The sequence below is a fragment of the Choloepus didactylus genome, chromosome 7 (genome assembly GCF_015220235.1).
Source record: "Choloepus didactylus isolate mChoDid1 chromosome 7, mChoDid1.pri, whole genome shotgun sequence".
In the NCBI taxonomy this organism is placed as follows: Eukaryota; Metazoa; Chordata; class Mammalia; order Pilosa; family Megalonychidae; genus Choloepus; species Choloepus didactylus.
The window spans coordinates 42,571,308-42,643,396 of NC_051313.1; the positions used below are offsets into that span (position 1 = coordinate 42,571,308).

The 72,089-nt window shown below is 44.5% G+C and overlaps 1 protein-coding gene and 1 long non-coding RNA gene across 2 annotated transcripts; one reads left to right on the plus strand and one right to left on the minus strand.

The window, feature by feature from the left end:
• Positions 1-337: 337 nt before the first annotated feature.
• On the minus strand, positions 338-20,962 carry NR2E1 (nuclear receptor subfamily 2 group E member 1). The gene is made up of 9 exons (XM_037843554.1): positions 20,242-20,962; positions 15,486-15,631; positions 12,216-12,303; positions 10,351-10,586; positions 8,905-9,051; positions 6,416-6,512; positions 5,879-6,028; positions 5,533-5,638; positions 338-652 (listed from the first exon to the last, which is right to left on the minus strand). Exons 1-9 carry the CDS (start codon positions 20,264-20,266, stop codon positions 490-492), a joined length of 1,158 nt encoding a protein of 385 aa, XP_037699482.1. The 5' UTR covers positions 20,267-20,962; the 3' UTR covers positions 338-489.
• Positions 20,963-21,151: 189 nt separating this feature from the next.
• On the plus strand, positions 21,152-22,626 carry LOC119539781. The gene is made up of 3 exons (XR_005217933.1): positions 21,152-21,227; positions 21,337-21,473; positions 22,523-22,626. It is a non-coding gene; the product is annotated as an uncharacterized LOC119539781 (long non-coding RNA).
• The last annotated feature ends 49,463 nt before the right edge of the window (positions 22,627-72,089 follow it).

The following is a 72,089-nucleotide window of genomic DNA, read 5'->3' on the forward strand; positions in this document are numbered from 1 at the left end:
TTTTTGATAAAATGATTTAAGACCTAACCATTATTTAAAAAATAAATGCTCCAACATAAGATAGTTCTGAAGGCTGCTGTATGATACAGAGCAATGTTTGGTTACCCAACTATATATGCTAAAAGGGGAAAGAAATCACTACTTGTGTTTCAGCTTTTGATGGTTCAGCCCAGTCTTCCAGGTGAGAGGCAGGATGGCATGGCCTGTGGCAGTCCCCGACTCAGACCCCCCCCAGGGCATTACCAGGGAGTTCTCCTACTCAGGTGGTTCTGTGGTCCTCCCTTGCCTTCTGGGCCACCCCACCCTGGTTGAGGCAGCAGGTCATAGCTACTGGAACTATTTTGTGTTGACTGGCTTTTTTTTTTTTTCCTGAAGGCTACACATTCCCAAGTTTATGCTTCCTGAAGGATTGGTTAGTTGAGGCTTGTTCTCCATGGGTAGAAGTTCATCTGATACTGTCCCATCCTGAAAAGGGGATACTTTCAGAAATTAGATATCACTGGATTTGTACATATCTGAAAGCAGTCTTGTAATTGGCACGTTGCCAATGGTTTTTTTGAAAAACACTTCTTCTATGGTTGACGGACTAATAGAACGTAAAGCTGGCAAAAGCAACAGGAGTTTTCCGAAGCGACAGGGTTGAGTGGGATATCTGAAATATGAGGAAGTAAAGTCAGAGTCCATTACTAATGGTAAATAATATATTATACTTGAACACACATCACTTGCAATATAATTGCCTGACTTGTGCCTCTTTAATAACACACCATCCCTGCAACAGAATCCTAGACAGGTGCTATTGTCCCTGTTTTGCAGGTAGAATAATTAAGGCATGGAGAACATAGATGATATTGCCAAAAATCACATGGTGACACTTTCTGCATTAGCAAAGGAGTTGCATTTTGTTTGAAGAAAAAGAAATTTTAAGAAACATGGTACTAATTTTAGGACACATATTAAACTTATGGTTACCAGTCTAGGAAAAAACCATAGTGTTGACAATAAAGCTAGCAATAGAATCCACGTTTTCTAATTCTCAGGATTCCTTTTCAAGGCTATTTCCTTCAAATAAAATGGCTCCATTTTCTAAGCAATTCTCCAAATTATTATTCAGGCATTATACTTAGTCACTCTCAGGAATAATTCCATCCTTATTACACTGAAAATTAAAGACTAAGTTCTGTTGGGTGGCAGGGCAACCCAACTTTCATGTCAATGAAATTGGCATATAATTAAAGATGTGAGAAATTGCTTAACAATTTCCTCTCTTGATGTCCAACATACATCTGTGCTCAGATGGGAAAGTTCAATATTCTGCTGCCTTTGGATGCCTGTAATCCATTCCCTCAGTGTAGTCCTGATACTTCCTCAGCCAATAGCTTGGAATCAGGTATCAATACATTCCACAAGGAGGGTTCGCTTCACTGAAACAAACCCCGGAGCAAACCATTTGTGACTAAGCCAGGTTCAACCCATGGCCGCAAGGTACTAGAAGCTGAGGGATATCAAAATTCCTTCAAAGGAGTTAAGTAGCTGAATACTGTGTTTACTAGCCTGACACTCCATCTTGCAAACTGAGTCCAAGAGAGCAACTTTCAGGCTTGTCTCAGCTTTGGGCTGGAGTCCCTCTCCTCAACCTAATATTGGGCTGATTGTTTGTTCTGAGCCTCTGAGGACCTCCCTTGGCTCTTTCACTATCTATCTTCATGGCTACCCATGAACAAGGACCATGGGAGCATATTTAATAATGCGACATGGAAATGGTGATGCTTATCTACATGTTGGAAAAATGCCTAAATCCCACCACTTGTTCTCCTTGCTGGATGTATCTCCTATGTTCCCTGGTATGTAACTCCAAGACCCATATCTCCCTTGTGCCTTGCCCACACCATCTCCTCAACAGCTGTATACTTCCTGTCACAGGTTCAGGGGGAGGAAAGATAACTCTGCAGTGGGTTAGAGGCTGTGGCTACCCAGACAAGTCCTCCATGTTTGCAGCAGCCATCCAATGTGCAGAAGGTTTCCATGGTGAGAAACCACTATGGGAAATAATTACTTTTGGAAAGGATGGATTTTGGAGAACCCATAGACAATTAACTCTTGACTTTCTGTGAGTAGATTATCCACTCATGTACTTACCCACTTCTTTAATTCTCCAGATTGGAAGGGGCTGGTTAGCCAGTCAAGAATTGAGTGTCTGTTATGTGTGGAGTACTGTACTACCTGGAATCAATGTGTGTATGGGGCAGGGGTGGGGGCGGGCAGACAGTGTTTCTGACTGCTCAGAACTATGGTTTTGAATATCTACACCCCTGACTCATCCATTAGCATTAATAATTAGAAGTTTTCTCTTGGTATACATGATTTGATCACAGATTCATGTATTTGATCTTTAGTTATAACATATGGTTTGAGTGAAATGCTGAATAAATGCTAATTCCTAGCTTTCTCCTTATATCCTAGATACAGAGCTGTAACATACAAGTAGATTGATTTTCATGTTAACTTTTCATTTCGACTTCAGGATTTTATTTTTCTGGACAGAAAAGTACTAGAGGAAAGAGTAGTCACTGATTTGAAGGAGCTAAGAAATAAGGCATGGTCAGTTTTGTCACATGCATGACTCTAGATATTAATATTACATTATAGCTGTACTGATAGCATGAAATAAGAACTCTATTTCAAAGCAGATGTGTTCCTCCCACAAATAATTTCTTTGTTTTGGGGGTGGGTGGGTGGGTGGAGATGCAGCATATTTGCCATTTCTCTAAAATAGTTTTGGTTAGTTTGTGGTTTAATTCTCTCAGGCCACCCTCTGAGCAGCTCCTTCTGACCTGCCAGCCTCCCTCAGACCCCCCCACCCCCAACTCCAGCACCACCTCCCTCCCCACGGCACTTCTACCAGCCCTTTCTAAGAACGGCTCTTGTTGCACCCTGTTTCCCCTTCTGAAACACCTTCTACCATTCAAGAACCAAATCACATGCCATCTCCTCCATCAGTCTTTCCAGATTTCCTCTCTTCCCTCATCCCCTCCACCAGAATTCATCTCTCCCACTTCCTGCTCTGCTTTTCTTCCTTCTATGATCTGAACAGAGTAACATCTCTGCCTACTTCACACAATGATGAGGGGTGGTGTCTTGTTATGTGCAGGGAGCTCTGCACATAGTGAGCACTCGGCAAAGGCCGGACTGAATCAGTAACTGGATCCCACCTTCCTTTCAGTGTTTATACCTTAATTGCATCAAATGTCAAAGGTCAGTTAGGAAATACAAGTGACCTGTTAGTGGAGAAAAAGTGCCTAAATTATGTAATGCACCATCTTATAATTCTGGCCAAATATTAAGTACCTACTATACATATTCTGAAATTCAGTGTAAATTTTATTTTTTAATTCATTTTTATTGAGATATATTCATACCATGCAGTCATACAAAGCATACATTCAATTGTCACAGTACCATTATATAGTTGTGTGTTCATCACCAAAATTAATTTTTGAACATTTTCCTTACCACACACACAAAAATAATAAGAATAAAAATTAAAATGAAAAAGAACAATTAAAGTAAAAAAGAATACTGGGTGTTTTTGTTTTTTTTTTTTTTTCCCCCATTTTTCTACTCATTCATCCATACACTGGACAAAGGGGAGTGTGGTCCATATGGCTTTCCCAATCACATTGTCACCCCTCATAAGCTACATTTTTATACAATCGTCTTCAAGATTCAAGGGTTCTGGGTTGTAGTTTGATAGTTTCAGGTATTTACTGCTAGCTACTCCAATTCATTAGAACCTAAAAAGGGTTGTCTACATTGTGTGTAAGAGTGCCCACCAGAGTGATCTCTCGACTCCTTTCAGAATCTCTCAGCCACTGAAACTTATTTCATTTCCTTTCACATCCCCCTTTTGGTCAATAAGATGTTCTCCGTCCCACGATGCCAGGTCTACATTCCTCCCCTGGGTGTCAGATCCCACGTAGGGGGAAGGGCAGTGATTTCACCTGCCAAGTTGGCTTAGCTAGAGAGAGAGGGCCACATCTGAGCAACAAAGAGGCATTCAGGAGGAGGATCTTAGGCACAATTATAGGGAGGCCTAGCCTCTCCTTTGCAGCAACAGTCGTGCCAAGGGCAAGTCCTGTGGTAGAGGGCTCAGCCTCAATGTAAATTTTAAATTAAAAAACAATGGTACTCCCTGAAACTACCAAACTCCAACCCGTAGCCTTGACTCTTGAAGATGATTGTATAACAATGTCAATTACAAGGGGTGACAGTGTGATTGTGAAAGCCTTGTGGATCACACTCTCTTTATCCAGTGTATGGATGGATGAGTAGATAAATGAGGACAAAAACTAAATGAAAAATAGGGTAGGATGGGGGGGATGATTTGGGTGTTCTGTTTTATTTTTATTTTTTATTCTTATTCTGATTCTTTCTGGTATAAGGAAAATGTTCAAAAATAGATTGGGGTGATGAATGCACAACTATATGATGGTACTGTAAGCAGTTGATTGTACACTCTGGATGATTGTATGGTATGTGAATATATCTTAATAAAACTGAATTTAAAAAAAAACAATGGTACTCTAATTTGGAAAAACATATACACATGAATTGTCACTCAATACAATTTCAGTGATATTCCATAGACAGGGAGCAGTTTATTCATTCAGTTCTCAAAAGAGGATTATAATAGAAATAAGCACATCCTAGCAGAAGTATTTTCACCCCAAATGCATACCTCTGACTTGGGGTTTTCTGACTCTGTAGGTGAGAACTCATTAAAGGCCTCTAAGCATCTGAGGTGATGGAAATGGGCTTGCTTCCTTGGGCTCCCTGTCAAGACCAATCTAGAGAATAAACAATAGCAACTACATTCTAACCTCAGATCTACTTGGTAAGCTAGAGAGATTCCACTGCTCTTTAAAAAGCTTTGCATTTTTCACCTGAAAAAATATGCCCAATGGTTGGCAGGGAGGAGACTGGCTGGGGCCCCCCGCAGCCAAGAGTTTCAATAAATAGCCAAGACAAGCTTCCCCCAGTGGGCCCTGCTTGACCTGAGGTAGCCTGGTAGATAATAGTCACCAGAGCCGAACAGCAAGTACGATGGGTAAAGATGGCTTCTCTGGCAGCTCACTGGTCCTTCTGTTTGAAACTGGAATCTGAAAAAAGGCACTGCCTTTTTAAATGGATGGTTAGACCTTCTCTAATATATCAACCATAGCACTTTGGCCTTCATTTTTGACCTTTCCCATATTTGGGTCCATTCACACAAATGAGTTCAACTATTTTGATGAATCAACTCATCCAACCAAGGCAGCTAGAAAGTGTCTGGAAGTGCTTTCAGTTTGATAATCTAATTTGATTTGTTCCTTTCACCCACCCTGAGAGACAGATGAGGGTAAAGATTCTAAGTTAACTAGCTGACAACAAGATAATTAGTCACAATGTTTGAACTGGCTTATTAGTGCCTGCTCACACATTCACAATGGAAGCAATTTTCTTAAGTACACATTCAAGACAAATGAGGGTCACCTGGTGTGGATGTAGCTGTTGAGAGTTAGCTGAGCCTCATCTTGAAGAGCTGCAATGGCTGCAGCATTCCGGAAACTTCTCAGTTCAGAACCACTGTGTGTAGGAACTAGAAATGAAGACCAGGGAACTGTGATAGGTAGCAGAGAAAATGCAGGAGGGGAAAGATCTCTCTGGAAGTGGATGGCCAGCCAGGAGAACAAGAAGCTCCCCAGGACTATGGAAGAGGGAGCCAGACTAACAGTGTCTGCTCTCTTGAATACCAAGAGCCAGTGTGGACTTTAAGATGGCTGGATGAGTGAAGTAGCCAAACTGTGGAAGAAGAGGCAGGGGGGTTGGGTCTGCTTACCAGCTTTGAAAGTGACGATGCATTTTAGACAGGCAAATTCAGTAGCATCTAATCGGAGTTGTCTAAATCGAGCCACCACCTCTTGCAAAGCCTGTATTTCAGATATGATCTTGTTCAGCTTCTGGGAATCAGTGTTGTCACCATTCATGCCTGGAATGAAAATATGGAATAAATGCTCTAATATGAAGGCATTTTCATGATTTAATATTGATTTTTGACAAAATCCTGCATATCAACATCTATTCAATTGTCATTCTAAGATATCTGATTCCATGAAAACTGGCTATACTGTATGAAAGTTAATATAAAATCTTCTCTTGGATGATAACAAACACAGTAATTTGCATTTAAATAACAATGCAAGCAGTCATGAATACAACAAAACAACATTATTTGCATTTAAATATAGATTTATAAATGACAGGTATACTCTATTGTTCAGCAGGAATTTGTTATTCTTTACATGTTGTTCTTTTTTCAGTGATGTATTTTTATGGTAATTTCTACAACAAAGTCATTAAATTGTGCAATTCTTACCAGATACAGCCAGTAGCGTGTTAGCATCAACCGGAATGGCCCATTGTGCTATTCCTAGAACAAACAGTTCTCTCCAAGCATCTTCCAAAAGCATCAGCTGTCGTACAATAGATGTATAATATAATATAGTGTGTAATTTATAAATTTATAAACAATTTCAATATGTAAATTTCTATTATTTTAAAAAGTGTTTTAAATGCCTGTCTTGGTAAATTTTTTTTGAATATTCTAGCTTTCCCTTTATCTTTTTGAAAAGGTGCCTATAGATAAGCACATGCATTTGACAGTCAGCCATTCCAATTCCCCAAAGTTTGCTCTCCTCAGGAAAGGGTTTACCCCTCTTGTCTTTGCATCCACTCATTACTGACTGACTAGAAACTTCTCCCGAGAACCAGGTTCTAAAAAGTGCCCCCAGCAGCTCAGCAGACCAATCCCCCTCAGAAAAAAATGCTGATGTTATCAAGGGTGAGGATTCCTGACTAAGAGGACAGATCTGGGCCCCCATCTTCCTGGAGGGCTGAGGGGAGCTGGGCTGGGAGAAAGGCGGGCGGGGAGGGAGAGAGAGAGGTGTATCACTAATTCCCAAGAGGCATGAAGGGAAATCAGGGTGTAATTATGTTAATGGGGTTTTGCTGAGTTTACCTCATCTCACTGCCTGATTTTTCTGAGAATCATAAGTGGACAGCATCAAGGTGCTTGTCATTTTCATTCTAATAAAATGTGCTACTGAATATTTAAAATGAAAATCTGTCTCCTTTTCCAAATTAATAGACTGGATCCCACTCCACTGCAGTTTGCTTGTTGTTGAATGGGTTCTATCAAAAGCTAAGTGGTAAGCAGTAAGTAAATCTGTTTGGATTAAAGAGTCTACAAATACTTGTTTTGAGAAAAAAATAGCAACTTACACACACACACACACACACACACATAGAGAGCAAGCAGTTAGAGCCAACAAGTAAGCAAGTAAGCCCAGTCAAATATAGTACTGGACCACCTTGAAAAATCTCCATTAAAAAAAAAAAATCCCCCCAAATCAGCCAATTCTGGAAGACTTATGTGAAAAGATTTCCTTTTTGGGAGCTAAGATCTGAACTGTGAAGTCCTGTAACCAAAATTACAATTAAACCCAAAGGCTTACTTTTCAAAATGCTTTATTTTTAGTTTTGTGGCATCAAGTACAGGAAACAAGTATTTAAAAATTCAAGGTAAAAAATTATCTATCTCTGGCCATCTGTAAAAGTGCAGGGCATGAAAAAAAGAGCATCCAAAGCCAGAAGATTAAATGTTTTTAGCACATTGCCAGATCTCTCTGTAGGAAATGTACTTCATATTAAGGAGCACTATTATCCCTTAATTAAGTATGAAATGAATTAAAGAAATAAACCCGTGCATTTAGAGCTACTTATTAGGCTTTTGTAGAATTTGTCATTAATTTCTGTGAAGGCACGGATAACAGCCAGTGGTTGCGAACACTTCATTTTCTTTTTCTCCTTTAAGGTTAGAAAAATACTGGCAGGGGCCATTTCCGACATTTCTAACAACAGAATTTCTGGGGTTGGGGACTATGCAATTTTTAGAAACAGCACATATTTTTCTTTCCTCAGAATGTCATTTATGACCAGAGAATTATGAAAAATGCCTAGGTGTTTACAAAATCTTTCAAAGCACTTAAAGAATCCAGTAAGTCCTAGTGTGTAGGGGGTGTCAAGGCACTCTTTGATCCTACCAGTGGATAAATTAGTGGCCAAACTATATCACAATGGAGAATATAAAACTGTGAACATATACAAACAAAATAATGAGAATAGTTCCAAAAATCTCATAGAAGAATACTCTCATCACCTTATATTTCTCTCAGTTCCAATGTTCTTCAGAAAATATTGTTTTATCAACAATTTTAAAATCCATTAATGTAATTTTATCTGAGATTAAGTTTGTTTCATAAAGGAGCATGATTTATACAACTTACCCTCAACTATTTTAGATAGATAGATGTAAATAGATAGATAAATGGATACACAGAATAATGAAGGAAATGTGGCAAAACATTAAAACTGGTGGAGCTCGGTACCAGGGGTGAGGGTATGGTAGAGTTCTCTGTGTGGGTTTTGTATCATTTTTGCAACTGCCCTGTAAGTTTGAAATTATTTCAAAATAAAAATTTTAAGAAAAAAAATGTGATGGTTCAACTAAACTTTAAAAAAAAGATAATGTTCTTTTGTTTTTTTTTTCTTCTTTTTATAGACCAGATCCAACTTTCCTGAAACGCATAATTGCATTTCATACTAAGGATTCTATAGCTATATATTTTGAACCCATACAAAGTAGCTAGTAAAATAAATAGTTTCCTCATTACTGTTAAGAACTGCTGCTTGGCATTGGGACTTTATCCAGGGCATCTTTATAAGGCTGACTACTGTTGCTTTTTTCCCCCCACTTCCCAGCACCACTCTCCACCCCACCAAGACTCAGTGCCCTCTTGTTGGTACCTGATCTTGCAAAGACAGCGTGGAGAAAGCTGGCACACTCTTGGCCCACTTGATACTCATAAAGAGAAGCCTGGCAGCTGATTCACACACAGACTCTGTGGCCACCTCATACAGATACATTGGGGTCCCGTTCACTTCATGGGGGTACTGGGAGGGGAAGAAAGAAAGATACCTGAAAGTGGGGGAAACCACAGCTTTGCAAGAAAAGCCAACCTTTCAATTTTCTAATTATAAGAGGGAAGGAAATAAAATAGAATTTGGATGTTCTGCTTAAATGTGCAGATACCGTTAAGTGGGAAAAGACCAAATATCTGAATCTCGATAGTTTGGGAAATAGTAATTGTTGGGAGAGGCTCATTTCCACTCTTTGGGAGCCTGTGCCTTCCAGAGGGGCCTCTGGTTTTTCTGTCCCCTGCAGCAAATTTTCCTTGGGCTGAGCCAAGTGCCAGGCCTGGCTCCCAATTTAGACAGGAGCTGCTTGTATTTGTGTAAATAAAAATAGATGTGAAAAAAGTATAAATTAATAGGCATCCCAAACACAAATATGCATATGAGTATTTTTAGAAAGGATTAGTATATTATGGAAATATTTCAATTAGACATCTTAATCATTCACAGAGCATTCCCATTCATAACTGACAACATATTCATAACACTACTTTCCTGAGCTTATTATACACATCAAGGGTAAGAAAGCAATATTAAATATTGTGCTTGTGCATGTGCCCAGGTGTTTGGCTTCCCTGCAGTGTGGGCTGCAGCTGGCCCTCCTCTGGGAGAGATCCTGGGCCCTTCTGGGCCTGGAGCAGGGGCCTTGGGTAGGTGCCAGCTGGAGGCTGGAGGGCAGTCCCTAGGTGGCAGCCTTTCCAGGTGGTTCTGGCCGTGGCCCTGCTACTAAGGGCTCAGTCCTTGTGTAAATCCACCTGCCTCAGAAGGGAGTGAGGGTTGAGTGGAAATCAAGCCAGGTCCTTCAAACTGTCTAACAGTGTGAGCTCCACATTCCTCTCCAGGGACCCACAGCTTTGCACAAGATAATAGATGCCTGCAGTCTGCACCTCGGGGGTGCCTGCCCACCAGCTGTGGTCAGCTCCTTTTTTCTAAAAACAAATACAGGAATACCTATGATTGCCCTCTCCACCCGCCACAGCATTACTGGGAGGGTGTTTCCTAAGGGTGCAGGTTCCTGAAACAGAATCTCTGGGGGCTGGGCCTGGGAGTCCACATTTTTAGCCAGCTAAGCGGGTGACTCTACTGCACACTAATGTTCAAGCACCCCTGGCTCAACAGCTTTGGAAGGGAAGAGCAGGAGGCCTAGAAACCCCTGCAGACTCTGACGCAGCGGGAACACTCGGCAAGGCCCCTCTATCTTTAGTCTGACCCCATTCCAGCTCGGAGGAAATGGACATGCCCGGCACGAGTCCCTTTGGGCCCAGCAGGGCCACTGACCTTGGGCGTGGGCTGAGCCAGGCTCACGAGGGTCTGCCGCTCGGGGGTCGCAGACACTGCTGCCAGCTCCAGGCCGTGAGGCTCCAGCTGTGTGACCGCGGTGAAGAAGGCCGGCGCGGGCAGCGTGGCCGAGGGGAAGTGCGTGGCCGCCCCGTTCTCCTCCTTGTGCCCGCGGAAGTAGAGGGCCACTTGTTTGCGGATCGTCGACGTCCGAGGCCCCCGTTCGTGCTGCACGGCTGTAGAGACAGAGGCACGGACGGACGCGCGTCCGAGATCAGAAGCACGTGGTGACCCTTAGTCGCTGCTGCGCTCCCGGGACCGAAGCCAGGTCTGGGCAGGTACGGTCTCCCAGGAGGTGAAGAGAGGGAGGTCCCGGGATGTGAGGGTGGAAGGCGCTCTGAATCGTCTAACCCCTACTTTGGATGGAGGGAGCTGAGGCCTAGAAAAGGAGCCGGGACCCAAGGTCCCACCATAATGGTTGAGCCGGACGCAAGACTAGGTGTGTTCTCCATCCATTCAGGGCTCCTCTCCACCCCGGGGCGTGGCAGGAGTGGGGGTGGAGGGCGCAGAGATGTTGCACGAAAACCAGAAATCTTCTGGGCAAGAATAGCCCAGTATCTCTGGATTCTTGTACTGGGTTCAGCAGCTCCTATATCCTCGTTACCATCAAAGGGAAAAGGAAGCGTTGAGCACAGCCAGGTCCAAAGTCTCTGCGCAGACTTTTCCCGCTCAGCCCAAGGATGACCCTTCTCTCTTGCCCTGGCGGAAATGGCTTTTGGCCTCCGAGGGCCCTAGTGAAACAGGACCCAATCATCCGGGGACTCTGGGACGAGGGAGAGCCCGCCTCGGAGTGTGCCGGAGGAAGGCAGGGGAGATGTGACAATTACCCACCAACAGTTTAAACAAACAAATTAATTCAGAGCAGTCTTCCGCCCGCCGAGCTTGACAACTTGTCAATACACAAGTTCAACAGGCTGGATGCTCCCTCCTGCTTCCTGCGCCGCAGAGGAACGAGCTCTCCCCTTAGGCGCCGAAGTCGGTGGTGTTAGTCGACCCCGGCTCCCGCCAGGGCCAAGCTCGCTCTGCACCCCCGACCCGAGGCCCCATTCCGCGCAACTAGCCCATTACCCGGGACTCCCTGCCCCACTGGGCGCCCTCGCCAGGCCACGAGGGGGGACACAGTTTGGACTGCCCTGTCTGCCTAGGGAGCAGTTTAAGGGCCTCTGGGAGCTGGGTGTCTGAAGCCCCTATACAAGCGTCACCCTGCTTCCCAAGCTCCTTTTCTCTTCTTTCTGTAGAACCTAGAGAAGCCTAAGCCCTGGAAAAGCCCAGATCAGCACAAACACCGAACTGATTTTGGCATCTTGATAAATTTGCAATCAAGAGCTCGAAATTCCACGTTTTACAGACTGCACCCTCTCATCTCCTACCCCATCGTGTCCTGGCTCCCACTATCCCCTCCCTGGGAGACTGACAAGATTTGGAGATGCCAGGGGAGTCTAACAGGCTTAGGGGCGACTGTGAAGGGCTGCAAGGAGAGGCAACAAGAAGGGTTAGGGCGCGGGCAGGAAATACAGCTTCCACAACGCAGTGGAGTAGGGGCTCCGGGAGCGCTGCCTTCGCGGGGTGGCTGTGGGGCGCACATGTGAGCAGTGGCCTTGCCGTGGGGAGTTCAAGGTAGTCGGAAGAGGGTTCATGTAAAAAGACGGGAAGGATATGACTGAAAGCCCGAGGCCAATTCCCAGCATCTGGAAAGAAGTGCTTGGGAGATGATTTACATGCATAAGAGTACCATGTATTTTCTGTACATATAATTTACTTACTACTCAATCAGCATTAGAAGAATAAAGAGAAGTACTGATTACCGTCTTTGTTCATGTTGACTTCCAAACACTTCTTCAGACGACACGCCCTGCATTGGTTTCTGTGCGTCTTATCCACGGGGCAGCCTCCCTGGAACAGAGAGGAGGCGGTCAGCAGCCCCCAAGTGCTTAGGGCCGGGGCCAGGAAGCCCGCGCCGCGCGGGGTCGTGCGAAACCGCGCGGAGGCAGGACCCCGCCGGGCAGCAGATCCCGGAGCGGCGAGCCTGGGCCCGCGACATGCGAGCGGCCAGCTAGGGAAGGGGCTGGGACCGCCGGACTACTTGAAGAAGGCCAGTCCACGCACTGCGAAAGCGGACACGGAAAAAAGTCCTTCTCCAAGCAGGTGAACATGGAAGCGCCGGTTTGCCGGCCCCTGCAGGGCTGGGCGGAGAAGCTCTCGAGGGGAACTTCCGCCGGCAGCCGAAGTGGTAGAGCGGGGCTGGGACTTTTCAGGACCGAAGACAGCGACCTGGCCTCCGAGGAGGAGGCCTCTGAGCTCGATTGGGACCAGGTTTGCCTGTCTGGATCGCGCTCCTGTCCCGGTACCCACCCACTCCCCTTCTGCCAACTTTTCTTTCCTCTTTCAGGTCTTGAGTCTACCTGCTTCTGTCACTTTCTTGGTGAGCTCACTTATCTGTCACGTTTCCTCCCATTTATCCTTCACTCCCTTGTTCTCTCACTTTTGTTCCAAGCCCTTGTACTTGAAGCCATTCTTATAACCAGCATATTGAGAGTTGTCTTAAAGACTAGCCTCTGCCTGGATTGATTTGGAAACACGGACGTTCCCGGAAGGTGAAGTAGAAGCCAGGGTGGTTAGGAGGGCAAGGCCTACAGAAGTAGAGGATGGGGAGGAAAGAATCCAAGGCTGGGCAAAATCTAGAAATGCCCATTCAACAAATGTGACCACAAAGATAATGTGATGACCCAGTGAGAATATGCACTGAAACTATCGACAGGATAGCTGGGGGAAAAAAAAGGAAAGAAAGGTAACCATTGCCTTAGAAATATTTATCTAAGATGCATAAGAAAGGAAATAGTTTATGTAATGCCATTTTTTCTGGAAAGATATTAGCTGTTTTAAAGAGGAAATTTACAGAAATAATTTGTTGGGTGCCATTACTGAAGAAACACACACTGATATGTAAAAAGTGATATATACATGTGCATTTTGTACACAGGAAATACATATATAAGTTGCTGCTGTTACAGTTGCACTGGGAAGAAAGATAATAAAATAAATTTATTCTATTTTGCTTGGTAGCCTCAAAAATTCACATGCACTAAAGTTGGGTAAGTTCATTATCTTTCTTTAAAATATCCCTTAGGGGAAAAAATTACATGCAAGGATGCACAATTTTATGAGACCATGCCCCTCCAGTTTAAAGATGTGTTGATTTATTTACAATAAAGGTGGGGCAGAGGTTCATAGCAACTTTTGAATGTCATTATGTTAATAATACATTAGAATATTACTTAACTAATCTTAAAATAAAAGAGAGAAAACAAATAATTTTTGGTCCCTACATGAATTCTTCAGCACATCTTCACTGGCCAGTATAACTCGTCGTAAAGAGATTTGAAGAGCTGTTATTATTAAATGTAACCATAGGTCTATCCCCAAATGGTGTCTTCTCAGTATTCTGATATACATGCTAACTCAGAATGGAAGTCCTCATTAGTTAAGTGTGTCTTCAAATCAGATCAAATGTATATACATATGTGGAACCTGAGAAAAGGATGAATGCCTCACCTAGGCCCATTTATTATTTCTGCAAGGAGAGAAACAGGCCTGATAAGTCAATTATCAAGCCTTTACAACTACTTGGACCAACATCAATAGGTAGGACTGATAGCCATCCCTTTTTAAAACATCAAGCATAACATCTGAGATTTTGATTCTCCTTTTCTGGGGACTCTGAGAAAGATAATTTAGTAGAAGCCTGCTCAAACATGATGACCCACAGTAAGCTCACATCCCCATGGAGCTACAGTCCTGTGTGTGTAGGATGTGTGTAGGACGGTGTGTCCAGATGGGGAAGGTAGACACTGAAACAGAACTGTGGACCTAGTTAAACAGGTAGAGGGGGTGGACAGCTCAAAATAGTTCATCCAAGTGTAAATACCTTATGGTTTTGTTGTTAATCCACCTCTATCAGGGAGTGATGTGAGCAGTCATAGCTTTAGAAAAAGATATCAAAATAATTCACTAGTACCAGACAGTGTGTATGTTCATTCTATCTATCTATCTATCTATCTATCTATCTATCTATCTATCTATCTATCTATCAATTAGTGGAAGCGTTTTACCATTTGTTACGAAAAGACCACTCCTAACTAATGCACTCTCTGGGATCTTCTTGGGAGTAATGGGGAAGGCCTCTGTGCTGAGGGTCTGTGTCCCTGTGGAGAGGGCAAAGTGTGGGACCAGAAGGTTGGTCTCCTGTTGTGAAGTAAGCCTAAGACTGAGTTGGAGTCTGAGTCAGGGAATTCTGCTCGCTCTTTCTGGAACCTTTGGCTCACACTCAGTGCTGACTCTCTTCTCTTTGAGGCAGTTCTGCCTGCTCAAGACCAAAATGCAACCAGGAAAATCTTCCAAGCACAGCAGGAGGAAGGAGATATGGGAACCTTGGGAAGGGCCCCAGTTGCACCTTCCTTGGAAACTTCTCTTCTTGCTCACCCTGACCTTTTCTGACAAGGCCCAGCTAAGGCCTCATAGGTGCTGAAGCCCTCCTGCCCATTTCCCGACCAGCGCTGCTTATCCCGAGTTGAAAGGCATAGTCCCTCACTGCTGGGTCTCAGATAAGGTGGCAGTGACCTTGATTCAGATGCCCATAGCTTTTACTTCTGCCATCCCATGTAATGATCAGGGGACTGGGCTTGGGTGCTGCCAGGAACAGGGGTGGGGAGGCAAAGTAACAGCCTCTTCTCCTGCTTATTACCTGTGGTTTAGACCCTAAAGCTCCTTAGGCCCCTTTGGCAGGCTTTTTATCCTCTAGATGTGGGTTTTACCTGGTGTCAAAAACTGCCAGAGATTTAAAAAGAGGGTGTAGGTAGGCCCTGGGATTTTAGACTTCCTCCTGCAAATTCCACTGTCCTCCCTTACCTCTAGTTGCCCTTCCCAAGCACAAGGGCCTCTGAGAGTTGAGGCAGGGAGGAAAGCAGAAGAAACATGACGTCAGGGCATCAACGTGGAAACTCAAAGGAGACCTTGGCACAAACAAAGGGGAGGAGGCGGCAGAGGGGAGCCTGGCAGTGCTGCTCTGGCTAAGGTACCTGGTTTCCAGATTTGCAGACATACGTCCTATTCCTTCGGATACTCCGTTTGAAAAACCCCGAGCAGCCGTCGCAGGCGTAGACCCCGTAGTGTTTCCCGGAGCTGCGGTCGCCACACACTTTACAGGGGATATCTAAAATGCGGCCTGAAATCGCAGGAAAGAGGAAAGGGGGTAAGCGAGGAGAGAGAGGAGGACGGAGAAGATGGAGGCAAGGGGAGAGGGAGAGAGAGATGCTAAGCAATCTGACCTCTGAAAGGATTACCACCGAAGCTGCGGTAAAAGCAAATAATGAAGTGATTTTATAGCCAAACTTTTTTTCCTTGAGCAAGTGTCAGTTTCCTACAATGAGCATTATTCATGCACCGCTACATGTATTTGGGTCTCCTATAATCGCCGAGACCCATTTTGGAATAAAAGATTACAGCAGGCCCGGGCGGCAGCACGGCCCGCCGCTGCCTTTCTGCTCAGCGGAAAGTTGGGCCGATTCCCTCCCCGCTCTTGCTTTTAGCAGGGAAAGTTGTTAGTGGGCGTGCGAGGAGACAAACTTGAAATGTAAAAGGGAAAAGAAGAAAAACAAACACGGCTGGAACCAGGGATGGCAGCTGGAAGGCAATCGAGTCTTCTCTGAGCTCTGCCGGCGGTTCTTATTATTGGGATTATTATTGTAATGCTAATACTTGGATTATTAATGATAATAAGGGTAGCGGTAATTGCCCAACTTTCGCTTTACCTATTTAAAAGTAAATGTTTAATGGATCGTTTTTGAGAAATTATTTCTTTTAGAAAGAAATTCTTTTCTCCCCAAAGTAACTAGCACTGGGCTAGGCCAGAGAGGACAGCGAAACAAGCGTGCCGATTCCCTGGCAGGTTAGCGTGGGACAGCGTCCCCCATTCCCCCACTTCCTAACTTCTTTCTCCTTTAAAAGACCTGCTTCCTCACACTAGGGCCTGCGTTTTATTGAAAAAATCGTCCACACTGCCTCTTTCCTGTTTTCTACGCCGCTGCCAGAGGCCGATTTTTAAGGATCTGATTTTTCTAGGCTGCCCGCCACCCCAATCCCCACTGGCCCCGGCAGCAGACGCCCGGCTTGAGAGAACTTTCTTTGGAGTCTCTTCAAGTCCGTGAGCCTTGGGTGGCCGCGAACTCCGGAGGAGTTTTCAAGGGGTGGGGAGGGGAAATTCGAAAGAGAGGGAATTACTGTTCTCTAAGACTCAGCACTCCAACAAGTGTCTGGTGCAGTTTATAAGGATTTAGGAATCCTTCCTCCTGCAAACAAAGGAGGGCATTAAATTGTTAAAGTGATTTCTTTTCCGTCGCAACCCATCCGATGGCCTCCCAGTCTGGGCCCCGCAGGCCGCGGGCCTCGATGAAAGTCGACAGCTGCCCTCTAGAGCGCAGCGTGCGGGACCGCGATTCGGTCCGGATGGGGAGGAGGCAGGGGTGAGAACCATCCGGCGCAAGGAGGGGGTAAGACGAAGGCGCCGGGGGGGGGGGGGGGAGGGCCCGGGAGGCGCCCAAGGTGGAAAAGTGCTCCTGAATTCCCAGGCATTAGGGCGGGCGCGCACCCCGGGCAGCGGCCACGTTCGCGCAGCTCAGGTCTTTGGGGGGCGGTGGGGGTAGGAGGAGAGGAAGCCGGCGGCGAGGGGCGGGAGAGTCGGTAACCATCAGGCTTGCTCGGGTAATTACAACCCCGCCGCGGCACCTGCCTATAGAGCCACCAGTGACCCGTCAAAAAGAGTAGCATGGGAATTCGGACCGCGACAAAGGCTGCGGGGAGGCGCGCAGCGCGGCGGCCACCGCCTGGGCAGCCCCTCTCCCGCAGGGCGGGGGTGTGTGTGTGTGCTGTGGGGAGGCAGGGCTTGAGAGAAACCGACGAGGCCGCGGCGGGTCCTGTCCCCCACCCCCTTGGGCCTATCTCCGCTGCCTAGGAGCCAGGGCGAGCTCTGCTGCGCCGCGCTCTTTCTGGAAGCGGTGAACTTAGTTTTCATGTGTTGCTGCCATCCTTATCTGCGTAATACCAAATCTGGGGCCTGACAATACTGTCGTCCCCAGCTGTCTTCCTCCTCCCTGTGGCTATTGTGATGAAGAGAAGATGAGCGCACGGGAAGAGTAGTGGTGGAGTCCTTCGCCCCGCTTTTCACCCGGACAGAGGCCAGGGACACACACCTCTGGAGGACTCTGGTGGTGGTCGCAGGAGGATCAGCAGGGGGTGGGTGACCCTCCTCGGGCTTCCCAGGCCTGGCTCCTCGATGGTCGTCCCCGTGTCCGCGGTGGCTGTGGTTGGCCCTGCCTTTGCCCAGACCTCGGAGCCGCGGCTTGCGGGCAGCTCAGAGACAAGCAACCGGGTTGGGGCGGGGCCCAGGAGGGAGGGACGCGCAAATGCCGGGGCATGGCCGGCTGCGCCTCAGACTCCACCAGCAGCCACGTTAAGGTGACTTGGGGTCACGAGACAAGTTGGTTGACCTCGTTGCAAATCTCCTCTCATTTAGCAAGGCGACGTGAGGCGAGCGGGAGTTTGCTGAGGCTGGAAAACCGTTCTTAACTTCCCGCGCCAGGAGGTCCCCTCAGGGCTTTTTGTGTGGTATAATTGCCTAAAGATATATGGCAGCTTCGATTACTGTAATTACCATCAGAGGCTGTTGAAAGAAGTTAGTCTGGGCTGCAGGGGTGACTGGCCCGGGGCTTGTTACCACCCAGGAAGGGCTCCGGGGTGACAATGCTTTGCTCTCCAGCCCCGTGAAGCCCAGCGAGGCCCGGGCCGCAGACTTCGGCGCCCGGCTGTCCCGGTTCCGACCGGCCGCGCGCTCTCCTCTTTGCAGCGCCGGGTCCGAGGGCCGAGCGTTTCGGGTCCTGCTGCCGCCAGGGTTCTAGGAGCCTAGATGTCGCGGCACGGCCGGCTGGGGCCGCTGTCTTGAGGGCCGGAGAGACCTGGGAGGCGACGTCCGGACCTGCCCTGTGCCTGGATGCTTCCATAGATGAACTCAGGCTCTTGGGAAACTGGAAAGTTCCAACTTCCGCTTGATGTGCGCTATGCCTTTTCTCCTCAAAGTCCGGCGGGTCCGCCTGGGTCCTGGTCCACTGCGTGCGGGTGGCCCCCAGCTAGCCAAGCTTCGTGGTCACCCTTTCCTTCGCCTCCGAGGTCCCACATTCAAGCCCCTCGGCGGCTCTGCACTCCAAGAGAGCGAAAGTGTCCGAGGTTCCTTACTTCCAGGGGAGGAGGTGAGGGCCTGCCCCAGTCCGAGTGAGTAAGCAGCCTGCAGAGGCCCATGGGCTTTGGTTTTTGCAATGGAGGCTCAGAATGCGACGAGAAAAGCCTCCTTCTGCCCCTCCCAGGAAGGACGCTCAGACCCGGGAACATGGGCGATAAAAAGCGAGCTGGCTTCGCTTCCCGAAGATTCGAACCGCGAAGGCCAAGATAGGCCCGAGGCTAGCTGGAAACGCTAGCCGGCCCTCTGCAAGGGCCGCTCTGCATTCAGGCAGCGGCGAAGGTTCCTTCTCTCTACCTTTGCCCTAGTTCTAAGCATTTCTCCTCTTCTCTTCTTATGTTCACTTTGCTCTAATTTTTTAAACAGCAGCACCGAAACCAAACCAAACAAAATGAAAACACAATCAACATCTTTGCGGGGGCGGATGGGGGGATTGCATCCCAGCGTGACTTCATATCAGTCCTCAAAAGTATCTCAGACTCTCCTAACTTTCAAAGACCCAGGACAATGAGAGCCAGTTAAGGGAGGGGGAGGAGGGAGCCCATAGCGCCAAAAATGCTACAGGCGAAAATAACAAGGGCAGCAGGAGACCTCCTGCATGTGGGGATCGCGGCCACTGCCGTTCCCAGTCTTGGACCCTGGAAATGGCAGTACCCGACCGCCGGAAGGCGGGAACTAAAATGCCCCTGAGAAGTCCGAGCGTTCCAGCGGCGCCCTCCAGGGCCGGCTCCGGCCTGCACACTCGCGAGTTCCGCAGGCACCGTCCACGCAAATGCCCTCGCCCGCACACAGAGTCCTGCACTCGGGCCTCTGGGTGTGGTTAGAGGTCAGCCGCAGGTTGGCGTCCCTTAGGAAAGCCACCAGCTAAGGAAGTTTGAGGAAGGAGCGAAGCCCGCGAAGGGAACAGGCCGCGCATTCCCGCCTCTGCCGAGCTCCGGCTGGGAAAGTCCTTGGGATTAGGAATTTGGTCTTCTCTTTGCCAGAGCTATTCGCCGTACTTTAAATTCCCCAGTTATGACCTACGCGGATTTAGGATTAAAGAAAATGTGACTTTTAAATTGTTTCTGCTTCTCGGTTTGCAGGATTATTTGAAACAGCTAGAAACGAGGTGCAAAGCATTCCATTCAAAATCCGCTTTGCGCAGAGTTGCTTTTGCGCGCTGGAGCTAGGAGTTTTGAGATAGTGTATTATTGTGCTGCCGCCTGGAGCTGCGGCCCAGTTCCCACCCCCGCTGCACCGCCCCCCCCCCCCAACCCCCAGCACCTGGAACCTAAGTAGGGGAAGCACGCCACACTGGTGGGCTGCGTAGGTCACAACCTTCCCAGCATACCAGAAAGGGGGAAATCAAGCAATTCAGAAGCAACGAAATTACTCTCCCCTCAACAAGAAACGCTCCGACTCGCGGTCTGCAAGGAGCTGGGCTAACGCACACACGCCCGCTGGGGTCCCTCGGATCCGCAGCGCCCGGGACGACACCTCCCCGGCCTTCCCTCCCGCTAGCCCCAGACAGCGCTCCTGGGCCCCGCAGCGTCCCGAGAGGTACCCACTTGTTGATCCGGCCGGCTTGCTCATGCTTACGGTCCCGGGGCGGAGCGGTTGGTGGGCGCTGCCCGCGTCCCTCCCGGCAGCGTCCGCCTCACCGCCCGGCGCCGCTGCTCTCCAGCCGCACTCCAGCCTGCGAGGCTCCACGGCCGGACAGGTGGGTAACGGTCGCGCGCTGCGCTGCTCCCTGGGCGCTCAGAATTCGTTCCACCGTGGAAATTTAAGCATCCTTGAGTTTCTTCCCGGCTCTTGCAAAACTGCGGCTGCTAGGAATGTTGCTTGATACAGACACACGCGTGGACAGACAGATGGAAAGATGGACAGGGAAACAGCAAAAAGAGAGGACAGCACGAGAGGAGTATTGAAAGACAGAGATGAAGACACGAAAATGGTCTTCCTATGGGGCAAAAAGGGCGAAATCCCCCTTTCTCCCCATTCCTGTCTCTCAGTCTTCAAGCTCTCCCTCTACACAGGCATGCAGAACGTGGGCAGATCTCTACAGACCGCCGATCTTCTAATGAAAGGAGGAAAACACACAACCGCAGTCTGAGAGGCAGATGGATTCCCGCGGCCAGAGCGCGAGAACGGAGTGGGAAAACTAGAAGGCGAGGAAGTCTTCCGAGGGAAGAGGCGACGAGGTCCGGGTTTCCGGGGAAAGCCGCGCACGCAGCGGCAAAGGGTCCCCGAAGTTCATTACCCCGTGACTTTGTGCCTGCCGCTGCGGGCTGGGTCCCCTGTAATATCTCCAGAAGCGCTCTGACAGGCAGCCGTGGGGAGGGGAATAAGGAGTCCCTGGCCCACTTAGCTTTTCCCCCAACTCCTGGCGGGGTCTGACGTCAGCCATGTGCGGGGAGGGGATGGGAAGAGGGAGGGGGTTAAATGCTAATAATATTAATGAACCTCCAAGCGGCTCCCAAAGAAAATGCAGACGCTCTCCAAGCCGATGACTTAGAAAGTGAACATGGGAGTGCGGCTCTGTGCGTGCGTGATGGTGAGAACGGTGCCGGTCTTGTAATGAAAATGAATCATTTTATTTCATGGCAAATGAAAAGAGAAGGAGAGCATGGATTTTTCTCAAAATTCTTCCCCCTTCTCTCCAGCGTGCCAGAAAGATTCGTGGAAAAAACTGGATGGTTGTGTGTCTGTGTGATTGCGCGCGCCAGATGTGGCCATGTGAGTTGGTTCATTCTTGGTCCCGTACCCCCTACTGTTGAGTAAAACTTGGATCTGGCCCGAGGTGAGTAATTATTCCTTTTGCAACTATCTTCGGAAACTTATAGCTGAGAAAGCTGTGTACCGACTCCGAGCCTGGGGTGGGGCTGCCGTACGCTCCGCATTCCTGCGGCCTTCCCGTGGTCCGCCTAGGCACCGGCCGCGGGGAGGGCGCTACCTGCTTCCCAAAGCAAAGCCAGCCCCTGCGGAGCAGGGCGAAGCTCCTGTGGCCTCCACTATCTGCCTTGGAGAGGCTGGAGGGCAGAGCTTTGTCTCCGCAGTTCGTTCCCAGCGGGCATCACTGACTCCCCTCTCCAGCCAGGGGATTCTGGAGACCCCCCCCCCCACACACACACACACAACCGGCTCCCCTTCCCCGCGATCCCGGAGCTCTTTCGCTCCGTGGTCCGTGTGCCGCGCTGGGAGAGCACACGCCGAGGGGGAGGTGATCCTTCGTCTCCAAGAGATTAATTCTTATTTACACCCTCCCGGCAGCTTGAACTTGTAGAACAAGAGCTTGCCAGCCTCTCCTCAGGGCGTGGGCCCGGCCAGAGGTCAGGGGTCACACCTCCCGCTGTCCCACCGTCCGCTGCGCGGCCCGGAAAAGCCGGGCCGAGGCCGGAGCTCTGCAACTCTACCCGCCCATCCCAAGTCCCGCTCTTTTCCCGGACTCTGTATTGAGCGAGCTTTCAATCCGAGTGCGGAGGCATGTCAGCGAGCGCTCGCGTTCCCCAAAGCCCTCGGAAGGCGCAGCAGCAACTCGGCCCGGCGTCCGAGGGGGCGCAAGCGGCGCACTCCTGCCCGCGGCCGCAGCACGTGACCGCAACTTTCTGCAGCAGCCGGGGCTCGGCTGGGCACCGGGCTGCGCGCGCCACACCGGGGAGCCCGAGTCCTCAGTGGAGCCGCGCAGCGGCCAGGGCAGGACGCCGCGAATGATGGAGAGAAGGGACGACTGTCTCCTCCCAAATTATGCCCCGACCCTGGATTTTTTGGATTGGGATGCCATTAGGGAATTGTGGGACAAAGCCGTAAACCTGAGGTTTTTTTTTTTTTTTTTTCTTTCTTTCTTTTTAGGTGCCAGGACGATAAATCAACAGATCTGACAGCCAAATCCGGCAGACGCGTGAGCCGCTAGCCCGGCCTGTGCTGTAGCGGGAATTCGAACTCAGCGCCCAGAGTGCTAAGGGATTTGCGGGGGTGGGGGGTGGGGGTGGCGGGTGGCGGGCGGGGGGTGGGTGAGAAACACAGTTACGATGCTTTTGGAGATTGGGGTTCTGGTTCCCGCCAGAAATCCACTTTCCATCGCCAGCTTCATGGCCCAAGATGGAGACCGGAAGGGGGGCTCTTGGTTAAGGATAAAACTTCCAGAGTCGAAGTAATTTCTCTCCGGCGAAGCTGAGCGCCGGGCGGAGGGCTAGACCCGGGCCTGTCCCCAGGGGAAGAGTTTAGTGAGTCTGTGGCGAGGCGAAGAATCAGGAGTCTCTTCGCGGTTCTGGGGGCTTCCAAGTTGGGGAACTATGACTCTCCACTGCTCCAAACCATCCCTTCCCCCACTCCCCAACACTACCGCCCCGTTGGTTCATTTGTAGGCGCCAAAACTTATGTAAAATACTCCTGAGATTCATCAAATTGTCTCAAAATCTAAATGGGATTGCTCCCTCTTTCTCCTGTCACTAGCCACTACTCAAGCAGGGAAGCAGAGTGTCAAGAAGTCCACGGAACAGAACCACATGCACACCCAAAACCATCCAGCCTGGCAAAAAGCACAGCGCGCGAGCGCACACACACACACACACACACACACACACACACACACACACACACACAGACATACACAGACACAAACCAGCATCATGTGCGTCCTGTGTTCTGCGCGCCCGGCTGTAATTATCCGCGCGCTTTGCATAAATCACAATGCAGTCCTGAAATCATCGTGATGACTTTCTGGCATGATTGGTTCGGTGGCGATGGCGGCGACAAGCGCCAGGGCGGGCGGCAGGGGCTGGGGCGGGGCCGCCCCCAAGTCTCGGCGGAGCATGGAGCTGGAGTGCCCGCCAGCCTCTGCCTGTTTGAAGCTGCTGCAGGCCACAGGAGCCTCGGACCCGAGGTGTAGAAACTCGGGGCTTTCAGGATGCAGCTCAGAGAAGAAAGCATCTTGAAGGCAGGGGCTGTGATTTTTTCATCTTCATATCCAAGAGCCCCAGCACACTGCCTGGCTCATAGTAGCTGCTGAATAAATGTTGGGCGAAAGAACAAAGGAGGAAAGTCACCTGCAGATTTCCCCAGAGGCGCAGCAAGGGTAACCTTTCTGGAAGTGAGGGAAGTACTGGTGGGTCAAGTTCGAGATTTACGTGGTTCACGTCCTGACCCTGCTAGCTGTGTAATCTTTGTCAAGTGTCTGGATCTTTCTGGGCCCCGGATTGTTGTCTCTTAAATGACTGTCGCTGTTCAGCCTTAACTTTCAAAGACTTATTTTCCCATGAGTCCGTTGAGGCAAATGATTGGTAAAGGGGCAAATGCCACCTGTCTCAGAAATACTTTTTAACAGAGACAAGACCTTGAGCGACAATAAAGCATTTATATATGCTCTATATAGCATTTATGGCATTGACTGGTGGGGATTGAGGGGAAGGACTGGGCAGAGCCCTACCCCAGAGATTGTGAAGCCTTCCCACCAGGTCCAAATCTAGCCTCTAACTTCCTCTCTAGCCTCTTGTGAATATCCACCTCTCAATCAAAACCACAGCCAAAAACACAGGGAAGGCATCTTTTTCCTCAGGATGTTTTCATTTTGGTCCAGAAAATAGGAAAAGATGTGGACGAGAAGAACCATAGGATCAATGGGTCTTTCCGTCTTTCCATCAATCCAGCCAAATAATGAGCACCTTATGTGCCAGACTCTGGGGAGATGGATGTATGATATGACCTTTTGCTGGAGGAGTCTACGGGAGGGTGGGGGAGCAGCCACATAAAAAGGTAATAAGTGCTCCGAATGGGGTAATAAAACAAACAAACAAGAAGCTCTGAAAAAATATCCAAGTGACCCTAAAGCAGTGTGGAGTAGGGCAGGGTGGGAAGTAGGGGGTGGGGGGCAGGGAATGCCCCTGGAAGGTGGCCTGCAAATAGGGTAGGGGAATCCACTGCCTCTGAGACCCATCTTGTTATAGCTCACTCCTCAGCTAATACCCCTTCCTATCAGTGTAAGGAGGAAAGTAGACTCCTGCTAGCTGGGTTGTAAGAGAGGCAGTAGCTCAGAGCATCCTTCTAGCATCAGACTGAGTTTGATCCATTTACTAGCTTTTCTAAAAGTGGTGCCATTTTCTTCATTAACACCCCCCCCCGGCACCCCATTCTTCTAAATTAAAACACCAAAGGAGAAAGAAAAGGCTTCCCCACCAGTAAGCAGAGCTGATTAAATTGGTGTGGAAGAGAGAACCCTGTCCCCAAACAGATGATCAACCCCCTTTCCGAAGCTATTCCATCTCTATGGATTCATTCCTCTTTAAGAGCTCTTCACCTCACTGAAAAGCAGAGTTAATAAATACTCAGATGCAGAAAATGCCTGGGAAAACTTCCTAGTTGAGTTTGGCTGAGGTTTGATGAGCAGTCTCCAAAAGACAGTCTGACATAAGTTTTTGTTGGTTTTTGTGAAGGAGAAAGTTGATTTTTATTTGCTTCCAAGTCACAATTCAACCTGTAGTTGTTGCTTGCCCAATGGCTGCCAAGTGAGAGAGAAGGCAGGTGATGGAGCAGGGTCTAGTACATAGTAGGTGCTCAGTAAGGGCTTACTACTTGACAGAATGGAAGAAACAGTGTGGTCAGGCTTGCTCTCGATTCTGCTGTGGGTGTTTCTACACATTTGGCTATCTAACTCTCTTCAGAGAAACACAGAACAATTCAGAAAAGAGACATGGATGCTCCAGAATCCAGTGGGCGCTGAGTTGTGGGACTTCTCCTTGACACTTTCCCAGGACTGTGTTGGCTAAAAGTTGTATGTTTCTCACCATCAGTGGAAAGATGAACACTCACTGCTAACGGCAACAGCAATTGGCGATGCTCTGTGTGAGAAGCTCCTTCTTGTGTTTTAAACAATTAACAAAACATGTCTTTGCATTTGTTCACACTCTTGCTCATGGCCACATCAGAAAAAGGAATGCAATTTGAGGGTCAGGCTGAGGCTTAGAGGTTTCTAGGGTCCCACTTCACACTGATATTCTTTTTGCCCCAAGTATAATTAAATAGAACCGCCCCCCCACATCTCTTATCATATCTCCTACATACAATATTTTACTTATTTATATACTGCTTGGTATACAGTTTTGGAAGACTTTGTTATGGCTCTTCTGTCAAATTGCTTTAATTTTGGACCTGGGTTCCCCTCCCTATAAGATCAGTCATCTGAGATGTATTTGAAACAAAAACAACCAGAGATGTCACCAGGAACAAAGGAGCAAGAAAATAGTGCAGTCCTCTTCTATTCCCACCAGAAAGATAGGTCCACAGAGACAAGGCTACCTGTTTCTTATTTCCTTAGCGCAAAGAGTAAAGCGTTCAGAAGAGACATAAGGGGTATTCAGCTGTCTAACAGGACAGGGAGCTCCTAGAGGGCAGAGATCACATCCACCTTTGGATCAGCAGCCCCTGTCACTTTGGCACACAAGTGGTGCTTTATAAACATGGAATCTATGCACCTGCCTAATGATATAATGAAGGTTTGAGGCTTGGGGGTTTGGGATGGGGAGAAGGCAGTGCCTGCCTTTGCTCAGTCCCAGCAACAGGGGAAGGGGAGAGAGGGAGTAAGGACAGGTGGTCTAAATCCCCAATCCATGGAGCACAGGGCATGTCTAAAATAAAAACATGACTGAGAAACAAGAAAGCAGATTACACCTGAGGAGAGACAGGCTCTCAAGTCTTCTTCAGCTTCTTAATTTCCTATGATTTGGCCTCCATTTGTCTTGTAATCACAAAGCAAATGTGTCAAAAAGGACCTTAGAAACCAGTATTCATCTAAGTCCCTCAGTTTACAGAGGAGGAAACCGAGACCCCTAATGGTCACTCTTCTAGAGACAGAGGTCATCCCCCAAACCCTTATTTGAAACACTCATTCCACTGTATACCCATTTCCCAGAAGGGCTTTTAGAAGCTCCAATTAAGGCAACTTCACTCACTGACTAGTGAGGTAATCAGAATTAAGAAAAGTGCTTTGTGCGTCTTGAAACAATAGTTCAGTATTTCTGCAACTTCAGTCACCTTCACGCCATAGGTTTGTCTTCACATTCCCTCTCTGCAAGTCTTAAGGGATAGAAAACCAGTGAGGTCTTTTTGTTTTGTAGAGGGGAAAAAGGAACCTCTTAGAAACACTAATCATGTGAGCTGAGAAAAGTCAATGATTAGATTGAGCAATTAATCACTGAATTTGGTCAGTGTTGATTGCCAATCGGGGCCTTTAAGATTTTAAAAACATCTTTGTTTTTTTCCTCCCCAGCAGGTTTAGGACCTGTTTTACCCAGATTACTATTTCAACATAGGAGAAACAATTGTTCAGTAAAGACGGACAGCCCGATTTAAATGTGGCTAGCACATTTGAGAACAAGCTATGATTCTTTATTATGTGTATATCAGGACCACATATTTGATCTCTGCCAATGCAGTGAAAGGCATCATACATTCTAATGTGCTTTGTTTCAAATTGATTTAGTTCACACAGTACTCCGTTGTCCTATTCTAGTAAGTAATTTCAGAATTCACATCACTTACAAAGATGCCGAGTGGCTATTTAGAGAACTCTGATTGAAAAAAAAAAAATCCCTCCAAAACAAAACAAACCTCCCCCTCTCTTCTCCCTCCCCCAAGCCCCACGTGCTTTGTGCAAGACGGAGTCAACCAGTGGGATTCACAGGAGGTCCCCAAGTCAAATGCTGCAGCTGCGTTTTAAAAAAGGGTTGGATAAACTACAGCCGTTAATAACATCTGTATCTATGCAAGCTAAGATGATGATAGGGGTAATCAGATCTCATGCTTCAGGGCATAAGATGATTGCCTGCTGGGAGGTGGAGGATTTGGCCTTTCAGGTATAGCAGTTCACAGCTCAGGAGGTAGGATGCAGACATTTGTCCCCAATTTCTAAAATCTCAGGTGTAACTGACATGATTTGGGGGTAGATGAAACAGTGATTTGAAATCTAACATTTCCATCAGATCAGGATATTAAACACACATTCGAAATGCCCACATGCACCACATACAAGATATGTGCAGCTCTTCGTAGATAGGATACAAACATTTAGATGTTTTTTTTGATTGCTGATACTCTTCGATATGTTTTAACCACCTTTTAGTGCAAAGTAGACACTTAAAAATAGTAAACAACAAGAACAACAACAGTGGAGGTAATTCAACTTTAGTTAAAATAATGTATAATTATTCAAGTATTCATAATTACACATATTTGGATGCCTAAATGTATGTACTTTCTGCTGCATCAGCTAAATAATTAATGGAGTTGCATATTTGGAGTGTACAGGAAAATGCATTCATTTAAATGCCCTATTACTAAAATCATTTGAAAAACTTAATATTTTTCTGGAAGAGTGAGAAAGGAATTATGCAAAATAACCTTCCCTTACCTTTTGATTCCTTTAATATTTTCAAACCCCAGGAGGCATACACTTTTGTACAGTTGCACAATTTAGTCATTTTTGAAACACTTGTACTAATGTGAGTAGGGTTAAAGTCCCTCATTTATTTAGACCTGATAGTGTAGCCTTATGATAAAAAAAAATTCTTGAATCAAATGTAAACTTCTACTGAAGGACATACAGCAACAGACAGCTGTCCACATTTCGGAGAGATGTATTAATCTTTTCAAGAAATCGATTACTTGCTGAGTGTTTAGAGTCCTCTTGGCATGAAATACATTCTTACTACTGGCTTCATCACTAATATTAAAACATTCACTTCAGTTCCACACAGAAGATCTGTTCTGGAATATACGGTTGTTAAATGCAATATTTAAAATGATGCACACAAACAGTTTTAAAAAGGGGAGAAATCCTGCAGCTGTTTGGCTGTAGGCAGACGTGGGAAATTAGTCAGAAGCTCAAAGCATCATAGTTAATAACCATTATTCTGTTGTCTGGGATGTTTGTTTAAATACTGTTGACACTGTGTATGTATTGTCATCTTCTCTAAATTGTAGCTCTTAACCACAGAAATCCTGTTAAAGACCACCTAGGGTTTCCTCTGTATGACGCTGAAGTGTGTATTCACCTGATGACTAAACAAAAAAGCAGATTTCCTAGTTAGCAGGAAATTTTCTGGACTAAAGAAATATTGCTCCAGCACAGTAGAAATAGATGCTATGGAGTCCCAACCTTTGTATTTCTCTCTAGCGACAGAAAATGAACAAACCCATCAACTGATTAATACAATTCACTTCTGCTTAAAATTCACAGATCTGTTTGGTATGAGGCTGTATTTTGAAAGACTCATACTTGCCATTAAGTGTGAAGAAATCAGTAACTATTCTTTTCATCAACAGCGTGTTGCCCCCCCCCCCATTTAAATTTTGCTTATTAAGTGAGGTCATTTGGAAAAAGAGTGGCTCTGGTGGGCGGGGGGAAAAAATCTAACAGCCCTGACTCCCAAGTTGAGAGCCCCAGATCAGGGGCCATTCAGTACAAAGCGTTTTATATCTTGACTTATGAGGGGACAATAGCCGGTCTTACAAAGGCACCACCTGTGATTTAGCACAGTTGACATCTTTGTTAAGGAGGGGCCGGAGGGCAGGGGAGAAACAGCACGTGCACAACCCGGAACTGGCTACCACGACCCACTTCAAGGCCGTTCACCGTCACTGAGGCCTCGCCAGGTTTTTGCTTATAGCTACATATATGCATATGTATATATATATGCATATATATATATATATATATATTTTAAGGAAGAAAGAAAATTAAGGTTGTCCACGCCACTTGACCCGAAGCCTTGGACTTTACAGCTTGCAAGCGCCAAGCTGTCCCATTTTACAGACGCGTGAAACAGAGGCCAGGTAGGCGGAGCGGCTGGCTGAGCTGGTGCCCGGATCGCGGACCCGGCCGGGCTTCGGGGCTTCGGGGCTTCGGGACGCGGGCTGGAGGGAGGCGCGGCCCCGGCTGGGGCGCCGCGTCCTGGTCCCCGGCCCAACCTTCGGGCCGCTGGCTTTTCGCTTCCTTCCCGAAGGTCGCTTCTGACAAATCTATCTATTTGGGGCAAATTGTCAGTGAGAAACTTCCGCTCGAACTGCCCTGGACAAAACCGGCTGTTTGAAAAGGGTAAATCCCGCGGCCCGGCGAGGCCGAACAATGGGCCGCTGGGGCGGCGGCGGCGGGGGCGGCCGGGCGGGCCGCACAAAGGGCGGATTAATTGGGGCCGCGGCTGAGCGGTTCGCGCTAGCTCCACTCAGCCCGCGCCGCGGGGCGCCCCATTGACTGGGCCCCGAGCCCCACTTTTCACAAACTCCAAACAAAAGTCAATTTCTTTTTTATAAGGCGGGGGCGGGGGGCCGCGGCCGGGAGTCTCCCCTCGCTCCCTCGTCCCGCTCGGACTGCCTGGGGGGGATGGGGCGGGGGAGGAAGGAGCCGGAGGCAGAGGGCGGCGGGGGAGGCCTGGGGGACGGGGACGCGGGGTGTGGCTGTCCACCGCCTCCCGCGCCCCTCCTGCCCCTCGCTGGACGCGTGTCGCGCCCTCCCAGCCGAAGCCGCGTTCCAGGCAGCAGCTCAGATCCCTGCCCGAAGCGACAACGGTGGGGTGGTGGCAAGGACCGCGGTGAGTATTGGGGGGTGGGGTGGAGAGCAGGCAGGGATTTAGGAGGAAGGGAGGAATGAACCCCCTTGGTATTCTAGACCTCCGGAGGTGTGACCATTCGTCAGGCGTCTACTATGTTCCCGATAGGAGGGAGGCAAAAGCGAATTTGACCTGAATTTACAGACAAGTGTGGATGGCAGACTCCTAAGTCAATCTTTCCAGCAGGTGGGGGGGAGGCGGGAGTGCACCAGGATGGAAAATCCAAAGGAAGGCGTCGCCATCCCTCTGTGAAGTGTTGAGATGGACTTGCTCGTGTAACATATGGAAAAAGACATGTCGTTTTTCGGTAGACACACCACACTTTGAGAAATGGCAGGTTTTTGTTGTTCTGTTTTTTTTTTTTTTTTTTCTTTTTTTAACAAGCTGTAGTGTTAACATTGTCAAGGACCTGAACAGCACCAACAGAATGGAAGGTTGAGACCAGAGTTGCTCTCCTCTTCTTCCTCTCCTCTCAAAATAGAACGAGTGCAAATCGGATCTTCAAGCGACACTGAGAGTGGCAGAAAATTCCTTTAAAAAATCGATACTTTCCCCAGCCTACATGCCTCTGCTAGAAGCTGGGTTGGCAGTGGCTGCAGAGGAGACGCCAGAGCCCTTGTGGGAAGTGCAGAAGGTCACGTTCTTCTGCCAGGACCCGGCTTCCAAAGGGAATCCACAGGGAGGAGGGACCCTGAGCTGGTCTAAAGGGAGCCCTGTGTTGGATGGAAGGCTTGGGCCATGGGCTAACAGAGGATATCCCCAGGTGTTTGTTTTATGGGGAAGGCTTCTGCTCTTGGATCTGCAGGCAATTCTGTGCTCTACCGCTGGGCCAGGTGACTTTAGGAGAGGGTTGAAGTCTTTAATGCCAGGCTTTAGTGTGGAGTCCTCCAAAGGCATCAAGCCAGTGTATTGCCCTTCCTTTGGGCAGGCATATCATGAGGGGAAAGCTCTGATGCCAGGCACCAAATCCATGGCAGGCTCAACGAGAAGACTGAAGAAAGCTTTCAAGGTTAGGCTGAACCGTGGCTGGAGGCAGAGGGACCCAGACATTGCCCAACATGAAACAGCAGCAGCAGACAGACCTTCAGATGGAATTCAACATGGGCTCCTATTCAGCCTCATTTTTAAGCTGTCGATTTAAATGATCTTCCCTGGGCCAGACTGTGAACCCCTCCAGATTTCTGTTGAATTAGAAGCTGTGAAAATTAAGGGCAAATATTTATCTAAAGATGTCACAACTTCGAATTTCAGTAATAACTTATCTACTAATCTCTGATGGAAATCTAGAACAGCTGTTGCTATTGTGTATTTTGAATTCCCAAGAGATGAATTTGGGAATCAACATTTTTATGCCACCAATTCTCCATATGCTTTCTTTTAGTTTATTGATGTCTTTGCAAGTTTAAGTCAAATAAAATGCATCGTGTTTTGCTTATTAGGAAAGTTACTAAAGCGTGCTGCCCCTTCCTGCAAATAGCATTTGACATTCATTGGCAAGTGTGACAATGTTAAGTATAACCATGCCAGCAAAATTTGTGTAAGGCTGTAAAGACAGAGATTTTACATTATTAGGAAGAAAAAATAAAATACAAGTATGAGTGAGAATGATGAAACTTCCAGATTGAAGGAATCATTTAACAGGAATGTGTAGGTTTAGATGGAATTGATGACAGACTCTACTGTCTATTAATAGAAAGCTTATAACAACAGTTTCTAAGAACATCTAGGATGAATGCTTATCATTGCTGTCTGATAGATGAAGGTCTTCAGACAGGGGGACACTGGGTGATTTTGATAAGGCCCACCCAAGAAAGGGTGACAAACTGACATCAGCCTTCTCCATCACTCATTCTAGTTAGCTTTCAAGGCCTTGAATTTTTGTTCATCTTTCAGGAAGAAGAATTATTTTGGAATCACTTGATGTAGAAGCTCCTGGAGATCTGATTATAATTAAACTTCATTTTTTTCTCTCTCTTAACACGTGCTGGCTGAGCAAACGCTGCTGGAAGGGGAGGATGGTGATACTGGTATTCTCAGGTTCAGGTTGCCAGAAGTGTACATAAATCTGACTTCTGATGATGGTAGAGCATGAGCAAGTACAGATCTAGAACACAAGTGCCAGATCTAGAATATGTAGTCATTAGCCAAAAAAAAGGAGCACTCAATCCACTGGTTGACTAGAATTAAACCAATAAGAAAATGGAGTTTCTAATGGCTTTGACTTGTAGAGGGAAAGGAGAGAAGACATATGTCAAATCTTACTATGTTAGCCAAGATCCTAGAACTAACACACGTCTAACACTTTTTGTTAGCATTTGATTGTGAAATGTATTATACATATAAATTACTATATAACTGTATCTGTATAATAAAATGAAAGCTCATATCCCACAAGCCATGTTGAAAAACCAGACTCTTCGTATGTCTAAGGAGTCCCCTGTGTGACCTCTTGGAATGTGTCTTCCCCTGCTCACCCCTGCCCCTGCCAACACAGCCCAGAAGTAACCACCCTACTTAGCTATATTTTAATCATTCATTTGCTGTCTTTATAACTTTATCATATATGTATGTATCCTTGAATAATACATTGTGAAGTTTTGCTTTTATTTTTTTGGGGGGGGGCTTTATATAAATGGGTGCATTATATAGTCTTTGGTGATTTGCTTTTTTTTCTCCTAACACTGTATTTAATGTTGGTATAAAATAAATTGCGGTTTATGTGCATAACTTGGTTCTGTCATTTTCATTGCTGTCTAGTATTCCACTGTGAGAGTATGCCGTAAGTGATTAATCCTGACTACTATGAATGCAAATTTGGACTCTTCTCTTCCTTTTATCTCTCTGCCTCTCCTTTTTTTCTTTTGCAACTAAGAACAATGCTACTAGGAACATCTCTTGCAGTGCCTCCTGGTACACATATGCAAGAGTTTCTCTTGTATATAAACTGGGGAATAGAATTGACTTTCTTATTCAATTTTATATGCTTCCATAAATGGTTGGATTAATTTAGACTCCTACCAGTAGTTAATAAGCATTATCGTTGTTTTGCATCCTTGCTAACACATGCTATCGACTTATTTTTAAATTTTTGCTCTTCAGATGGGAGAAATAGCCTTCTGTGATTTTTTTTTTTTTTTTTTTAAGTAATAGGCTATATGTACTTTTAGGCTTACAGGAAAATCAAACAGAAATACAGAGAATTCCTATATATCCCCCCTCCCCTCATACATAGTTTCACCTATTACAAACATCTTCATTAGTGTGATACATTTGTTAAAATTTATGACTGCATATTGATATGTTATTATTAACTAAAATCCGTAGTTTGCCTTAATGTTCACTCTTGCATTGTAAAATTTATAGGTTCAGAGAAAGTGATTAAGGAAGGGGTAGCAACAGACAAGAGAGGATTTAACAAAGGATTATGAATACAGACTCTTTATATAAATACATATTTTGTAGGTGCTAGGGTATTAGAATAGCTAGAAGGAAATAACGTTGAAAGTTATCACATTTCTATATATATGTTATATTTCACAATAAGGAAATAACTGAAACAGTGGAATTGTAATCCATAACATTCTTTGAAATTTGCTCTCTAACTGCTTGTTAAATTACACTTTGAAAGTTATCACTTTTTTGTATATGTGTTATATTTCACAATAAAAAATGTAAAATGAATAAATAAAATTTTGGGGTTCAGACAAATGCCTAACGCCAGGTATTGGACTGATGTATCTCATAGAATAATTAGTTTCACTGCTCTGAAAATGCCCTGTGCTCTGCCCATTCATCACCCCTACCTTCCCAAACCCCTGGCAGCCACTGACCTTTTTACTATCGCTATCGTTTTGCTTTTCCCAGAATTTCATATAGTTAGAATCGTATAGTATCTAGCCTTTTCAGAATGGCTCTTTTCATTTAGCAATATACATTTAAGGTTCTGCCATGTCTTTTTGAGGGTTGATTACACATTTCTTTTTACTGCTGAATAATAATCTATTGTATGGATATATCAGTTTATCCATTCACCTATTGAAGGATAACTTGGTTGCCTCCAAGTTTTGGCAGTTATGAATAAAGCTGCTGTAAACCACTTTATATAAAATTTTATTCATGTGCAGGTTTTGTGGTAATATTTTCAACTCATTTGGGTAAATACCAAGGAGCACAATTGCTGGAAGGTATGGTAAGACTCTGTTTAGCTTTATAAGAAACTGTCAGACTGTCTTCCGAAGTGGCTGTATCATTTTGCATTACCACAAGCAATGAATGAGAGTTCCTGTTGCTCCACATCTTTTTCAGCATTTGATGTTATCTATGTTTTGTATTTTAGTCATTCTCATAGGTGTGCAGTGGTATCTTCTTGTTCTTTTAATTTACAATTATCTAATAACATATGATGTTGAGATTTTTTTGTATGCTCATTTGCCATTTGTATTTCTTCTTTGGTGGGGTGTCTGTTCAGATCTTTTGCCCACTTTGTAATTAGGATTTTTGTTTTACTTATTGTTGAGTTTTAAGAGCTCTTCGTATATTTTGTATACAAGTCCTTTATTGGATATGTGTCTTGCAAATATTTTCTTCCAGTTTGTGGCTTGTCTTTTCATTCCCTTAACAGTGTCTTCCACAGAGCAGAAGTTTTATAAAATTGTTTTTGACATTTTCCAACATTCCCATTTTTGCCAATCTGGTGAAATAGAATAATCTCATTGATTTTTAAATTTTTTTATTGTAGTAAAATATATACAACATAAAAATTCCCATTTTAACCGTTTTCACATATACAATTCAGCAGTATTAATTACATTCACAACATTGTGGTGATGGATGCACACCATCCATTACCAAACCTTTTCATTACCCCAAACAGAATCTCTGTGCCCTTTAAGCAAATATTCCACCCCAACCCCTGACACAAGTAACTTATAATCTATTTTCTATCTCTATGAATTTACATAATCTAGGTCTTTCTTATGCATAGAATTATACACTATTTATCCTTTTGTGTCTGGCTTATTTCATTCAACATGGTATCTTGAAGGTTCATCCATGTTGTAGCATGTATCATTCCTTTCTACAGTTAAAAAATATTCCATTGCATGTATATACCACATTGTGTTTATCCATTCTTCTGTTGATGGACAGTTGGGTTGTTTCCACCTTTTGGCTATAGAGAATAATGCTGCTATGAACATAGATGTACAAATATATGTCCAAGTTCCTGTTTTCAATTCTTTTGAGTATATACCTAGAAGTGGAATACCTGGTCATATAGTAATTTTATATTTAACTTTCCCCAAACTGGGAAAGGGAGGAAGGGCAAACAAAGGTGCTATAAGGTTTTCCTACCACTTTTTTCTTGATTCAATGCTCACCCAGTTAGTACAAACTTTTAACTGTTTTCTGGAGCTCTGGAAAAAGTGGTGCTGCAAGTTTTTACTTGTTCAAAAATTCTTTGGGTGGAACCCTGGAGGATCTTACTCCACCATCTTGTGACCCACCAATAATCTCTCATTGTTTATTTTTTTTTTATTTTAAGTTTTTTGGGGGAAATATTTTCAAACTTACAAGACAGTTACAAAAGTAATTCAAATTGCATACAGAGAATTTCAACATACTCATGCCCCCTAGATACCAAGATCTATCAGTTTTAACATTTGTTACATTTACCATGCCAGCTATCTATCTATCTATCCATCTATCTATCTATCTATCCATCCATCCCAGTTTGCTAATGCTGTAATTTTGCAAAACACCAGTAATGGATTGGCTTTTATAAAGGGAGTTTATTTGTTTCCAAAGTTACAGTCTTAAGGCCATAAAATGTCCAAGGTAAGCCATCAACAATAGGGTACCTTCACTGGAGAAAGACCATTGGCATCTGGAAAACCTCTGTTAGCTGGGAAGGCATATGACTGGCATCTGCTTGCTCCCAGGTTGCGTTCCAAAATGGTGTTCTCCAAAATGTCAGCATCAGCTTTCAATGGCCATCTTCAAAATGTCTCTCTAAGCTGCAGCTGCTCTGAGGTCCTTCTGTTTGTGACCTTTTATTATAGGGCTCCAGTGAACTAATCAAGACTCACACTGAATGGGCGGGGTCACATCTCCATGGAAATAATCTAATCAAAGTTATCACCCACAGTTGGGTGGGTCACATCTCCATGGAAACAACCTAATCCAAAGATTCCAGCCTAATCAACACTAATACATCTGCCCCCAGAGATTGTGTTAAAGAACATGGCATTTTGGGGACATAGTACTTCCAAACTGGCACTCTATGTATGTATCTATCTATATTTGTGAATCCATTTTCTGGACACTTGAATGTAGATTATATATATCCTTCTCCCTGAACATTTAATGTTACCATGTATGTTTCCTAAGATCAAGGCTATTCACTTACATGATCACTTTAAGTGCAGTTATCCAATTCAAGGAATTTAACATAGATATAAAGCTTACAACCTATGTTCTATTGTTTCCGTATGTTCCAATAAAGTCTGTTTGAGCCTTTTTTCCTCCCTTATTAAATCCAGTCCCAGATCATGTTTTGTGTTTACTTATCATTGTCTCTTTAGCTGCTTTTTTTTTTTTTTTGACCATGGGAACATATATACAACATAAATTTTCCCATCTCAACCACTCTCAAGCACATCATTGAGAGGGGTTAATCATGCTCACTATGCTGTGGTAGCCTCACATAACTAAAACATTCTCATTTCCCCAGTAGAAACCCTATACCCATTATGCATTAACTCCCCATTTCCCCTGCCCCCACCCAAACCCTGGCAACCTGTATTCCAATTTCTATCTCTATGAGCTTGCATATTCTCCGGTATTTTCTATGTAGGTACCATGGGCTTAAATTAAACATCCTAAATCTATAAAACTCTCATTTACTTTGTTACCAACTTAACTTCCATAATATATACAAACTACTTTCCTATACCCAACTGTACCCCAACCTTTACAAACCTCTTCAGGGCTATAGTAGTTTGGAACTGTCTGTACCCCCCATAAAATCATGTTCTTAAAGCTAATCCATTCCTGTGAGTGTGGATCCATTGTAAGTAGGATCTTTTAATGAGGTTACTTCAGTTAAAGTGTGACCCACCTCATTCAGGATGGGTCTTAGTCCTTATAAATAGAATGGAAAGTGGGGGGAGAAACAAGAAGCTGAAATCAGTGAAACCTGGAAGAGAAGGGAGAAACCAGCAGATGCTGCCATTTGCCTTGCCATGTGGCAGAGGAGCCAACAATCTCTGGCAGCTGGTCTTCAGGAAAAAAGCATAACCTTGATGATGCCTTGATTTGGACATTTTCACAGCCTCAAACTGTAAAGTAATAAATCCCCATTGGGTAAGCCAATTCATTTCATAGGAAACTTATACAAGAGCCTTTCCATGCAATGAATTTAGAGAATAGCTCCAGGTCAAAGCATAGGTGCCTCCCTGATCCTTTCTGCTCATATTGTGGCCCTCGGAATTCTCCCAACAACATGGGAGAACTGTTTCCTCATGGTCCCATGCACAGCACTGTATGTCCTACAGCCAAAAATCCCTTGTCTCAGGTAGCATGACTTGACTGCTTGCCTACAGCATGCTGTATAAGAATTCCATAAGCCACTTTCTACATGCAAGGCAAGTTCTGGGATGATGAGTCCTTCAGGCCACCCATGACAGATTGATTGGGTCAGACATGCATGCTCCCAGTGTGTGCATGAGGGTTAATCTGCTCCCTCTGGAATCAGGACCAGGGATCCACATGGGAGTGTGGGCCAGCTCTGTGCTGAGCCAATAATGGGTAGGGGATGAGCCAGCCAGGGTACCATGAGAGTCTACTGCTTTTAAGTAACTTTTTTTTTTTTAATTTGGTGCTTGACATATTACATATTAACTCTTTTGTGGAGCTTTGAGAAAGATGTTTCTCATAGTACTTACTTGTTCAAGACTTCTGTGTGGGAATGGAACCCTGGAGCATTTCACTCCACCATCTAGATCAGGGAAACTCTAGTTTTCTAAATTTGCATTTCTCACATAATAATGAGTTTGAACATCTCTTCATATGCTTATTAGACATTTGAGTTTGCTCTTCTACAAGTGGTCTACTCATGTCTTTTACCCATTTTTAAATTGGGGTTCCTGTCTTTTTTGCAGGCATCCCTTGTATATTAGGGATATTAGTACCTTGTTTGTTTTAGATATTGCCAATATATTTTCTCAGGTTGTCAACTGTCTATTAATGTTTTCCATGATGTCCTTCATTGAACAAAATCCTCACTTTTTATATAACCAAATTATTCAACATTTTTTTTTATCCTATGATTTGTGCTTTGGAGGTTTTAAGAAGTCTTTCCCAGCTTTTGTCATTATCATCTATTAATTTTATAGTTTCAACTTTCACATTTAACCCATTTGGAGTCTACTCTTACAAAGTGTTGGATAGGGATTCAATATGATGCTAAGTTTTCCTTTTCCATATAATTATCTAGTTTTCCCAACACCATCTACTAACAAATGGCCATTCCCCAATTATTTTCATGTCACCTTTATTATATATATACTTTATGCATACAAATCTGTTTCTCTAGAAGTTTTAAATTCTAATGAAGTCCAACTTTTATCAATTTTTTTCTCTCATGGATAGTGCTTTTGCTATTGTATCTAAAATGTCATTGTCAAACTCAAAGTCATCTAAATTTTCTGTTACCTTCCAAGAGCTTTATAGTGTTGTGTTTTACATTTAGGTCTATGATCCATTTGAGTTAATTTTTATGAAAGGTGTAAAGTCTGTTCTATTGATCTACTTGTCTATTCTTTCACCAGTACCACATTGTCTTGATTACTGTAGCTTTATAGGAAGTCTTCAAGTCAGGCAGTGTCAGTCTTCTGACTTTGTTCTTCAATATTATGTTGACTATTCTGGGTATTATGTCTTTCCATATAAAATTTATGATGTTTTTGTCAATATCCACAAAACAGCATGCTGGGACTTTAAGTAGAGATTGAAATATATTTACTGTAGATAATTGATATAAATTTGATTTATTATTACCATCTTTTGGGTGCTTCACATTTCTATTTCTTTACACGTGTCCTTTTTTTGCCTTCTTTTCCATCAATTGATGAATTTTCCCCCCTCTCATTCCATGGTTACCTATGTACTTGTTTGGAAGTTCTGTTCCTTGTATGTCTGTTTATTTAGTGGTTACCTAGCTATTTAAATATTTTTACTTAACAAAGTTAATATCTTTTCTCCTCCTGAACAATATAAATATCTTAGAAAAATTTAAATCTTATTATCCCTTCTAGTTTTGGGATCCAGTTCTAGCTTATCCCCCCACACACACAAACTAGATATCATTTTTGTTTATACAATCAAAATTTACTTAAAATTTCCTATATATTTACCTATATCTTTGCTGTTTATTCTTTCTTGCATTTCAGACCTTTTATCCAGAATCATTTTCCTTCTTTCTGAAGGGTGTCCTTTATAATTTTCTTTAGTGAGGGTATGCCAGTGATAAAGTCTCTCAATTTTTGGTTGACTCAAACTATCTATATTTTCCCTTCATTATTGGAAGATATTTCACTAGGGATATATTTCTAGATGCATAGCTATTTTCTCTCAGCATGATGATATGATTTTAATTTCACTGATTTTGTTTTGTTGTTGCTGTTGAAAAGTCAGTCTCCAGTTTAATTGCTGCTCCTTTGTAGGCAATCTGTCTTTTCTCCCTGTCTACTTTTAAGGTATTCTCTCTACCTTGGAGTTCTAAATTTTTACAATTATGGTTCTAGATGTGGATTTCTTTTTTTTTTTTCCTACTTGACTTCCTGCCTCTGAGGATTGGTGTCTTTTAACAATTTTTGGAAAATTCTGAGCTAGGACCTCTGTGGAAATTTCCTCCATCCCATTCTATTATTTCCTTTATGTGAATTCTTAAACTCTTAACATCTCTTTTATATTTTCCATCTGTTTGTCCCTAGACTGTATTCTGGAAAAAGTTGAATGTATTTTCCAGTTCACTAGTTTCTCTTCTGCTGGATCTAAACAGCTTTTTAAACCCACCATTAAAAACTCATCATTTTGTTTTTCATTTAGTGATGTATTATTTGATTCTATTTCAGGTCTGCCAAGATGTTCCTCACAATCTCTTGTTTCCTGCTAATATTTTCAATCTCCTCTTTTATTTCATTAAACATATAAAATATTCATTTTATATTTGGTAACTATACAATTTCAGTATTAGAAGTCTTTAAAGGACTGTTTTTGCTGTCTGCTGCTCTGTCCTCCTAGTCCTCACTTCATGGTGTCACATTTCCTCCCATGTTTTGTGTTTCTTTTTCTTCTGTGAGCTTCTCACTTGTCTTGGCATTTTGTGAGAATTCTTTGAGACCTAGATTGAAGTTGAATTTGTCCAGAGAAGATTTGCATTTGCTCTTGTCAGTCAATCCATCTGTTTGTATTTCCAACCTGGGATCTTTTTAAATTTTTTAATTTTTTTTGACCTTATAGATAGTATGAATTCAGATAGAACACCTGTGTGGGTCTTGGTCATGATTCCGAATTCTTAGTGGAGTGTTTTTTTTTTTTTTTTTTCCTGTCCTTCAGCATCAACATCAAAATAGGCAAGATTCTTTGCTATGAGACCTTCTTTGGGGCAGAGTTTATTATTTATTATTTTATTTACCTTTACACAGAGGATATATCCCTTTGTGGTTTTAGCTTCATGCGAAGATTCTCTTAACAAATTCTCCATCTTAGTCTATCCCTAAAAGCATTATCTCAGAGTTGAGATTTAGAATCTTCAGAATATGATGGAAACTCTCAGGGTGAAAATTGGCTTTGAAACTTATTACCTACCAGGGTTGCTGCTTTCACTTCTTTTTATGGATCTGAAAATCCCTTCCTTTTGTATCACCTTTGTGATGCATTTAAAAATATGTTTGAAAAATGCTTTATCCAGCATTTTAGTTGTTCCAATAGATTGTCGTTCCAAGTATCTAATCCACTAAAGTGCTGGAAACAGAAGCCAGAATTTATAATTTCTCTTGATAAAATGATAATACAGTCATGTGGCACAGTAAAATCATGCTTACAGACATTAATAAAAATAGGTCCAACAAGTCACTAAGCAACCTCACAGACTGTTCTGTTTTATAATATAGTGCTTACTTCTGTTACTATAGATTGTGGCCAAGTGTGCTCTTCAACACAAAATTACAGGAAAAGGAGGATGCACTTAGTTACCTTAAATTCTAGGCCATAATGAGGCAAGCTATCCTGGACAGCTGTATTTACTCACACTTGCCAAAATCTAGCTACTGTCTTAAACTAAAAGTGTGAAGAGAGTTGGACACAGGAGAGTTATTACTGCATTGCTGAGGGATCAAATAATGATAGAAATGCAAAAATCAAGATATTATCTAGCCATCCACATACAGAATGTTGATATTTTCTTCACGGTAAGTAACAGTAGGCTTATTTGTAATGCTTCTTAGGTTTGAAATAGTTTCTTTGTCCCATTTGAGGATTTGGGGGAATGCCTCTCATGGAGAAAGGTATGGGGGAACAGCGTCAGCAGACAGGGGGAAAGAAAGGGAGGCAAGAGAATCCTGCACGCTCTCTGTTCCTTTCTCTTGATTTTTCTCTTTTTTTACCCGTCTTGAAAAATTGTTCCATGCCTCATCACAAAGCATTATTGATTTAAAACAGAACAGTGAAAGTTGATAAAAGGAATTCCAAAGTATATGCATAGTGAAGAGACTGGAAGAAAATATGAACAGTGGTTATTTGGATGGTGGAATTATCAATTATTTTCTTCTTTGCACTTTTTTGCATTTTTCCAAATGCAAAATTTCTACAATATATATAAAATAATATATTATAATTAGAACATAAGTTATCTTTAAATTCTTTTTATAGAACAAAACCTAAAATATTTTGAGGAAATTTCATTCTAAACACATATGGGTTTTCCCCATACACGTTGTATAAGACTAAGTCTTATGCACAACAGAACCATATTTAAATTAAGATATTCCAGTTTCAAAAACTTGTTTTCATGCTAGCAAAATTAAAACTCGGCAAATGGTAAACAAATTAAGATATTTTGATAAAGTTGTGGAAAATTATAATATTTTAGGTTAATTTTTCCAAAATTTATGAATTTCATATTTCATTTGCAGATTAAAAATAATAAATCTGTTTTGCTAAAGCTAAAATATTTTCCCAGCTGGTAATTTGCTTGCCAAACACATAGCTTCAAAGCTTCATTCTCTAACATTTTTTAACCTCTTTAAAATCCCTATCCTTAGATTTCCAAATCAGGAGGCAAATTCATTTGTAAAAGCTATGATTGTTTGAATTGCATAATCATAGAAAGGCCAGAAAGATCATTTTAGGGGCAGAAAGTCTCAAGGTAATTCCTTCTAGAGGGTAATTACATAGACAGTAAATGTGTAAATCTGGGAACATAGACACAGTCACAAATTTCTCTGCAGAGGGTAACCCCTGACTGAGCTGAGGAGATTAGTTTTAGTGGTAAGACATCCTTGACCGGCTTTTCCGGAAAAGGAAAAAAAAAAAAAAAGAATACAAAAAGTTTAGGTACAAAAAAAAAGCTCTGTGCACTGGCATTCCATTGCTCTTCCCAGGAGTGTTATCAGGATGGGCTCAGTGACCTCTCTGTAATGTCACAAAAAGCAGTGACATCTGGATTAGGAGGGAAATTAACATGCAGAAGAGACTTCAAAGGCTCTTATGCAGATCAGAAAATTCTTTAATTTATATGCATACATAAATTGCAAGTGAATGAATTAAGCTCTACAAAACTTTTCTAGGTAAACATATGGCTTCCTTGTTTGGTGGATGGATAGAAGGGATGCTGGACCACTTGTAGTTCTTTGTTATCTTTGTCCAGCAGTTATGTTTGCAGAATCAAGACTTTCTCACTTTCATGGGAAACATTAAATATACTACTAAAAATTGAGGTTATAAAAAAGAAGAGAAGGAGAAACTAAAGGAATGAAATGGAGGTGCAAAATAAAAAAGGCAGCGAGAGGGGAGAAAAGAGAAACGAGAAAGGGTAGAGGGGGATGGAAAAGAAAAAGGGGATTAAATTGGGGGCACTAGAGAAGAATACATCTCCACAGGGCCCCTCTCTCCATGAACTTTTTAAAAAGAGAACCCAACCCATAAGCAAGATGCAACCCTTCAGGAAAGAAAACATCCAGCTTTTTTAGTGGTGAGGAAGTTTCTTCACACTGGGAGGAAATCTTCTTCTTTGTGGGTGGGTCTCACCGATATTGAGAACAAAGAAAGATGAATGGATACTAAGGACAATGTGAAATGGTGAGGTTGCCATCCATTATTATCTAACTCCATTACTGTTTTGGATTAGAAGACTTTCATTCTATCCTACCCTCTGGTCTCTATTTTTGTGGGGTGTGGTGGAAGATAGTTAGAAAGTTGGTTTAAACACGTAGAACTGATACTAAGAAATATTCTAATCTCTCCACCAAATCACTTACTTGCTCCTCTTCCCCCTTTACCCAGGTGATTGTATTTTTCCCTCGAGAGCAAACATGAAAGCTAATTGAAGCATATTTTATCTAAAGGAAATTTGTGACCATGTAAAAAATCAAAAAATTGAATTGAAATCTGGAAGAATGCACTTGAAAGTCAATCTTGCACTTTCCACTTTCCCCATGCTTGTCCCTTTTCGTAATATTTGTGGTCATGACTATTGGGAGATGTTTCACTGCAGTTGTTTGTTGGCGAAGTGTTCATTATTTGTCCACGTGTTATATGGCGGAGGCGTGTCAAGTGTTGTAGCAGCAGAACAACACGCAGCCTGCCCTGGGTTTTTCTTTCAAACTCCCATTAAGAAGTTACGTGATGTTGGCCAAATCAGTTACCAAAGCTTTTCCCTGTGTGGGATGGGAAGCTCACAGTTTGGCCTCCAACAAACCCTGCCCATCCCCCAAACAATTTTTCTTGAACCAGTATGTGTTAAATATCATGCAAAGTGAAAAATATTGCACTCAAATAATGTGCATGTTGTTATAAGTTGATGGACGGGAGAGGGGAGGAGGAATGAGGGGCAGGAGGGGATGATTTAAAAACTTGTAAGTAGAACAGGCTGAAAGGTGACCAGTTAAATGGTCTTTGATATTTTAAATTTAATGGAGTGATTGAAAAAATAGTGAAATTTCAGAAACATGTTTAAAACTAAATCCTTTCTAAGAATTCAATTATTCCTATCGTATTTCAATGTTTTTTTGTTTATGTACAGATAGACTGTTAGGAAATCTTATGATCATTGACTCTAAATTTTGATTATTTTCATTTATAAAGTCTGAAATTTTCTAATCCCTTCTTCCATTTTAAAATAAGAACAAATAAGTATTTTAAGAATAATTGTTCAAGATTTGCTCATGCCAGCTGGTAAGAAACTTCTATCTCTTGTGATGGGGGGCATAAGTTTCCAAAATACATAACAACAACAACAACAACAAATTGAAAAAGCAATAGCTACCTCTTATTGACCCTTACCATGTGCCAGGAACCGTGCAAAGCTTTAGCTCTATTATTTTACTTTATTGTCACCTCTATACTATAGTCACTGCTTTAGTACCATTTTACAGATAAACTGGGGCCTATTTTAGTACTAAACCCAGAATTTCTCTGTAAGAAGATGCACCAACTTTCATTCTTTCACTTATTCTGTGTAATCCATCTGGATATGCTAGCACCAAGGCACAGAGGTAGATGCTGCCCCGTGGAGCTTACAGTCTGCTGGGCAGTAGACTCTTCACTCATTTTTCTTAATTGACTACAAAAATGCAGATCTAATTAGAGTAAAAATAGTCTTTCCTTTAACATATTGGCCATATTGCTTTTTTTAAATTCAATTTTATTGAGATATATTCACATAACATGCAGTCATACAAAGCGTACATTCAGTTGATCACAGTATCATTATATAGTTGTGTGTTCATCACCAAATTAATTTTTGAACATTTTCATTACCACACACACAAAAATAATAAGAATAAAAATTACAGTGAAAAAGAACACCGAGTGCCTTTTTTTGTTTGTTTGTTTTGCTCCCATTTTTCTACTCATCCATCCATACACTGGACAAAGGGGAGTGTGGTCCATATGGCTTTCCCAATCACATTGTCACCCTCATAAGCTACATTTTTATACAATCATCTTCAAGATTCAAGGGTTCTGGATTGTAGTTTGATAGTTTCAGGTATTTACTGCTAGCTATTCCAATTCATTAGAACCTAAAAAGGGTTGTCTGTAGTGTGCATAAGAGTGCCCACCAAAGTGACCTCTCAGCTCCTTTTGGAATCTCTCAGCCACTGAAGCTTATTTTATTTCCTTTCACATCCCCCTTTTGGTCAAGAAGATGTTCTCCATCCCAGGATGCCGGGTCCAGATGACCATATTGCTTTTTGAAAGTTGGCTCCTAGTTGTACAGTAATTCTAGATCACTTAATATCATTATGGAAGGCATTTATTTTAAAATTTATAGTAGCTTTATTGATATATAATTCACATACCATAACGTTCACCCTTTATAGAGTACAATTCAGTTTTTTAATGCAATTTTATTGAGATAAATTCACATACCATATAATCATCCAAAGTATATAATCAGTTGTTCACAGTCTCATCATATAGTTGTGCATTCACTACCACAATCAATTATTTGGACATTTTCATTACTACAAAAAATAAGAATAAGACTAAAAAATAAAAGTACGAAAGAGCACCCAAACTTTTCATACTCATTTTCCCCTCCTATTATTCATTTACTTTTTGTCCCCCTTTTTTCTACTCATCTGTCCACACACTGGATAAAGGGAGTGTGAGCCATAATGTTTTCACATTCACACAGTCACACCGTATAAGCTATATAGTTATACAGTCATCTTCAAGAAACAAGAATACAGGATTGCAGTTCAACAGTTTCAGGTATTTCCTTCTAGCTATTCTAATACACTAATAACTAAAAAGGGATATTTATAAAATGCATAAGAATAACTTCCAGAATGACCTCTTGACTCCATTTGAAATCTCGCAGCCAGTGAAACTTAATTTTGATTCATTTATCTTCCCCCTTTTGGTCAAGAAGCTTTCTCAATCCCATGATGCTGGAACCAGGTGCACCCCTGAGGGTCATGTCCCACGTTGCCAGGGAGATTTACACCCCTGGGAGTCATGTCCTACGAGGTGGGGAGGGCACCGAGTCCACCTGGCAAATTGGCTTTGAGAGAGGCCACATCTGAGCAACAAAAGAGGTTCTCTGTGGGAGAGTCAGGCACAATTACAAGTAGGCTCAGCCTTTCTTTTGTAGTAACAAGCTTCATAAAGACCAGCCCCATGACTGAGGGCATAGCCTACTAAACTGGTAGTTCCCAGTGCTTGTGAGAATATCAGTAATTCCCCAGGCGGGGAAGTTTAATATTTCCAAATTTTCTCCAGTCCCTCAAGGGGACCTTGCAAATACATTTTTATTCTCTGTCCAAATTACTCTGGGATATATTGGGGCTTCATGTTAAATCTGTACAAACCAACCAGATCTCACCCTCTATTCAAGATTCCATGTAATTATGGTGCTTGAATAAACTGACCATACAAGTTAAATTATATAGTGTGCTACAGAAAATATAGGTTTTCCACCAAATTAACATCAATACCTTTGGTCTCACATAGAAGTTAAAGTTTTAAAACACAGTCAATATGATCCTTTCCCCCTAGTAGGGTTTACCTTAGTCCTAACCAAGTCCATTTTGTTCATATCTCTAATTAAAGTCTGATCTCTTTTTCAGCTTAACATTTGCTTGCTGTATGGGGTAATGCTGATATTCATAGCTGCTGAACTCTGGCTCTGAGTCTCAGGTATCACACAGATACCTGAAGTTCCAGGGACTGACTAGCTGGTCAGTTTCTACACAAACAGCTCATCATCTCAGAATTTAGAAATAACTATTAAAACTCATGAATGGATGTGACTGCTGTAAGAGCTTACAATCTAGGAACCTTTGGAACCTTTACCATAAGCCTTCCCCTGGTAACCTATGCTCTCAGATTCAATTCTCAGAGTTTGCACATTATGGTTAGTCTATATTAGTGAGGCATTATAATGTTTATCTTTTCAATTCTGGCTTATTTCACTCAACATACTGTCCTTAAGTTTCATTCACCTAAGTGCATACCTCACAACTTCATTTCTTCTTGCTGCTGCTCAATATTACATTGAATATATACACCACAGTTCACCATTCCATTTATCAGTTGATGTACCCTTAGGTCACCTCTATCTGTTGTAAATCATGAATATTGCTGCCATAAACACCAGTGTGCAATGTCCATTCATATCCCTGCCCTCAGGTCTTCTGAGTATATACCCAGTAACAGGGTTGCAGGACCATATGGTAACCCCATAGTTAGCTTCCTGTGGAACCAACACACTGCCTTCCAGATGGGCTGCACCATTCCACTTTCCTATCAACAAAGAATAGGTACATCCCTCTCTCCACATTTTCTCCAGCCCTTGTATCCCTCTGTTTAATTTTTAAACAGTTTTATTCACACACTATACAATTCATTCTAGGTAAACAAACAGTGATTCCTGGTATAGTCTCATAGTTATGCACTCACCTCTACAACCTATGAGGACATTTCCATTTCTTCTGCAAAGAAAGGAAAAGGAGGAAAAAAATGAAGAATAAAAATATAAAAGATAGAAGAAAAATAAAATAAAGATAAAAATAAAGTAAAATATAATGAAAAGGTCAGACAACACCACCACCACCAAGAATCCCATATCACTCCCTTATAACCCCCTCTTATAGACATTTAGCTTTGGTATATTACCTTTGTTACAATTAACGGAAGCATCTTACAATGTTACCTTTAGCTATAGACTCTAGTTTGGATTGATTATATTTTTTCCCCTTGTACCATCCAATTTTCAATACTTTGCAATGTTGACATTCATCTGTTCTTCTTTTAAAAACATTCTTATATTTGTACACTTAATCATCATCATTGACCATTCTAGATTTCATTAAGTTATACAACCCCAGTCTTTATCTTCTGTCTTTCTGTTTGGTGTCATACCTGCCTGTAGCCTTCCTCTTTCAACCACACTCACACACATCTTTGTTCAGAGTACTTACAATATCATGTTACCATCACACACTATTATGCTATCCATTTCTGGATCTATACAATCAATCCTGTTTACACTTATGCACTCCTCCATCATCAAATGCCCAATTTCTAACCTCTTTCTGTCTCCTGATAACCTGTGTTCTCAACTTCTCAAATTTTACTCATCAATGTTAGCTCATATTAGTGAGTCCATAGAGTACCCATCCTTTTGTTCCTGGCTAATTTCGCTCAACATAATGTCTACTGTTTACCATTTTGACTTTTAGAACTTATATGTCATATCTTATTTTATATTATTTGCCCTCTGTCTCTCTTTTTGCCCTAACTGATAGTCTTCATTTCTACTCTCTTCACCACACCTCTCTTTTCCTATCTGCATGTGGTGCTCCCTTTACTATTTCTTATAGAGCAGGTCTCTTGTTCACAAACACTCTCAGTGTCTGTTTGTCTGAAAATATTTTCAACTCTCTCTCATTTTTGAAGGACAGTTTTGCCAGATATAGGATTCTTGGTTGGCAGTTTTTCTCTTTTAGTATCTTAAATATATCATGCCACTGCCTTCTCACCTCCATGATTTCTACTGAGAAATCTGCATATAGTCTTATTGAGCTTCCTTTGTATGTAATGGATTGTTTTTCTCTTGCTGCTTTCAGAATTCTTTGTCTTTGACATTTGATAATCTGATTATTAGGTCTATTCAGATCTATTCTCTTTGGGATATACTGCACCTTTTGGATCTGTAATTTTATTGTTTTTCATAAGAGATGGGAAATTTTCAGTGAGTATTTTCTCCATTATTTTTCCTGTCCCCTTTCCCTTCTCTTCTCCTTCTGGGACACCCATGAGATGTATATTCATCCACTTCATGTTGTCATTCAATTCCCTGAGACTCTGCCCATATTTTTCCATTCTCTTCTCTGTCTTTTCTTGTTTTTGTAGGATTTCAGATGTCTTGTCATCTAGTTCCCGAATCCTTTCTTCTGCGTCTTCAAATCTGCTGTTGTATGTCTCCATTGTGTTTTTCATCTCTTGTATTGTGACTTTCATTCCCTTAAGTTCTGCCAATTGTTTTTTCAAACTTTCAAGTTCTTCCTTATGTTTGCCCAATGTCTTCTTTATGTCCTTCATCTCTTTTGTCATATCTTCTCTCAACTCATTAATTTGATTTTTTAATTAGCATATTTGTTTGAAGATCTTTAATTAGTTGTTTCAACTCCTGTATCTCATGTGAAGTGTAACTTTGTTCCTTTGACTGGGCCATATCTTTGTTTTTTTCTAGTGTGATTCATAATTTTTGTTGTCTAGGCATCTGGTTTCCTTGATTACCCCAATCAGATTTTCCCAGACCAGACAGGCCCACATCTCAGGATGAAGGTGTAATCAGTACCAAGTTTCCCTGAGGATGAGAGCCAGAAGGTTGTCAGACTTTCCTGTGAGACCTCTGGACTCTGTGTTTTCCCTATCTTCCCCAGCAGGTGGTGCTTGTCAGCCCACAGCTCCCCACCAGTGTAAAGAGGTGTAGTGTCTTTAATTCTCAGTGGACCCTGTCCCAGCCAGGAGCTGAGGGTATCAGGAGCCAAGCTTAAGCTGTTTCTCTTTTTTTCTTCCCCAGGCCCTGGGGTCCAATTTCTCTGAGGGGGGGCAGCCACTTGAGCTGGGCCCTGCTTCCCTCTTTTCTTAGGGAAGATAAGCTCTTTAGGGATTTATCTCCTACATTTGACTTCTTCCTTTTCTCTCTGACTATCTTAGCTTCACCCTTGCCTGGGTCAGGGCTGACAATTTAAAATGCCCGAGTCTTTCTCTAATGAGTTACTTAGAATGAAAGAAAAGAAAGGAAAAAAGAAAAAAAAAACCCTTTTCAGAGCTATTCCCAGTCCCCCAGTTACCCATCAAGAACCAGGGTTGGTGCCCAGTTCCATGTACCCCTTTTCTTGGCACACAGCCCTTTTTCAGTATTCTGGGCTCAGCTGACTCCAAATTCCTCTGTTTTTATTTATTTATGTATTTTTTTCATCAGCCTCACCTCCTCTCTGCCAGGAGAAACCTCGGGTTCCTTTCCTGCTTGCTCCATGTTTATCTGTGCTTGTAGCTTGTATTCAGCAGTCCAAATTTGTTAACTAAAACTGCAGTTGGAGTTTGGTTGAGCTACTTTCCCTTCCTCCTAGTAGACTGCTTCTTTTTCCCACAGGGAAGTGTTTCAGCTCAGCCTGCCATGCCAGTGGGAGTGGGTGCCAGTTCCACAGTTGGGGAAGATTTACTTACATTCTTATGCTGCAATCTCAGCTGTTCCACCCATTCCAGACTGGTATATGATGTGTTTATGGTCACAGATGTCCTCCCCAACAGTTGTTCCAGACTATTTACTAGTTGTTCCTGGCTATATGCTAGTTGTTCCAGAGGACTAACTAAATTCCATACCTCCCTAAGCTGCCATCTTTCCGCTCCTCCTCAGTTGTTTTTTTAATATACTCTCAGAATTGTACATCTATCACCATTATCAATTTCAAAACATCTTCATCACCTGAGAAAGGAACCCTGTACCTATTAGCTGTTACTTCCCATTCCCTCTTCCCCACAGCCTCTAGAAACCACTAACCTACTTTCTGTATCTATGGATTTGCCTATTCTTGACATTTCATAGGAATGGAATCATACAATATAAATACTTCATTCCTTGTTATGGTCAAATTATATTCCATTATGTGGATATACCATATAATTTATCCATTCATCAACTGAGAGACATTTGCCTTTTTTCCACTTTTGGCTGTTATGAATAATGCTGCTATGATCATTCATGTATGTTTTTGTGTGGACATGTATTCAGTTCTCTTGAATATACATGAAGAAGTGGAATTTCTGGGTCATATGGTGACTCTATTTTAACTTTTGAGGGACTGCCAAACTGTTTTTCAAAGCAACTGCACCATTTCATCATTCCACCTGCAGTGTATAAGGATTCTAATTTCTCCACATTCTTGCCATCATTTGCTATTGTTCACCTTTTTAAAGATAACCATCCTAGTGGATATTTAGTAGTATCTCACTATTGTTTTGATTTGCATTTTCCTGATGACTAATGATGTAGAGGAGGCATTTGTTTTTATGACTCTAAGCACAGTTTATAACCAGAGGAGAACAACAGAATCATTTAAGTTTTTACAAAATACCACCTGGGGAATATCCAAAACCATCTTGAAAAAGAAGGACAAATTTGGAGAATTCACACTTCCTGATTTTAAAACTTATTGCAAAGCAACAGTAGTCAAAATAATATTGTCTTAGCATAGGGACAGACTTACAGACCAAAGGAATTGAATTGAGAGATCAGAAATAACCCTCACACCCTTGGCCAACTGATCTTTGACAAAGGTGCCAAGTCCACTCAGTGGGAAAAGAATAGTCTGTTCAACAAATGGTGCTGGGAGAACCAGATAGCCATATGCAAATGAATAAAGGTGGACATCTATCTCACACTATGTACAAAAATTAACTCAAAATAGACAAAGACCTAAATTTAAGAACTAAAACTATAAAACTCCTTGAAGAAAACATAGGGAAACATCTTCAGGACCTTGTTTTATTTGGTGGTTTCTTGCACTTGACACCAAAAGTCCAAGCAACAAAAGAAAAAGCAGATAATGGGACTTCATCAAAATTAAAAACTTTGTGCATCAAAGGGCTTTATCAAGAAAGTGACAACCTACAGAATGGGAGAAACTATTTGGAAACCATGTATCAGATAAGGGTTTAACATTCAGAATTTATAAAGAACTTCCACAATTTAGCAACAGAAAGACACACAACCCATTTTAAAAATGGGGGGAAAATTTGAATAGACATTTCTTCAAAGAAATACAAATGACCAATAAGCACATGAAAAGATGCTCAAAGTCATTAGTTATCAAGGAAATGCAAATCAAAGCCACAATGAGATACCATTTTACAACCACTAGAATGGCTGCTATTTAAAAAAAAAAAACAGAAAATAATAAGTATTGGAGAGGATGTAGAGACATAAGAACACTAGTTCATTGTTGCTGGGAATGTAAAATGGTGCAGCTACTGTGGAAAGCAGTTTGGCAGTTCATCAGAAATTTAAGTATAGAATTACCATGTGACCCAGCAATCCCACTTCTAGGTATATACCCAAAAGAATTGAAAGCAGGGACTCAAAACAATATTTGCACAACGATGTTCATAGTGCCATTATTCATGATTGCCAGAAGGTGAAAGCAACCCAAGTGTCCATCAACTGATGAAAGGACAAATAAAATGTGGTATAAACACAAAATGGATTATTATTTGGCCATAAAAAGGAATGCATGCAGCAACATGGATGAACCTTGAAGGCATCATGTTGAGTGAAATAAGCCAGACACAAAAGAACAAATACTGTATTAGCTCACTTATATGGAATAAGTGGAATATGCATATTCATAAAGTCAGAAACTAGAATACTGACCAAATGGGGAGGGAATGGGGAGATAGTGTTTAATTGGTATAGAATTTCTGTTTGGAGTGATGAAAAATTTTTGGCAATGGATGTTGGGGGTGAATGTATGCTTTGTTTATGCAATTAACACCCCTGAATTATAAATTTGAAAAGAGATAAAAAGGGAAACTTTAGATTGTATATAAGTTACACACACACACAAACACAGAATGTACAACACAAAGAGCGAACACTAATATAAGCAATAGGCCACAGTTAACAGCATAATTAAAATAATATTGTTTCATAAGCTGCAACAAAGTTACCACACTAATGCAAAATGTTAATAACAGAGGAAACTGCGTATTAGAGGGGGTATTGGAAACTCTGTACTTTCTGCATGATGTTTCTGTAAACCTACAAGTGCTCTAATAAAAAAAATGAAATAATAGAATAAAATACTACCTGGGCCTCATATCACTTCAAACAGTGAAAATATTTGCCAAAAGTATCTCTTCATATTTGAAATGTAATAGAAAACCAATACAAAATGGCTTAAACAGTAAGGAAAATTACCTCACATAACAAGAAATTCCAAGGTCAGGGGATTATTGGGTTGCTTAACACAATGGCTCAGTATTTTCACTTAAATTCAGCTCCCTTCCTTTTCCTACTGTATCCCCTTAGCATGCCCATTTTGTTTGCAGTCTTGCTGCCTTTGTAGTACATGGTGGTTGCTGTAATTCTGGGCACTCCAGAGCAGAAACTGTCCATGAAGAAGAGGCACCTTCCCAGAAGCCTCTAGCTGTCTTTTCTTACATCTCATTGGCCTGACACTGCATCACATGCCCAACTCTACACCACTTGAAACAAGGGAAATAGGAATCCCATGTAAATGGTTTAGGCAAATAAGATTTACCACCTTCCTAAGGGTAGATAATGAACTAAATGGGAATTCTTCTAACAGGGAATCAGGGAGAGATGTTGGACAGGCAACCAATAGCATCTCTGCTACAGACTACAACTCATCATGATGAAAAATGTTAGATTGAAGCATATGATGCTATTGGGCCATTTCTGGCTTAAAACTAATTTCATATCATTTCAACTCAATTTCCAATGCCATCTGACAGATCAGGGCTAAGCGGTGGGCAGGATAATATTGGCCCCAGGTTTTTGCTCAATCACTTAATAAAACTCATGAAGTGTGAGCCACTTACATTGACTGATAAAAGTAAATCAGACTCCTGTGAGCACAGAAGGATTTGCATGATATAACATCTTATCTGATTTAGCTCTTTTTTGGTGAGTTTCAAATGTTCAGAAATATTGCTACAGTTCCAAGTCCCAAAGCATATGTCCCTATGCATGTGCTGATGAAGCCTGAGAATATTTTATTTATACAGACTTAACAGTTTGTTGAATTTTAATTTCGAACAATTGAATCACAGAATGGATTATTCTGTTTCCATTAAAAAACATTTAAAGATTTTAAAGAGAGTGACGGTGTATTTTCCATTCTAGTAGTCTTTTAATCTAGGCAGGCTTTTGAGAAGTCTAAACTAGGCTAGTTAGTATAAAGAAATGAACAAGATGCTTTTATAAAGCAGGCCACCCTTGAATAGCACAGAGCTTTGCGCGGAGCAGATTGGAAAATGGCAACCTTTCTTTCTGCTTTTATTTTGAACATATGAATTTATTTGTTGAATAGGTAATATACTCACAGAGTACAAAATTCAAAACATACAAAAGTCATAGTGAAGTCTGCCTTCAACAGCTGTTCCTCAGCCACTCAATTCTCTGCTGCAAAGACAACTGCTATTAAAAATTTTCATGAATGTTCAACCCCGCCTTTCCCCACAATTGGTAGCATACTTACACACTGTTCTGCTTCTTTTGTTGTTGCTTGTTTGTTTTTTTGCCTAACAGGCTATTTTGGATCCCATTCCAAATTGGTACCTAAAGAACATCCTCATCTATTTTTTATGACTGCATAATATTCCACTGTATGGATGTAACGTATTTCTTTAACCACCCCCTATTGATGGACGTGTAGATGGTTTTCATTCATTTGCTATTATGAACAGTGCTGCAAAGAATAACCTTGTACATATGGCATTTTGAACACATGTAAGCTTATTGGTAGGGAAAATTCCTAGAAAGGAATTGCTGAGCCAAAGGATGTACTTTTTGTTATTTTGATAGATAATGCCAAATTGTAGCAATTTAAATCCCCACATCAATTCATGTGACTGCTTCTTTCTCCACCAGTAGCCACTTTCCAGAAGAGAGAGGCCCTAAAGTCACCCCTCATTTTTAGTCTCAGTGTGTGGGCAGGACCCAAAAAGGAGCCACTGAAGGACCGGGCTCCCATTTTTAATAACTCAGAAAAATGCTTGCGATATGGTATTAAGGGAGTAACAAGAAAGATATAAATCTTACCTGCGTAAAAATTTCGGGGTGCATAGAAAAAAAGAATGGATGGACAAAATGAAATAGTAGCAGTATTTATGTTAAAGTCTTTGCACTTTTCTACACCGACCTCTGGTTCTGTTTATAATCAGAAAACAATAAAGTGCCTGCTGCTGTTGTCTTTGAGTTAGGAACCTAAATCCCCTTTCCGCATATCTCAGAGGAGCTCCCTTTTAGCGAGGCTCTGCTTTTAAGAGAGCCTTGTCTGGGTTCTCTTTTAGGCTGAGCACCTGCTCCTCTGTCAGTACTGACCTCAAAGGAGCCCAAGAGAGGGGCAGCACCCACAATTTATCTGCCTAGTTTAGCAAACTCACCAAAAATAAAATTACAACAGTTTTTTGTCTTGCTTTTCTAGCAATTACTCTGGTTTATAAATTTTGCTTTTCACAGTGGGGTTTCCTCTTGCTTTCTGGCTTTCCAACTGTGGTTTCTGTTTTTCACCAAGACCATTAAAATATTTCTGGACCCCCAGAGACCACTCTATCCAGAAAAAGGCCTGTGGTTCACCCCTCAGCCTCAGCAAGAGCAGTATATTTGGAGGCTTCCCCAGGAAGGTGACTCAAGGTATCTGAGCCCCTGGCCCTGTCTTGCCCTCACTCTGCATAAAGGCTGGTAGCTGTTGCAGTTGCAATTTTCTCTCTAAACCTTTTGTTGACTTGCAGTGGCCTACATCCCCCCCCCCCAAAAAAAGGTAATTTGAAAGTGCTGCTGGATTTTTATGCATTTTGCTAGTTTGTTTTTATTGTGCATAGAAATACTGGTATAAAAGGTGTTTCGATTATTTTCTAAGGGAGGGACCTATGCATTCTCTGCAACCACAAAGCTTTTAAATGGAGTTATTTTTCTCGGCCTATAATCGTTCTCCCTTTTAAGTACCCCAGCAGAAAAAAGTAAGTTTACTGCTCCTCGCACAATGGGCCTCTTCACTTTTTAGGTTTGGGAGACCTGGGTGACCTACGAAAGTTAATTAGAAGGTTAACAAAGACGAAGACAGAGTCGAATCCGTCGCCTCTCCTTCAGCCAAAGATGTCATCCATTAATTAGGGAAATCGTTAAGGTGGCCTTTATAGAATCCATAGAAAATCTGCCGTTGGCGGTCGACAGTTTTGATCAGATTTTCCTCTCGCCAATAATGCCATCCTTAGTAGTACGAAAAGCCGAGGGCTGGGGTGGGGAGAGGGAGACAGGAGGGGGTGGGAAGGATGTGTTTCAGCAACATTACAGTTAACCAGCCTCTGATTGTGACGGCTTTGATTCTCAGGCTGCCCCGCATACTTGCTCCATGATGTAATCCGTATTGAACCTGGAAGGCGACGGAGCGGGAGGGAGGCGGGCTGAGCTGCTGCTGCCGCTTGGCAGCCGCAGGAGGCCCCGGGAGTTAATAGCCCAAGCCCCTGGGGGAGGCTGCCCGGGCAAAATGCTCTGTCCCCAACTGCTCTGCTCTGCTGCTAGACCTGGGACTCCAGCAGCCAGGAGGGAACACATCCCAGTGCAGGGCTGGGGCAGCTCGGTGTGGGGGGCCCTCTGGCCGTGGTGGGGGGCCCCGTGCTTTTCATCCGCATGGAGGAGGAAAGTTTCTCCCTGACTCAGTAGATCGTTCCTGATTTCTATCTCTCTTCTTTCCTCTTGATTCTCCGACACCCAAACAGCTGTGCAACTAAGGAAAAACTTCAGGCTCACTAGCTCTTTGCCTCTTGCGAACCATGCAGCTAATAGAAAGTCTGGATTTTAGTTCTTTTTGGCATAGACACCACCTCTAGGCCATCCGGTTGCTTGCCTCCGGATGCTTGTAGATATTTGATACTAGAATTTCTGATTTAGATCGACTTGGTAAATCTTTCAGGGGTTTCAGTTTTTGGTGTTATGTATTTAAAGATAATGTTAATTCTAAATATGGAATGCTTCTATTTTTTAATGTGGAGCTTATTTTTGAAACTACATTGCAGGGTCAGTTCCATGGTTTCTAGAGGGATCAGTAACTTCTCTTTAAGGAATGAGCATCTTTTAATGAGTTGGGAGTTTCTGCATAGTTCCCCCCCCCCCCACCATGGTGAAAGCTGGGACAATATAACCTGGCCCTTGTTTACCAAGCAAACAATTTCTCTGTGTTTTTTGGACACTAACCAGATTGATATTGAGCAGATACTGCACAAAACCCCACCCAGACAACAAATTGCCATTTTTTTCCCCCTGGCAGATTAGTAAGAGCTGCTGTTCCTCAGAGGAGAGAGAGATGTCACTTTCAGCTCTTAGCTTCACAGAGGGAAGAAACAACCGGAACTACTGTTCTAAGCGTCAGAGTCATAGCTGATGGCCCCACGCTCACCCCAGCCCTCTTTCCCCTCAGCCAAAGTAGAGAGGAGTTTCTCTCCCCTGTCATCCTCCCAGGCCTTCCTCCCCATGCTGCAGGAGACCAAACTCCATGCTCTGGACCAGGGCACAGGGGTGGTGACTGCCACAGAGGCCCTGCCCTGGAGCCCTGTCACTCAGGTCATCCTTCTGGGGAAAATGGGGGAAAGGTGATGTACCCCCAACTTCCCAGAAAGAAAAGGTAGCAAATGTCAAAAATCAACTGACTGATTAAAAGTGCATCGAATCAGCTATGCATCGTGAAACAAGCCACAGCAACCTTTGTTGCCAACACCAGAGTGTAAGATAGAACCCACTAGGCCCATGTCTAAAGAATCTCTTTCCCCAGTAAGCTTTATGCCTTGATTTCAGTTTTGCTGTGTGTGCTTTGCATAGGTTGTGAAATTGCTTGATACTCCTTTGCAGTTACAGTTAGAAGTATGGAATGAGCCCGCAACTAATTGAACTAAGAGACTTGGACACTGTGGTCAGTTGGTGGTGGCTCTGGGCCTGAGATGGCACATCAAGTTTAGTCTTTTCTCTGCTCCCAGGTGGCTTCTCTGCCCCGTGAACTTTGCTTGCTGAGGTACCATGTCTGACCCCTTAACTTCACATTAGAATTGCCTGAGGAGATTTTAAAACTCCCTAGACCAGAGCTGACCACTCCAGATCAATTAAATAAGCTCTGGAGGTGGGGCCAGAGAGTTGTATGTTTTTGCAGCTCCCCAGGGGACTGCAGTGTGCACTAAGGTTGACAATCACATAAAGGAGGTACCAGTCACTGTCTCTACCCTGTCTCCTTTTAAAATAATCTGCTCTGGCCCACCCTCTGTGTTGCTGTGGCTTATGTTTCATGATGCATAGCTGATTCGATGCACTTTTAATCAGTTAGTTAGCTTATTGGCCACGGGTGAGTCCCTGACCATGGACGCTCCTTCATCGACCTCCTGAAACATCGCCCGCCTGTAACCTACAAATCAGAGCTTCCTTAAGGCTAAGAGCTTCTTTTGAATTGTTTATCCTCTGGGCATAATTCTTTTTAAGGCAAGTTAGCTGGGTCAGATCATCTTAATACCTACGTGAAAAAGCTAGATTTACCAGTAGTTTGGAAGCTGGAGGCCCTTTCCAAACAGGGCAGATCTGGGAGGGGTGTAGCAATTGGGACCTTTCAGGAGCAAAGATCACTGTGTGAAAAGGAACCTATGGAGGGGGAATGGCTAAGCAGTAGGTGAGAAAGGGCAGGATGCAAGACAAACTTGTTCGCATTGCAATTTTCCCCAGGACTTCTGATCATACAGACCTTCTACCCTTTCCCGTCAAGATCATCTTGACATTGGCCATTGTCATAATTGTCTTAATCAAAGCAAATTTGATTGTGAGAAAGACCACTCCAACTGACTTATTGGGAGGAGGTGTGTTGGTGGATAGACACAGAGGAGGGAAAGCTGGGCTTCTTGGGAAACTACAGCTCCTCTCTCTCTCCCTCCCTCCACCACCACCTCTGTCTCTCTGTCTCTGTCTCTCTCTGTCTCTCTGTCTCTCTGTCTCTCTCTCTCTCTCTCTCTCTCTCTCTCTCATGCCCACTCCCCTCTGCACAAGGGCTCTCTGTGCCCCCACACAGGGGGGATGGGACCGGCAGGGGGTATAAGTCATCCAGCACCTACTGAGGAAATTCCGGCTGGAAATTTCTATCCATGGTGTTAAAAATAGCCAAAAATACCTTCTTTTATTTCTATTTTAGATCCTAAATACCTAGATTTAAATTTGGATTAATGGGTGCACTAGAGAATGAAGTATTCTGACTCATAGTATTTTCTAATAAAATCTTCATGTTAACCAGAGCATGTTTTTTTGTTAAACAGCACTGGAAAGTGTTTCTAAAATGTTTCCTCTCCTCTCTTTGTAAAGATGGTAACGATATTTGCTCTTTCTTGGTGACGTGTGAGTCACGAGTTTAAGTAGTAGTTCCCATGGAAGAGATCACAGGGAAAAGTGAAAAGAACACTGGTTTAGGGGCTCAGACACCTTTCAGCCCAGACATATCAGCAGAGGAACCTCGGGCACATCACTCAACCTCTCTGAGCCCTAGTTTCCTATTACGGGAAATGGAGATGGTAATAATTGCCTTCTCTTTTTATCCCTGGGGTAATTACTTTTAATTTACATATGAAATTAATATTAAACTGAAAATGTAAGTTATTATTTCAGTCTTTGGCAAATAGGACTTGCTCTATAAACATTTTTTTTTTTTTGGATGAATTCTACAGCGCTAATGAAATCCATGTACAAGTTCCAGGAAATGGGGCTGAATCTGTACAAATCCAATGTCATATTCTGAAAAACTGCAGGTAGTTTTTTCTTTCTTTCTTTCCTTCTTTCTTTTATTTATTTATTTTTTGTTTTTGCAGGTAGTTTTTTGACATTAAATTCCTCCATGTAAGTTACTTCTGTTGTCATTTACTTCTTCCTTCACCAACTAAGATGAAGCAAAAAAAAATTAGGTAAATTGAGATATAGTTTATTGGGTTCAGGTTTAACTGAGCTGCTACTGCACAAGAAAGTCATTAATAAGGTATTTATTTATTTATTTTTATTTCTTTTAAACTTATTTAACAAATGTTTACCAAGGACACTGGAGGAAGGTTGTTGAACAGAAACAGACGCAGCCCCTGCTCTCACATTGCAGATAATCAGGTACTCAAAACACCCGCACACATCAAACAGGCATTGGGAGATAGTCCGCTTCCCCTGACCCAACCTCCAGTCCCTGCAATGGTTGATTTTGCCTGGGCTGATGAGCAGATGGTGGAGCCAGGACAAACCCAGGGTCCAGCTGTCCAGAAGAGGGCTGGGGCCTGAACACAAATCCCAGGTAAAGATTTTTAGATCACTGCCCTTGGCAGGTCTGGGTGGTGCCAATTTTTTCCCCACTGAGGCTGGATCCCACCACGGTGACCCTGCATGTAACCGTATCCAATGTCGTGTCTTGGCTGAACTTATATCTGGCAATAGCTGACATATTCTGAAGGCCCATTAAGAGCCAGGCACTGTGCTGGGCACTTTCCAGGTATTGTCTTTAATCCTTACAACAATCTTGCAAGGTAGATGCTATTACCATCCTCAGTTAGCATGTGACGTTAACATGAAGGAGGAAACCACAGCTCCTAGAGAACATGGCCAAGGCCACACCAGGTGGTTAGAACCAGAACCAAGCCCAACTCTGCTTCACTTGAGGGCCTTCACTGCCTGCCAGGCCATTCAGGGTCTACACCTTTTCTAAACCACAACAGTGGGAACCTTGTGTTCCTATCCCTCACTACGTTTTTCAACATATCAAAGGATAATGATTACAATAGCTAATACTAATTGAGCAATTACTATGTGCCAGACACTATTCTAAGCTCTTTGCATGTATTAATTCACTTAGTCTTCATAAAACTATGAAGTGGTTACTTTTATTATTTTATTTTTTTTATCTATTATTTTACAGATGAAGAATTGAGACACAGAGAGGTTAAGAAACTGAGACAAAGGCAGGTTAACTTGTCCAGAGTTACTTAGCTAGTATATGGCAGAGCTTGGATCCAAGTTGCCTGGGCCGGAGCTTAAAAATTGTTATTTCATCAAGAGTTATAATTCCATTCTCCAGAAAAAGGCACATGACAAACGAAACAAAACAAATACACTGTGCATTCCAAATTTAAGCTCTCTGCCTAACTTAGTTTCTGTTCCCAAATCATAACTTTTCCCTATGGATATGAGATTTTTCTCAAAGTTTAACAGCAATCCATGAGCAGAGGGATTGAGAAATTGAAGAAACCAAAGAGCATTTGCTTAACCAGCTTAGGCAAGTGACTGCAAAGTAAAAAATTAATGAAAATAATATGTTTGGGGTGGGAAAAGCAGCAGGGTGTGTATGTATGTGTTTACAATTGTGTACAAAATAACCAGTCTGATTGCCATCCCCCATCTTTACCACCACGGACTGGCTGTTGGGTGAATTGGGCAGGGGTCATTACTGATTGGCACCAACCACAGGGGCTCATCTAGGGACCTGGCAGAGGCAGAGGGAGAGGCAGCAGTTAGGGAAATGTTGGGGCATCAGGCTGGTGGATTCCAACCTTAGACTCCCCTAACTTCTGAGCTAAACTCCTCACCCTCTTTCTGCATCACAGAGACACACATTAGGGATCGCTGAAATAGGCAGCTATCCTCGTACAGATGTAAACCTAGTTTGTGACCATAAACCATTAGGGGTGGTTGACAATACTACTTAAATGAATTAAGAGCACAAAAATATAATTGCAAGTGTTCTTCTTTCCTCCTGTCTTTGCTGCGCCACAGGAGAGAATTTCCACAGCAATTGGTTTGTATAAGCCAAGGCCAAAATTAAATTAAGAGGTCACATGCCCGTAGCAAAGACAGAATAAGGGAAACATTTTCTAATCAGAAACTGCAAAGAAATCGGGACTTTAACATAATAGTGAAATTAGGGTTTGGATGGTGGTATTCTTTCAACCAACTTTTCACAAATGAATCCTATTTAGCCTATTCTTATTCAGATGTAATTGAATTCCCTTGTTTAGGGTTCTGCCTCCCCACCTTTCATCTGGTGGCAACGCGAGTGCCGTGCAGCAATAGGTAGGGCACACGGTTTAGTCCGTAGAAGCCACTTCCCCAAGCATTAGCCAGACTTCTTTTTGTTTTTCTTCTCCTGTAGCTACTATCTTCCCCTGACCCCAGAGAAATTCCTCCAGACGCTGCTTTCTCTCAATGCCGCTCACTCACTGCCTCTCCGCTGCTCACTCACTGAACCCTGCTTTGCTCCCCAGTTGTTACCCTCCTGTGAAAATGAAAGGCTCCATTAGCTGCGGAGGAGATCATTAAAAAACACCCTCTGGGAGGAATCTGGTGAGAGAAGATATGAAAGGGGGTCTAGTACCCTTAGCTGAAATCACTTATGGTTGCCGTGGCTTGACTGAAGCAGCAGGCATTCCTAGTGGCTGAGAAATTCATGGCTCCTTAGAACAAGGAGAGATAGCCTTTGTAGTTGTTTGGGGTGCAGAGGAAGGATTTAGCAGTACACACACTAGGTTGGAGTGAAAGTCTCTGAGGACACGTTCATTCCCACGTTAGCCTGGACAATGGCAGGCCTCTGGCACAAGAAACATTTCCCCAGGGAGGACCTGACTTGCCAAACAGCTCACACCACTCGTATGGATGCCCCCCTCCTGCGCCCGGAGCTCTCCCAGGCAGGTGGGCTACCTTGATTTGCTTCAGAGTTTTCAAAATATTAGCTGCTATGCCTACTCCTTGAAGTTAAAAATATGTTCAGATGAAGGCACTACAGGGAAGTTTCTCTCCTTCCTGCTCTTGAATGGAAGGTTAGAGGTAGCTGTTAAAGAGGAATTTGATTTTGATGTATAAACTTCAATCAAACAAAAAGACTCCCTTTCTTCTTTGGGAGTTCTTTTTCTCACCATTTGTTAGAGGCTAACTAACATGGTTTGAAACACGCACACATACACACACACACACACACACACACACACACACACACACACACACCCCAGAGTCTGGCAGTCTCCACTCTCGTACTCACATTTCACCCCTGAGGATGTGCGGGCCTCCAGGATGAGAACCTCACAGTCGCCTGGCAGTAGGGTTTGGTGAGAAGCCAGCGGGTTAGTGGGCTCTGTCTGCTCTTCCCAGGAGAGATTCTTTCGCCTGGTTCTCGGCAGGAATCAGAGCCTGTGTGATTTCTGCCATGGCTTCCCAGAAGCTAGTTGTCCCGTCTCCAATTGCAGCCTTCTACGTGCAACAAGGGAATGCGGGCTTCTTTGAAACAGGCTTCTCGGAGCAGGAGTGTAGGCAGCCAAGTGTGAAGGGTGTCAGCAGCGGTGACACGCCCTGGGGGGAGATGTGGGACCGGCTGGGCTCTGGGCCAGCAGCGAATGTTCCTGAGAGGGGAAGGCTGAGGCGAGGGATGCAGCAGTTCTCCAGGGGAATCTCAGTGGCTTTTGGACCACCTTTGTCATTTTAAATGGGTGGTGTCTGCATCACAGGTCCAGCTCTGGCCCCAGGGCACACACTAACTTGCACTCATTAATGTATTCCTTCCAATTGCTAGGTCAGCCTTTTACAAGTTATTCCCATACAAATGGTCTTGTTTACTCCTTACCAACTAAGTGGTGTTGTCCCTTTTATTGAAGATGAAACCAAGGCCTCCAAGTGGTCAAGTAACTTGTTCCTCAAGGTAAGATGATTAATATTTGCAAGGACAAGAAGTCCCAGTTTCCTAGAGTGAAGTTCTATCTTTTGCATACCTTCAATCAACGGACAAGGGTACTGTATTCCTAGCCTGGCACCAGTATCAGTTAGACATCTGATGAGAATTCAAAGACACTAGCATCTGGCCCTTATAACCTGGTTAGGCACAATTAAGAGATAAGGAAGGGATGGATGGTTTGCGTTTAATGCGTCATTGGTTCATTTATGTGTTCAGCAAATGTTTATTGTGGATTATGTGCCAGGCATTGGGATAGGAGTAGAGGGAAACAAAGATGGAAAGGATATCGTCTTTATTCTTTAGAAGTTCAGTCTAGAAAAGGGACTTCCTTGCTCAAAACTGTTCATTCCTTGTGAGGGCTTCTAGGATAAAATCCAAAATCCTTGACTGGCCACAGAGCTATGCCAGATCTGAACTTTACCTCTCTCTCCGGCCTCACTCTGTTCCAGGAACACACAGTTTCATTCAGTCTCCCCATCAGGCTGATCCTCTTCCCTGGAATGGCTTCACAAAGAGGGTGTCATTTGAGAATCTTGAAGAAAGCCTAGGAGGTTTCCAGGCAGAAAGTGATGGGGGCAGGGAGATTCTAGGTCAAGGAATTTGTGGGGAGGGGAGATAAGCGAACAGAAGTAACTGGGGAAATCTTCATTAAAAAGGTGAGGCAGTCAGGTATGGGAGGGAGGGTGCTTTGTGGGATGGTCTGGCCTGGCCATCAGGAGATCTGAACTCCAGTCGAAGCTCTGCTACTTGTTTTGTGACTGTGGAGGAGTCACTTCTCTGGGCTTCAGACTGTGAGAAAGATGAGATAATCTCTATACCTCTTCTTTCCAGGTGAATGTGCTCTTTAAGGTCCAGGTGATGACAGAAGGTTACAGAAGTCAGGATGGATGGAAGACACCATAAAAAACCCAGGAGCCAAAAAAAAAAAAAAAACAAAAACAAAACCAAAATAACAAAAAAAACCCAGGAGCCCAGGCTGAGTGTTGGCATCACAGGCCTCTACAGCACCATGGACGGAGGCTGTGGAGAAGGCCTGGAGGCTGGAGGGGAAGGCAAGGGCTGATCGTCCCACCAGGGAAGGGATGGGGAGGGGTGGCTGCAGCCCGTGCCTCATCCATGTCCCGTTGAGACCAGATCAGACCCTGATGGAATTTTCCACCAAGACAACCTGACTTTTACTTCACTCCTATCTTGATCGCAAGCCCCAGTGTGTGGATGGGGGGTGGGGATGGGGGCAGCAGTAGGAGAGGGCCAGAAACCAGATCCCCCTTCTCCTGTGGCCAGTAAAACTGAGGGCCAGGCTGGAGGTTTTCAGAGAGTGAGGGAGAAGGGGAAAGAGCTGGAGGAGTCGTCACACTGTCCAGGTGACAGGGCAAGCCCCTCACCCTGGATTTTTCTCTTCTGACCCCATTCTGCTCCATGGCTATCACTTTTTCCCCCTTCTTCCTTTTTTGGAGCTTTTGGGGAGGGGGAGGGGGAGCAAGAGGAGGGAGGTGGGAAGAGACTTTTTTTTTTCACATGAGCCCTCAGAATTACAGTTCACAAACTATTCAGTAAACTGACCGGCCTCAACCTCCCCTTCAACGGCCTAATCTAAGGGGTGGATCTATGTGTTTTGTTGCTTGTCAGAAACAATCGCTGCGCGGCCCATTACATTTACAGCACGTCGCCCTTTAATTGGTGTAACACGCTGAGGCCTGAAAGGAGGAGAGGCCCACAAAAGCGGCCCGTGAATGAGCCTTGACTCACACAAAAACACTCTGCAGAAGTTCAGAGCTGGCCACTAACAAGGAGGTAGGGAGTTAGTTTGAAAAGGGGGTGAAGTTCAGAAATGTGTCACCTTGAGGCGCTTCCCATCAAAGCAATGGTGGCATTGACAAGCTGCAAAGAAAAAAAGTTAAACCTTCAGGGCTGCGGACTTGCCTGCCGGATTTTTTCTTAAACTTACGGAGGGGGAGTGGAAGGAGAGGAGGCTTTGATTTTTCTCCTCCTCTTCCCCACCCTTGTCTCTCTCTTCCCTTATTTACTTCGGAGAGCCTTAAAGAAGCCGGAGCAGAATACATAACTCCCAGTCCCCTGCGAGGATACACTGTTGAAATGTATAAAAAGTCAGGCTGAACGCCGCTGCATTAGGACTCTGCCGCCGTTTTCAGACTCTGTGGGAATAGCCTTTTGCCTCTGTCCTCCTGACCCCCCCCCCCGCCCTTTTCTAAGGCGGCTCCCTGCGTCGCAGGGCAGGGGGCGCGGCGGCCAGGGCCCGGGCGTGGCGCGCGCCGGAAGGCTGAGCTGACGAAGGCATGCGCGCGGGCTCCACCGTGGCACCGGGGTCTGGGGCGATCTAGACCCAAGCAGTTGGGAGTAGGGATCTGCCCCCGCCCAAGGAGATAACCCAGCTTGATTCCTCCTGCCTGTAACACCCCGGGAAACCCGAGCCCTGGCCTAGCGGGTTTCCAAACTTCTGTTCCAGTTTGCAGAAAAAGGGGTCCCTAAAAGAAGAAACCATGAGCGCGGGGCGGGGACGGTGCCCAGGCGTGGGGATCAGGCCGCACCCTCCATTCTCTGCCCTTCACTGTCACCGGCTCGGACGCCCTCCTAGCTCCAGATGTCCGTAGTTTACCTAGTAGTGGTGGAGCCGACCTCTCCCGCACCCTGCCCCTCGCCTTCCTGGGTGGGGGATTCCCCATCACACCCGTGCCCAGTGGACAACTCCCGGTCCATTTCCCGGGAGCGCGCCGGAGCGCCCTGAAGCACCCTCCTAGGCTTGTCCCCTCGGCGTCTTTGTCTTGCCCCGGGACACCGCCTCTCCCCAACCCCCACCTCCCACCCCCGGCTCTGTGAACCGGCTGCCCCCGTGCGAAGGCGGGGGCACTTTTCAATGCAGCGCCACAGTTCCCTCCAGATTTGTAATCCGCCAAAAAGCCGCTGATTGCTGCAATCGTTACTTTTCATTAAAAAAACTTAGAAGCAATTTGTGAGAACCCTTCTCAATGAATACATTTACCCCCGAACGGTCTTTATTCTCTGCCTCCACTTGATGAGTTTCTCTGGCACGAATCCGTTCTTACAGGCACAGAATGGGCAATCCCTTGATCCCCATCAATTGTCATCCCGAGTCGGGGCCACTTTGACCGCCAATAGTGGGGAAGTCAGAGCTAATCCTCAGAAGGAATCACGGGAAAAGAAAAGCAACAATAACCAAGTCAAGCGTAAAAAATGAAAGAGAAATCTCTATTATCACTCACTACATTTCCCAGCTATGTACTGAAAAAATCAGCCCGCTTGTCATTCGAGTCAGACACCCACACAAGAATATGGGGTCGTGGTGGGTTGGTAGACTCACACGACGTAAGGAGCGATATTTGAGAGCCAAAGAACTCTCTTCTGCCTCTGCCAAATCCCCCTCACATCCGCCATAACCATTAAATACAGACTGACTTTATTCCGTATGGGGAGACCAGGGGTGGGTGGTGAGGGAGCCCGCGGTTAGGCACGGATTAAAAAAAAAGTACCTGGAGAGACTAGCAGGCACCATCCTCCCGGGTCCCGCGGCCACGCGGGGCGCCCCCTTCGGTCGCTCCCCAGGCCCCCTTTGCCCTGCAGGCGCGCTGCGGACGCGCGCCGCAGGTCCGTGGGCCGCCGGCTCCGCTCAGCCCCATTTCCCACGCGCGGAAGCCGCGGCCCAGGCGCTGTGGGCTGAGGTTGGCAGGGGAGGCGGGGGGAGGGAGCCCGCGGAGGCGCGGGAGCTGACACAGCGAGACATGTGAGAACCTGAAAACACAGCCATTTTCCACGCTGACACCTACAATTATCTGGCATAGGTCTTGATTCCTTTATGCCGCAGCCAAGTGAGGGGCAAAGTTAGTTCTGAAGGGGCTGATGTAAAGCAGGCCGTGAGGAGGCTTCCAGGCGCGGCCGCGAGGTCTCCAAGAGGGGTTGCCGCAGACGTCGCGCGTCCCTCCGTTTCTCCCTCCCGGGGAAGGAGCTTCGAGGTCCGGGAGTGTCCTGGGCCCGCAGACGCGGAGTCGATAGCCTAGTTTTCCTGGCACGCCTATTGAGAGGGCCAGGGTGGGAACGCTCTGCCATTGCTCCTCTAGAGGCCTTTTCGTCTTTGGGTGCCTTTGTGGCTGCTTTCATATTCCCCCGGCGGGTCCGAGGCTGCTTTTCTTGGTCGGTCGCAAGGTTGTGCTTCAGGGCCACCGGCGGCACGAAGGCGTTTCCTTCCTTGCGCCTCTGGATCTTCTCTCCACCCGCGCTCTCCAGCCGGTGTCTCCCGCGACGCCGCGGGCCTCCGGAGGCCGTGCCCAGGTCCCAGCCCACCCCCCGGGCACCCGAACCCTGGCTGCAGGTCTACCTCGAGGAACCTCTCTGATCCGTCGCTCTCCGCCCCCCCGCACGTCACAGGCCACATACACAACACACGTATATACATTACATGACATGCCGTTTACACGAATGTTCACACGTGTGTACACGCATGCGGAAAAAAACGTTCACACAGTAACATGCTTACGAAACATTCACATTTGCCCAGGCCTGGACTCAGCCGTATACACACAGTCACACACACTCACACATTCCTGCACACCCAGGCACACTCGCACGTGCACTCACTCCCGCGCGCGCGCACAGTTCTCAACCGCGCGCTCTCGGGCGCCCACAGACCGGTTCTGTCCAGAATGGCAGGTCAGGCAGGGGCGTACTAGCGGGAGCCATCGGCTTGGGAGTCATGGATTTTGGCCTTGCGACCCGGGTCTCCTTCGGGAATCCTCGCCGGGGTAGATGCCCCGAGTTTCCTGTGGGACCTGCGCGGCGCTAGTGCCCCTCGCCCCGCGGGCGCCGGGCCAGGGCTGGGCCTCCCCAGGCGGACACATCCATCAGGCCGACTGCAGGCGAGGACCCCGCAGTCGGACCAGCTCACGGAGGCACCAGACACTAGACGACTTACCCCCTAAGGAGGGTCTGTCGGCCTCCCTCCCGGGACCGCAGGGGTGGGAAGCGGGATGGGCCGGAAAGGAGGAGATCCGACCCGAGTGACTACCAACCCCACCCAGATAGGGCAGCCGGGCCGGGAGGATGGCGTTGAGGGTGGGGGTGATAATCGCGATCTATTAAACGAGCCAGCGAGAGCGTTCTGTCCTGCCTCGGATTTACATAAACGCCGATCTCGGCTTCGTTCGCGGTCTGGAAAGGGTGCCTGCAAAGAGGGCGACGCTCTGCAATCCTAATTAGTGATTTTTGTCCCCTTGTTACTGGGCTCAGCATCTCATGCAAATGAACTCTTCATTTCAGCCACATTACCCCAGCTCCAGAATTAACTGACTCTTATCTTTAATCATATGCCGCTGAAGTTCTCCGAGCCCGGGCTAGCTTTTATCTTGATTACTCTAATCAATAAGAAATGATAGAGTAGAATTATAAACTCTATTGGCTTTTAAATGTTGCCGGCAAGCCCTCTAGATGCCATTCCCGTTCATTGTTATTTATTAAAATGATCCTCAGTCTAACAGCTGATGCAAATAGAGAGGCGAACAAGGAGAACTCTCAAGGGAAGATTTCTCACTGGGTTTGGGAAGGTGCAAAGAAAAAAAAATATTTATATATATGTATATTTTAAATTGCTCTTTGTAAGGCACAAGAGAAACAAACAAACAAGAATATTAAGAAACACCACCTCATTCAGATAGATGGTCTTAGCGGTAGTAGCTTTGAAAAAGGCACTTTGAGAAACAAGGGCCTGGTGCTCTGGGAAGAAATCTGTCACACACTCGCACGCACAAACAGGTATCCTTCACCTCACAGCTCCCCCAACATGCTCACAGACTTTTGCATATTAATATCTATAGACTTTTGTGTATTTATGTATGTATGCATGTACAATTTCAGACAAAAATAATGAAATGCAATCTCTGCCCCCCACCCCCCTTAGTTCTGGGAGAAAGTGGAGTTTGAGTCTCTTTCTGTTTGCAGACATTACCTTCAAGACTTGCAGGCCGGCTGGTGAGGGGTGGCTAAGGTGTCAAAGAGCCTAAATGGGACGTTTTTGGGTTCCTAGACGTCTGCACCAGGTGAATTGATAATCCAGGACCATCCCTCCCGGCCACAATTAGCCTTGAGCCCACACTGGCCCAAGGTCAGGGACACCCACCTCCCCGCCCTCACAGTTGCACCTTCCCCCTAGCGAAGCGCGCCCATTCTGCGCTGCACTGTTTCACAAGAAGCCTAAAGGAGGGTGCGGGGCATTTCTTTCCTCAGGTTCACTGGGTGAAAGGTGTTTGTGTTGTATGCGAGACAGGTGCAAAGAGGATTTGAAATCTCCCTCCTCCTTCTCGACCAGTTTATTACTCCGCCCCAGCTCGGCGGAGTTTGGTCCGGGGTAGGATGGGAGTTTTGGGGCCCCCTAGGAGGGGTAGGGTTGGCTGAGAACACCCGGCCGTCATCACTCATCAGAACCAGGTACGAATTTACCAGTTTTCTTTAGATCCAGTGAAAAGCTAAGACCCTACACCGCACCAGGCACTTTGTCAGGAGAGCCGCCCAGGCTCTGAGGCGCGGAGGGCCATCGCCTCGCACGCTTGACTCCCTGCTCCCTTTCCGTGGGTCCTCGAGACCCGCGGCCTCCAAAGCCCGGAAAGTGCACGAGCGGGCGTCGCGCGCACACAAGCCACATACGCGCCACAACTCGGCCTGGCCCTGCCTTGCAATCCCGAGGGGCACTCCGCGGCTGTCTAGACACGTTTACGCACAGTCCTGCTTGCGACAGAGGCGCGTGGCCCCTCCGGCCCCCAAAGCTGCGAGTCCTGTCTTCCTCCAACCCCCGACCCCTAACACGATCTGGGGCACAGCGCGGGGTGGGGAAGCTGCTCCCTCGGTCTCCCAAAGGCGCTGGGTCGCGGAACCCGGAACCAGTGCTGGGCGGAAGCACACTCGATGGACCGCCTGTGGGAGCAAAATGGCTGGATCGCCAACTCAATTCCTCGCCAAGGCCATGGTCGATCCGTGAAGAAGTTGGAAATCGCCCGCAGGCGAAGCCTTTTTTTTTTTTTCTTTTTTTGACACGTGGGGGGAAGGGCTGAATGTATCAAAATCATGTAAAATTTCTGTTCTTAGCAACATCCTTGTTATTAGGAATGATAACTAAACCGCCAGGATTATTCTGGACTGTAAGTTATCAAGAGCCCACTAATTTCACATTAAAGCCCATTGACTGCAACGGCGTGATTGAAGGGTTTTTAACAATTAACATAATCAGAAAATGAGCTGAGATAATTTTTATTCAACTCATTACTTTTTAATCATGTATTTCTTTTAATTAATATCTTCTCCGTGAACATAACACAAAGCGGAGCCCCAGTGCTGGCCCAAGCCAGCCTGCGGGACTGAATTTGACACAGCCAAACATTTCACCAGCCGCATTCATTGCGTCTCTATTGTGGCGCGGGTGAAATAGAAAAATCTTGTCCAAAAGTCACTATGTTGTTTTGAAACACAATTTAAAGAGGGGGTGGGGCGCGCAAGCCATACGCTTTTAATTCGCCTTGACTTTTATATTTGGGCGCCTCTGTTGGTTTGCAGCCAGAGGGATACAAATAGGAAGGAAAAAACAGGAAGAAGGAGGAGAAAGGGAAGGAGCAGGAGGGGAGGGAAGGAAGAAGAAAAGGCTTTTAGATGAATGCTACGTTCTGGGTTCGGAGGGAAGTGGGCTTTGGCTGCTCGAGTCTGGTACCTGGGCGGGCTGGTGGGACCGTCAGGGGAGCAGAGTTAGCAGGGTCGCGACTGCCCCGGGTCGCCAAGTCTTGGTTCCAGTGCGCGGGCCTGGCTAAGGCCGGCAGGGCCGAGGGCATGTGGCATCCACCCCCGCATCCCCGCTTGGACCCCGAGGGCGAAATCCCCTAGCCCGCCCGGGAAGTGGGCGGCAACCTGCGGGCCATCCTTCGAGGCGGGATCCTCGATCACCGCCACAACCTTTTGGGCGGGCCGCCCGGGCCTTTGCATTGCAGCACTCGGTGTCCTCCTCACGACCCTGCAAGTCTCCCAGCACCACCTGGTACACCCAACCTGGGAGACTTGATCCAA

Bases quoted from the DNA above. Each gene is read 5' to 3' on its own strand.
- NR2E1 (XM_037843554.1), bottom strand. From the start codon at position 20,266: ATGAGCAAGCCGGCCGGATCAACAA. The intron at 12,304-15,485 runs GTACCTTAGCCA...TCTCTGTTCCAG, and splicing joins TCTGCAAATCTGGAAACCAG to GGAGGCTGCCCCGTGGATAA. The intron at 653-5,532 runs GTGACCCTCATT...CTCATATTTCAG, and splicing joins AACAGCTACATCCACACCAG to ATATCCCACTCAACCCTGTC.